Source organism: Ochotona curzoniae, unplaced genomic scaffold, assembly GCF_017591425.1.
Source record: "Ochotona curzoniae isolate NIBS_2020 unplaced genomic scaffold, NIBS_Ocur_1.0 scaffold_2587, whole genome shotgun sequence".
Classification (NCBI taxonomy): Eukaryota; Metazoa; Chordata; class Mammalia; order Lagomorpha; family Ochotonidae; genus Ochotona; species Ochotona curzoniae.
The window spans coordinates 3,346,811-3,418,899 of record NW_024467096.1 but is presented as its reverse complement, the minus strand read 5'-3'; the positions used below and the strand labels follow the sequence as shown (position 1 = coordinate 3,418,899).

General features: G+C 40.8%; 2 protein-coding genes and 1 pseudogene across 3 annotated transcripts in view; all 3 read left to right on the top strand.

The window, feature by feature from the left end:
- Nucleotides 1-8,282, top strand: part of ROPN1 (rhophilin associated tail protein 1) — a 13,507-nt gene extending 5,225 nt beyond the window's left edge. The window contains exons 4-5 of the mRNA XM_041002904.1: nucleotides 7,068-7,243; nucleotides 8,091-8,282. Coding sequence (XP_040858838.1) covers nucleotides 7,068-7,243; nucleotides 8,091-8,157 — 243 coding nt within the window. The 3' untranslated portion in view covers nucleotides 8,158-8,282. The remainder of the gene's footprint in view (nucleotides 1-7,067; nucleotides 7,244-8,090) is intronic.
- Nucleotides 8,283-19,635: 11,353 nt separating this feature from the next.
- On the top strand, nucleotides 19,636-61,759 carry CCDC14 (coiled-coil domain containing 14). Of its 2 annotated transcripts, XM_041002999.1 has the most exons (13): nucleotides 19,636-19,665; nucleotides 25,600-25,655; nucleotides 26,063-26,135; nucleotides 26,404-26,473; nucleotides 26,564-26,683; nucleotides 34,575-34,811; nucleotides 34,922-35,016; nucleotides 38,159-38,675; nucleotides 42,100-42,241; nucleotides 50,448-50,530; nucleotides 52,930-53,148; nucleotides 53,225-53,357; nucleotides 60,563-61,759. In XM_041002999.1, exons 1-13 carry the CDS (start codon nucleotides 19,636-19,638, stop codon nucleotides 61,494-61,496), a joined length of 2,709 nt encoding a protein of 902 aa, XP_040858933.1. In that variant the 3' UTR covers nucleotides 61,497-61,759. The 2 variants fall into 2 exon arrangements, with proteins under 2 accessions (XP_040858933.1, XP_040858934.1); XM_041003000.1 differs by lacking the exon at nucleotides 26,564-26,683.
- LOC121171338 lies at nucleotides 23,121-23,347 on the top strand (annotated as a pseudogene).
- Nucleotides 61,760-72,089: the final 10,330 nt, after the last annotated feature.

The window sequence follows — 72,089 nt, the reverse complement described above, 5'->3', positions numbered from 1 at the left end:
CCATGGTTGCAAGAGGCTCCCAGATTCAAGCCTTTCCCAGCTCTGACTTGTGTGACAATGGGGAAAGCCATTTTCCCATTTTGAAGATGATGCTGAAATCAGAAAATGTATTTAAAGCTCAAGCTCAAGTATCTTACATGTGCACTCACCCACGTTAAATAACTTCAAGTGAATCAGAAGCATTGTTTTAAACATTATTCTCGAAATACATACAAGTTTAAAATTGAATGAGAAAGTCATTGCCTAGTGCTAAAACCAAATGAAATGAAAGGTAGTTTGAATCATTCGGCATATTTAAACACGATCTTACCCTTTCTTCTCCAATATGCTTGGGATGCGTAGTTGACATTTTTTGTTTCTGAGAAAATTGTAGTGCCAACATTATAGTCCAGCTTCTCCTCTGGGCTCCCCTCGGCAGCCTTCACCTTCAGTGCTTCTATGGAAGGGCCAGGGCATCAGTTTTCATCACTGTCCTTTCTGGCAGCATTGTGTCATGAATATTACAGCCATCCTAAGGGGAGGGGAAAAGGCAGCAGGGGGCAAATGAGCTGTCAATCAGAATTGATCTCAAGGTTTAGGGGAGGCCACAGAGGGGAAAACATCATCGGCCACGCATCTGTTCACCCACATTCAGTTTGAGGGTGGGGCGCATACCCCTTAATTCTATGTGTAGTTAATTTTGATCTTCTTGATCTACCGTGTCGGCAAAGAGTAAGCTATAAGTGGATTCAGCCCAATTGGATGCAGTCACCAAAAAAGGCCTCAAGGAAATTGCCCTGTCTCTCTGTTCTCTTCTTACCACTCTCTCCTCCAAGGTACAGCTGCGTGTAGAGGCAAAGGTGGACTTGAGGACCTCACACAGCCAAGGGGATGTGTTCTCACAGGCCCAGTACTGCTCCTCTGGTCTCCAGGGCAGTGCCCCTGTGGTTGCTGACGGCCCCCCATCTTTGCTCTTCCACTCTCTGGGATTGTTCACAGCAGCAACTTGCTTCCTCAGTGGCTCCTCTCTGTCCCTGCTGCTGAAGGCCTCCTGCAGTCACAGCCTGGGGTGGAGGCGAAGGGAGGTTCATGGGCTCTTCAGCTTATGTGATCTGTGTGTTAGATGTCCGGGTCAGCTCCTGGTCATCGCCCCTTACGGCAGCACAGATAGGATTGGAAAGCTAAACTCCAGCCTTCCCTCAGCTCAAGCCCACTGTGCAGCTGCTGGGTGGGGGAAAACGAATCTCTCCGCTTCCCTTCTAAAAGAGCAGGGTTGGATGGCAAGTTCACGAGGTTTTTGTTTTTCACCTCTAATGTGTTAGGATTCTATTTCTTTTGCTTTGCTGCCGGTGAGACTCCCCCAGGACCATCTCTGGATGACGAATACCTCTAAGTCATCCCAGGACATGTGATGCAGCCATGCAGCCTGGAAGTCTGCTCTCTACATGGCCGGGGCTCTGTGGCTCCAGAAATCCACTTACTGCCCCTTTTTATCATGTTGAACCTGTTCTGGAGACTCAACTGTGGGGATGCTACAGCTGATGATTAGCCCTAGGAACTTGCCCTCTCCGTGACCAAGCAGGAGACCTATGAATAGACTGTGACGGCAATTTTTAGCCAGAGTTTTATTTTAAAAGAGCAAGAGGATTAGAAGAGGGAAAGCGCCCAACAAAGGAGCTGGGAGGAGGAAAGCTCCCATAAAAAACGCTGTGAGAAGGAAGTGATGTGGGGTCTTATACTTTATATAGGGGCCATAAGAAAAGTATTCCTTGTGTTGTGAGCTCTCTTGCCTTATCTTCCATTTCTCCCTTTTGGTTATGACTTCTTTCAGGGCAGAAAAAAAAACTCAGTCCTGTGACCTATCGGGAGATCACACTCCTAGGACTGAGCACCCCAGCCATCTGGCCTTCTGAGCAACCTTGGCAGCACAGCCTGCTTTTCAACTAATGAATACAATTCTTTATGTCTCTTTTAGCATTGCACTTGCCCGGCCAGGTTTCCCAGACATATTAATAGAGGACATCCCTTTATTCTAACTTTTACCATTCCTGCTCTGCTTCCCCTCACCCCTAGTAGTTTGGTTAGCAAACCAGAGAGGGTACGCTCCTGGCCATGCAAGCCTCCATCCTGAACTGTCTCTGTGTTTTCTCACATTTGTATCAGGGTTGGTCAGCATCACTGTATACAATACATTTGGTGAAACTTTCATTCCAAGGTGATACCACTAGGAAGTGGGACTTTTGGGAGGAGGCTAAATCTTTAGGGTAGAAATCCAATGACTGGGATTCAAAACCTTCTGAAAGAGGCTTGAGGGAACCTACTGGCCTTTCTACCATAGAAGGACACATGGAAGGCAGGGGCCCTTCATTACCAGACTCCCAATCGGCTGGCAACTTGACAGTGGACTTCTTAGCTTCCAGAGCGGTGAGCAGTGAAGTTTATGTTGCTTGTAGTTCAATCAGTCTAAGAGAATTTTGCTGTGGCAGCCTCAAGGCAGGTGTCACCAGCTGGCAGAGGTCTTGAGTTCCAGGGACTCCTTAGTGTCCCTTGGAGTCACTAAGCAAGTGGAGCCTTAATGGCAAGTTTAATGGAGCCTTGGTGGCAAGCTCAAAAATTCCCTCCTTCCTTTGCCAGCTCAGAAGCAAGTCATGATCCTTGTATGCCCCTTGGAGAAGAGCCTAGGGTGGCATTTGCTCAAGTAGGTAGTAGGTATGTTTGCTCCCATCTTTATTTCTCTGCATCTTACACCCAACATTGAGAATGCCATGGCATGCAGACCTGTTTTGGATTCCCTTTCAGCCACCTTCCTCCATGCTGGCCTCTCCTGTTCCTGTAGTCAGACTGTAAAAAGCAAGAGATCACACACATAGTAAATAACTGTGTTTGCTGGAAGAAATGACTTTGTCTTATTAATGGCTGTTCACCTTAAAAAATATCTTATTATTTTATGATGCAGCTGCATAGGCTCTGGGATTTCATATTACTGCTTCCCAATTCCTCTCCCCACCACTGGTTTCTCCTATATCATTACAATAGTTTAGTCCTTTGTAAGCAGTCCATCATTCTGTTGTCTAAGTGTCTGCTAACATTGTAGGTATGGACAATGGTAGAGATTTTGTATTCTTTTGTAACAGTGAACTTCTTGAGTCTTTTACTTCTGACTTTGAATATGAGCCTTGGAAGATGCTTACAGCAACCTCTGTGATCCTCATCTGATCCCAAGCATTTGCACAAAAGAATGAAGATCTGTTTATTTTAAGTTCTTATTTATTTTTCATTTTATGTGAAAGACACAAACATGTCTGTCCTCCGGTTCAAAAGATCTGCAGCAGCCAGGACTGGGCCAAGCCAAAGTCAGGACCTCAGAACTCCATCCAAGTCTCCCACATGGGGCAGGGACCAAAGTACTTCAGCCATCATCTGCTGCCTCCTGGGATGTGCAGTTGTTAGCAGCTAGCTGGGATGCAACCCAAGCACTCCTATAGGGGTTGCTGGCATCCCAAGCAGGGTCTTAAGCCGCTCTACCAAAAGCTTCATTCTTTGTTTACTTTAGGTTTATCTGCGTTTACTAAGAATCTCTAGTCCAAACAGTTCTTAACCCTTTCGCCCACATATTATATTCAATCTGTAAACATGTTTAAGAGTCATATGAGGGCAGTAGAATTTGAACATGTGTTGTGTGAGTGATCAATAAAGGATGATGTTTGGGGTCAAAGACATCTATATTGGTTTGCTAGGACTGCCATAATAATGTATACCACACACTCAGTGGCTTCACAATGGAAATGTAGTGTCTCGTAGTGCTGGAGGCCCAGAGTCCAAGTGCAGGATGTCTGCGATGTTGGTTTCTTCTGAAGCCCTGCTGCTTGCCTCAGGCGAGGCCAACTTCACCCTGAGGCCCTCAGCACCCCACACATCTGGTCTCTTTCTGGGTTGTAATCTCCTTTTTTCATAAGCACGCCTGCCTCACCCAAATGACCATATATTAACTTGATCACCTATTTAAAGGTTCTAGCTCCAAATGAAATCACATTGTCAGCTTCTGCAGTTGCGAGTTTAATATATAAATTTTAGAGGACCAAAACAGCCTTATCACAGCACCCCAAGGAAGAAAGCACTGGCACAAAGGCAATGAGGGAGGTGGGGAGGGCAGGGCAGGTTTTTTTTTTTCTTTGTTTTGTTTAGAGAAGCAGGGAGATGAGCTCTGGATGAAATCATAAAGTTCAGCCCACAACCCTGCTTGTAAATACATTCCAAGCACTCCCATGCTGACCACATTTTATGCGCATGCCTTCCCCTGGTCACTGACAGCTCTGCTGGTTCAGTGGGAGTACCTGGAACAATGCCTCACATTGTGCATCACCACACCTACCATGAGGGGACCCCAGGGATAGCACAGAACACAGTGGCCTGCTGCATGTGTAAAATTTTGAAATTATTGATGATTCTGTTTCATTTTTTAAAAATCCATGTTTGTTCAATGTGAGAAAAATTTAAACATTAATAATTGTGGTGATTTATGTCTAAATTATTTGTTATGAAGTAAACCTATCCATCCAGAAATCGGGGCCAAGTTTACTTCCTCATATGCCTTGTTGTGACACAGAGAAAATGTGCCCTGAGTAATACACACCTCGGGTGAGAAGGCAACATCTTGACCTTCATTATTGATGGGGCGGAAGAGAACCGAGCACCAGCCACCAAGGGCCCAGGGTGGAGCAGTTGCCTGCTCATTTGGCCTTCATCCCTGGTTCAGTACTCATGCCTTGTGTTTCACTGATTCCTGGAAGTATATGAGGAGGATCTGTATGTCATCTGCTTCTAAAGCACCATGCCTATGCAGATCTGGTTTTGCCAATTCAAATCTAAGACATCATCTTCTTCAGTCATTCCACACTCTTCCATTTCTGACACTTATTCAAAGGGTAGGTTTATTTAAAGACATAGGCTCAGTTTTTAAAGTGATCCTGTGAATGCATAAGGCTGTTCAGAGGCTCTTGTGTTTACACAAGATTCAGATGGGAGCCAGAATATTGGCTGGCATACTTACCAAGCTTAATGATGACAAATAAAGAGGGGCCAGCACAGTGACATCAGGCTAATCCTCTACCCTTTGACATCAGCATCCAAATGGGCACCAGATTTGCGTCCTGGCTACTCCAGTTCCCCTCCAGCTCCCTGTTTGTGGCCTGGGAAATCAGCAGAGGATGGCTTAAGTCCTTGAAACCATGCACTCAGGTGAGAGATTCAGAAGAAGCTTCTGGCTTCCAGCTTCAGGCCTGCTCAGCTCTGGCCATTGTGGCCATTTGGGATTGAACCAGGAGGTGGAAGACCTTCTCTATCACTCTTTCTCTCTCTGTAGATCAGCCTTTCAAATAAAAATAAAAATTTTTAAATGGAGAGAAATAATGAAGAGCACACCTGACTGACCAGGCAGGCATCTCAGTAAAAGAGTTGGAGCCCAGTTAGCATTCACACTGGAGCTTTTATGGATGTGAATTGGGTTCTCCATTTCTTCTCCCCTGCTCCCTCTTCTAGGAAATTGTGGGTATGGGGATTTCTGGATGTGGAGGTCTCAAACATCCTATCAGGATCTTGTCAGTATGGTGTTATTGGATCTAATAGCTCCCTTGGTGCAGGGCAGGGGGACTCTGCTGAGCTGCCTCCAAGGAAAGGGCTGAATCCCAGCTAAGCATTTCCAAACAAGAACAGTTTCTACAGATGCACATGCTGGTCTGCTTCCAGGGCTTGTTTCCTTGCTCCATTACACATTTGTTTTCTTTAAAAATTCTCATTTTCTTCAGCCCCCTTCTATACACATAACTAACAATCCTTTAACATTCAAATTTCACCGTAGAGTGCTTCTGTAGTTATCTTCCTATTAAAACTTCCAGCATTTATCATCTATTAATTTTTCTCTATCAAAAACAGGCTTAGTTTATGTACTACAAAATCCTGGATGATTCTACTGAGATGAATCCATGTTTTAGAAGAAATAGGTATTAGGTACCATCTTTCCAGCTTCTGGAACTCTTGCCTTCCTAGGGACAAGACCCTGTCTTTCCCTACTGTGGCATTGCTACAAGTATCTTGTTGGTGTCTATAGGCTAAGCTTATTGCATTACCCATTTAGAAGTAAGATTAGGGGTGAGGTGTGGCACAGTAGTCTAGTGGCTAAATTCCTTGCCTTGCACATGCTGGGATCCCATATGGGTGCCAGTTCCTGTCCTGGCTGCTCTACTTCCCTTCCAGTGCTCTGTTTGAGGCTTGGGAAAGCAGTAGAGTATGGCCCAAAGCCTTGGGACCCTGTGCCTGCGTGGAAGACCCAGAAGCAGCTCCTGGCTTCAGATTAGCTCAGCTCTGGCCATTGTGGCCATTTTAGGGAGTGAAACAGTGGATGGAAGATCTTTCTCTCTGTCTCTCCTTCTCTATAAATCTGTCTTTCTTTTAAATAAAGCTTTAAAAAATTTTTTAAATGAAGTAAGATATGGGCAATAATAATTTGCTTTGTAAAATGAAAAATCATTTCCCCTCTTTTAATAAGGTAATTCTGATGAAAATAAACAGGGGCCAGCCATGTTGGCATACTATTTAGACATTGGTTTGAGTCTTAGCTACCTCGCTTCTCATCCAGTTCCCTGCTAATGTTCCTGGAAAAGCAGCAGAAGAGGGCTCAAATTCTGCCACCCACATGAGAGACCCAGAGGAAACTCCCGGTTCCTGGATTCAGCTGCCACCATTGTAACCATTTTGGTTACAATGATATCTATCTTGCTCTCTAACTCTGCCTTTCAAAAACAAACAAAAACCCAAGTTAATTACTTACAAGTTTATCAACTTAATTTCTTGAGCATAACCTTCCAACTAATAAAGAGGAAATAAAGATATGAAGTATAGACAACTTATTTTTAAGGATTCATTAGGTAAGTGACATTTGAGTGTAAACACTTCAAGCTTTCTAGAACTTTAGATCATCCCTCTACATTTTAGGGTTATACTATCTTGTTTGCTTTCTTGTATCTAAACTAATCTCAGGAGTCTAGCCTGAAGGAATGACTTTGTCCTGACTTTATCTTCTGGTTTCATAGACCATTGCCAAAACACTTGAGATAGTGTGTGAAGTTTTATCGTGTGACCGAGACAGCGGACCTCCCCGAATCCCTTTCAGCACCTTCCAGTTTCTCTACACATATATTGCTGAAGTGGATGGGGAGATCTCAGCATCCCATGTCAGCAGAATGCTAAACTACATTGAACAGGAAGTGTGAGTATGTTTTATCAATTGCAGATGAAATCCTGGGAAAACAAATGCAGCAAGCTGAGACATATTAAGTGTGATTACTACAGATGGTTCCCAGTTTATGATGATCCATCTTTACAATGGGACAGAAGTGATATGCATGCAGTGGAAATCAAGTTTGGATTTCAAATTTGGATCCTTTGGCAGCTCCCTGACAATTGCATGGTTGCAAGGAAGACACCTGCGAATGTTCAGCAACAGATTGTGCTGTTAAGCTGTGCTGTCTGGAAGGTTAGGTGGATTAGATGCCTTTTAGCGCACAGCATTTTCAATTTCTGATAGGCTTATCAAACCCCTTCATAAGTCAAGGAGCATTGTGTACATCCCACTGTACTGAGAACTGAGAGAGAAAGAAATGTGAATTGCAGACCTGAAAGGGGAGAAGGGAGATAAGGACAAAGGGAAGTGGTTCTTGTGGAGCTGCTGAGAGCCTCCACAGCTCAGCAACACCCTGGAAACGTGCTAGAAATGCAGACTCAAGGCTGCACCTGGACCTGCAAGATCACCCACTCTGAGAGTGGGCCCATGGAATCCAGGCTTTACCAAGGCTGCGGGGGACAGGCTCACACTCAGTTTTGATTAGTGGAGTCGAAAGGGAAAGGAAATGAGGGGAAGGGGATTGGAGAAGAGGAAGCAGTGTGTGTGGAGAGGTGGTGGTAGTGGAAGTGGAAGAACAGCCCAAAGTTAGAAGAGAACTCCACGGTGCAGGAGCAGTGGTGGAATTCATCTTGAGGTCAAGAGTTATTTATGTATTATCCTTCTTCACATTAATGGTTATATACACTAACCCCAGGTATGTTTTTCCCAACAGAATTGGTCCTGATGGTTTAATAAAGGTGAATGACTTTACCCAGAACCCCAGGGTTCGGCTGGAATAAAGACCCGATTTTGGCATTTGAAAGGAAGATACAGAGATGATTGTACTTCAAAATGGCTGCGCCCCAGACACCATCCAAAGTCAATTTTCTTGTACAACTGGTAAACACTAATAAATAATTAGGCAAACATAAAAAAAAAATCAAGAAATGTGTGGAACTAAGGTGTAAAATTCCTGGAACAAAACACCCACATTATCAGATTAGTATGCTTTCCATAGCACATAGAGTGGAAGGGGCTGACAACGCAGGCATAGAAAAAGCATCTCACATCAGATCCAGACAGCAGGATGGTAGCCAGACCCTCTGTTGATGTTTTGTGATTGTCAGGCAGAACTTGGATGAAGAGCTTTCCTATGGTCAATCAAGGTTTCTACCAGTGAATGTCTCCGTTTGTTGGTACTATGCTTAGTCATTTACCCACCAATATTATGGAGCCAGGCATATGGAACCTGAAACAATATTTATGTGCCAGGAATAAGGTATCCAGATAAAACAACAATGTCTAAATTTGATTTTCAGATAAGTACCAAGTAAAATGTTTAATTTTCCCAAGCTAGGAATTATGCTGGCTTTAGGACATAGGCAAATAAATCTTACCTGGATTCTGACCTCTAGAAGTTCACAATCTAACACTAAGATATGACATGAACTGGTAGGGGCCTGTGCAGTGGGTGTGGATGACACAAAGGTGTGAAGAGAATAGTTCCCCTATTGGCAAGGCTGCGAGGAACTTCCAGCTGTTTGGCAAGGTCTGGCAACCACCTTGACAGTCTCACCGCTTTTGCATGGACACTCAACCACCCCACTAAGAATTCTGTAATTTATTGAGGCATTGTTGTTTGCCCTTGTGAGATGGTTTTTGCACCAATGTGAGCTTGGGAGTTGATGTTGCTGATCATGTCTTGGTGAGTGGACCTTTAACAATTTACACACAGGAGTATGATTAAGCCCATGCCATTTCTGGATACCTTATTGTGTGCTTACCCATTGCCCCAGACAAGTAGCATGCTTTCTGGGAAATAGCTTGATGAGTATTCTAAAAATTAATGAAAGTGATGGGAGTATAAGCTGAAACTGCTATGGAGATAAATACAGTTACTGTGATCTTAAAGGCTAGCCAGTCTTTGCAATTTCTTTGGAGCATAGGAAACAATCTGTTTTAGCCACTTACATAATTTTTGGCAAGAAAAATTAAAGGATGCTTTTACTAATATAGAGATATGCTTTTAATTATTATTTGATTATTTATGGGGTTATAGAGCCTGTAGTTGTAGGGGGTTTTAATATTTGAAACTTTTGCCTTGTATTTTTATATTTTTGCCCTTGTGACATGTTTCTCCCATTAAGTGATAAGCAAGTTGTGGAAACAGAAATGTAGTAGGAATGTATTACTGATTAGTAGGTAACCGCATGTGCCTTGGCCTTGCAGTCCTGGCTGCAGCCCAATGGCTACTACTGAAAAATGAATAATGGATTGCTTTGAAGAAAAATTATTATTGTAACTTACAGAATTATCTTTAAGAGCACCTGGTTGGCCATGAAGTAAAACATAAAATAATCAAACAACTTGCATACCCTTTTAGGCATGGAATTAAAAAAAAATAGAACAGTCAAACTTTTTTTTAGCAGCTTGTGATGTGTTTCTTAGCAAATAAAAAAAGACAGCTTCTTGAGCTGTTACAGGAAGGGCACAAAGTAACAACGTCCGTGTCTCTTCTTTTTGCTGACTCCACACACCCTTCTCGAGTTCTGCACTCAGCTGGACCTGGCCTCCAGCAAGGAACCTGCATCACTTTAATTCAGAGGGCCTGAGAAATTCTAATACTGATCCAAAAATTGCAATTCAAACACTGATGTCAACTGATTTTTCTGAAACCACACACAGTCACATGGGAATCTTGGAAGGAGAATCCTCTTCATGAGCCTAAGACCTTGTGACAGGATTTTAAAGGATTTTCCTTTTCAAAGGAAACAGATGGAGTTAACAGGCTATGATTATTTTTCTTAACACCAGATGTGCCACGGCCTCTGGATTAGTCCTTTTTATCTGTAATACTATCCTTCTTAAATGCTTTTAATCAAAACCACATGGGTATGTATGCATTTATCTCTCTACATAAAAATACAGTTTTTTTCATTAGTGTCTAAATAAGGTAAAAGAAAATCATGGTGGGCTGTCACCCTGTGTCCCTGATTTCTTCTTAGAAGGAAACATCACAGGGGCTGACACCAATTCTTCACCCACAGTCACTGAATTGCAACTACAGGGGCTGGATGATAAGTCAACCTACCTGCTTCCTGCCTTCGCAGCCAAAATGGCCTCTTATTTACATCCACCCTGGGACCTGGATCTGTTTGAAAAGGCTATAGCACTTCAGGTGAAATGTGGCACTGTAATTAACCAGGATTAGAAAATGAATGGAATCGTTCAACCTGCTCAGTTTCTTGGTTTCACTGTGACCAAAGAATTTGAAATGTAGTCTCACCTAGGAATGGAGTGTGAAGGGAGGCAGAGGGAGCAGTGTTAGTTTGAATGACCCTAGATTAGACATGAATTCAATTTATAAACATAACAAAAGCAAAGGGGTCCTTTGTGCAGTTTGGAAAATAGACTGAAATCAGAAACAAAATTTCAGTGGCCATAAGTAAGATCTCTCAAGAATAAAGCTAGTGATACTCCACCCTTTAAATGTGTAAGCAAAATGGTGCACTTCCCTCAACAACAAAGCATGAAATAAAGGGGAGGTGGGGAGAGGGGTGGGAAACAACTGCTCCTTACCACGAGGGATGGAGGCAGAGTGCTGGTGTGCAGCAGGAAGTAGCAGATGTTGCAGAGCAGGGAGTTACATGCTGCTTTTCTAAAGAAGGAAACTAGGCACACAGCAGTTGTCACAATCAACCCCGGAACAAGAGGGACTTTGCTCCACAGGGAAAGAGTAAGCCGTAAGATCCCAGCAGTCCTTGCTCCAACGAGGAACACCTGATGTATTTGGTGCTGGAGAAGATGCAGCTCTCACAAGCCCTGAGCCCAGTCTGGACAATGGCCAGGAGATCACACTGCTGCATTGCCCCAGAGGAGCTCAGCCTACATCCTGTCATTCCCTACCCAAGTTCCTGTTGCATGGCACCCTAACACTCGACCCACCAGAGGGCCTATGAAGCAGCTGGGCCACACCAGCCCTACGAAGCAGCCAAGTGGACTCACTTGCTTCCCTATACCCCATGAAGCCCTTGGGCAGCCCAACCCAAATGACTTCACCTGCAGAGACCTTGAGAAGGCATTCCGGTCAGTCTGTACATCTACTCTTGGCTCTAAAAAGTCCCTGGGCATCTTGCTCTTAAGTGCCTGAACTAACAGATGCTTGGGAAACAGATGAGTGGCTCTGTCCCCAAAACTGAAACCTCAGGAAATTGCCAGGCAGTCTCATCCATTCTTCTGTAGCCCCAGGAAGCAGCTGAGTAGCCTAATTTCAGAAGTTTGGCCCCCTGAGAAATAGATAGATCTAAGAAACCCTGCTTCTCCATCATGGACTCAGAGCAACTAGAAAGCCTACCCTGAGCAGGTTGTCCACTTTGATCATTCATATGCAATACATTATTGGAAATGTGTGAACTAATTAAAGGGTATCCAAACCAGGAAGGAGTCAAATTATCTCTGTTTGCAGATGATTGAATTTTAATACATGAGTATAGAAAAACCTGCAAACTTCCATAAGAAAAAAGCCTGGCAAAGATTGCTGGACACAAAGTCAACAAAATAAAACTCATTTAACTATTTTTATATCAATAATCAAATTGATTTTTGCAACAAACTAGGAAAGCAATATCATGCATACATCTCAATAAATTTATTAAAAGAAGTGATCTATTGTACAGTAAAAATTATAAAACATTGACAAAAGAGATGAAGAGTATATCACCAAGCTTGGTTAATAAAGACTCCTTAATGAATCCTAGACTTGCTTGGTGTGATCTCTTTTGTACCCTGCAACATCTGGATAGTATGGAAAATCTAGCAATATCAATTCTTCTAATCCATGAATGTGGGGTGTCTTTTTTTATATCATGAACCAACTGCCTAAGACCACAACACAGAATCATTTATATAATTTCTATTATCACATCACTTGCATTCTTCATACACATAGGGGGAAAAACATTTTAAAATTCATATGGAACAATTTACAAAAGACTTCAAATAGCCAAAGCAATCTTGAGCCAAAATAATAAAGCTAGAGAATTATAGTATCTGACTTTGGAACACTTACAAAGCTAGAGTGACAAAAACAGCATGGTACCAGCACATAAACAGACACAAGCCCAATGGAAATGAATATAGAACTCAGGGATTACCCCATGGACGTTCAATCAACTGACAACATCGGGAAAATGAAATCCTCTTCAAAAAACAGCAATGGGAAAACTGAATATCTCTATGCAGAGAAACCACATATCTGTAAAGCCTCAAAATAAACACTGCATATCCTTGAATTCCATTTTTCATGAGCTGCTTAAGTATTCTCATGCATACACAATGGATTATGGCATTTAAAAGACTGAAATTCTGTTACTTGCATTAACATGAATGAAACTGAAGGTCTTTATGTTAAATAATTCCAGCACAGAAGGAGACATGTGAAAGCTAAAAAGTTGTTCTCAAAGAAGTAAGGAATAGGCATCCTAGTGCAACGGTTCAGTTGGCCAATCCTTCCCTTACAAGGGCTGGGATCCCATTTGGGCACTTGTTTACATCCTGGCTACTCTACTCCTCTTCCAGCTTCCTGCTTGTGGCCTGGGAAAGTAGCAGAGGATGGCTCAAAGCCTTGGAACCTTGCACCTGCATGGGAGAACCAGAGTAGGTTTCTGGCTTCTAGCTTTGGATTAGCTTAGCTCTATCATTGCACCATTGAGGAGTGAACCAGCAAATAGAAGGTCTTTCTGTTTCTCCTTCCCTCTGTAAATCTGTCTTTTCAATAAAAATAAATGAATCTTAAAAAAAAAAAAAAGTGGGCCTGGCACAGTGGCCTATTGGCTAATGTCCTCATCTTGAACATGCTGGGATCCCATATGGGCACAGGTTTTTGTTTGTTTGTTTTTAAAGATTTATTTATTTTATTAGAAAGGCAGATGTACAGAGAGGAGGAGAGATAGAGGAAGATTTTCCATCTGATGATTCACTCCCCAAGTGGCCACAATGGCCAATTGCTGTGCTGATCTGAAGCCAGGAGCCAGGAACTTTTCCACCCGGGGGCAGGGTCCCAAAGCTTTGGGCCATCCTTGACTGGTTTCCCAGGCCACAAGCAGGAAGCTGGATGGGAAGTGGAGCTGCCGGGGTTAGAACCGGGCCCATATGGCGAGGACCCTAACCATTATGCTATTGCACCAGGCCCATGGGCACAGGTTCTAATCTCAGCAGCTCTGCTTCCCATCCAGCTCCCTGCTTGTAGCCTGGGAAAGCAGTTGAAGATGGCCCAAAGCCTTGGGACTCTGCACCAGTGTGGGAGACTTGGAAGAGCTCCTGGCTCCTGGCTTCGGAGCTGCTGCAGCTGCTTGGTGAATGAATCAGCAAACAGAAGTTCTTCCTCTCTGTCTCTCCTCCTCTATATATCTAATTTTCCAATAAAAAAAATCTTGAAAAAATTTTAAAAATTGGAAACACTGCTTAAAGGAAATAAAAATATTCCCTAGAACTCAGTTATTTTAACAAATATTAGGTATTTACCAATAGTAAGATGGCTAATGAATTTGCTCTCCAAAGAATAAGGACAGTTTATCGGAATGACAGGATATTAGGATATCTCTGGGTGCTTTACAAAAATGCAGTATTTTTGAAAAAGAGATTGTACCTATCAGCATGTGTTCACCACATATTGGACAATGACATCGACAGGACAGTGGCCATCTGTCAAGACGAAGCACAGCTGGCCAAACAGCTGCTGCACCAGCATTGCTCACCTGATAAGCCACCACTTGGTTTCCACCACGTTTTCTCCTCTCCTGTAGGCTGTGGCATTGCTTTCTCTGAGCTGCCCAGATTGCTAAGGTTCTGATGTTCAACCAGGTACACAGCCTTCACAGCACACCTACCAAATCAACCTGCTTCAGTAATCATTCCAGGAATGGAAACAGCTTTGCCCTCCATGTGGGCAATGCTAAGTTAACAACAGCATAAATGCTGTACTCATAGCAATGGCCTATATTTATCAGCACTCACTTATGGAAGCTACTGTGCACCATGCCTTACATACTCCCTCAAACTTTTCTTTGTGAAGTCCCCATCTTATAAGTCAACAGTCTTACAGGAAAAAAGAAAAATCACCCATTGTCACCATGTTCAAAGAATTTGAACCTAAGTCTGACTCTTGGCCTGCTCAAGAGCTGTGTAAGCATAAGCTTCCCCCAAGACAAGCTTTTAAGTGCAGTTTGGGAGGCAATTCTAGGAACAGTTGGGAGGGAGTAGGAAAAGTAGAATAATGATATAAAGGAAGCCAGTAAAGACTGTGCTTTCCAGCTAATTACCTTTGGCCCCAAATTCTGCTGGGATACTCTGGGAGACAGCATCAAACACGCCTCAGAATTATCCCATTCTGAGGGGTGCAAAGCTCTTCATTATTGGCTAAAGGCTGCTTCTTCCCTGAGGCTCCACCTGTCACTGACTCAGGGATGCTTCCAGGTGCTCACATTCCTGAATTTCCAGCGTGTCTGAATTCGCCCTTTTTGCTCCAAAAAAGCAGCTCTCAGACTGAAAGCCACCAGTCTGTACAATCATCAGCAGCCACCAGTGCTTGCCACATTGGAATCACTATTATTCTCTTTTGTTGGGTCAGGCATACATCTGTGGAGCTGCGGGGCAGTATGTCAGTGACACTGTGCTGCACTGACACCTAACCACTCAAAGCATCCCACTCGCCTTCCTATCATGACCAGCAACATCTGAGTCCTAGTATGACCCTAGTTACACTGTCAAACTGAGATTCTTATAACATATGGTTTATATTTCTCCTTTAAAAAGAAAACCATTCAGGAAGCAATGAAACAGGATTTTATAATGAAAAAAATAAGCGGGCTGCTTCCTAAATTCAGCTATTTTGATTAAAGCCGGCAGCTACATTTAAAGCTTAAGTAGGAAATGCAAAGATCACGACTCAATTCCATTTTCTCTCTGCCCTTCCTTTTCCTTGATGATGCTGTCCTCCTGGAGACCATCAACTTCCAGGGACTGGGATCAGGCCGACAGAAAAAGAGCTGGACATTCCAGAGTGGAAGCTGGAAAGGCTCAGATAGCAATCTTCACCTGAAATCCTTGGAGGGGGTCTGAAACCTTCTGATAAAAGACACATCATATAAATGTCTTTCTGAAATGTATACATTCTTTTTTTTTTCTGAGAATTGCCAAGAATTTAGGAAACTCTTAGTTACACAGGATCACAAAAGGTCCAGATCCTGATCTTAGAAATGACATTAACCGTCTTGAGTTGGAAGGCACCAGGGCAGTTTCTCTGATCTGTCCCAGAAGTGAGTGCATGCCTTTGAAGCATGATTTACTGTCTACAACCTTACATCTAACAGCCTGGCAATCCACCTGTTTTAGTTCAGCCCCTTATGCAGTGGCAGCTTTGGCTGTCTCCTATGGAGAGGAACATAGTCATGAAAACATCTTTACTTTAGAAGTGAGTCAACTGGAAAAGCCACTGGTGCTGCATGCTATAGATTGGATGGATCAACCAGAGTTGTATACCCATGATACCAGAGGGACTACACCTCCAGGACAGGCTCAAGAGGCTGGTCCTGGATAATCTTGAGTCTCAGGCATTCAAGTAGCTGTGAGTTCTGATGCGCCAATGCAAAAATGGTTATTTATTTACCCAAGAGTTTAAGAATTCCTATTCTGGGCAAGGCCTTTCTAGACACTGCCAATATTGAACAAGGTAATGTCTTTGCTCTCACAGAGATTAAACTCTAGTTGGAAGGCCAAATGTTGCACAAGAGATCATAGTATTCTGAGAAATGGTGGTGTGAAATATTTTAGGGACACACACCAGTTTGCAGGGGCAAGATGGAAAAGCAAAAGGAAAGGCTTCTTGAGGGGAAATAATCTGACAGTAAACTCTGAAGCCTATGACATCAATCACTACAGACAACTTAGAAGTGTGTGTCTTTGCCATGTTGCTTTGCCAAGTTGCAGACTGAAATAATCAGCAACTGGCATATTCTTCTCTTGGATAATTCCAAATCACTCATTAATTCCACATGTACAAAAATGAATTCCTAGTTTTCATTTTTCTAAAATATTTAATTTACTTAAAAAAAAGTTACAGAGAGACAGAAAGACAGAAATAAAGGTTTTCCATCTGCTACTTAACTTCCCAAATGGCCAGAACTGGGCCAGTCCTACGCCAGGAGGCAGGAGCTTCCTCCGGGTCTCCTACATGGGTGTAAAAGTCCAACAACTTGAGTCATCCCTCACTGCTTTTCCAGGCCATTAGCAGGGAGCTATACCAGGAGTACAGTAGCCAGGACACGCATTGGTGCCCATATGGAATGCTGGTGCTGCAGGTGTATCAGCTTGCTATGGCATGGTGTCAGTTATTCCCTACTTATCAAGCCTACCCCAATTTTTAGATGACAAAATGTTGGTATGGAGAAGGGAGAGGAATGAATTCTTAAAACATTTCTCCTAAATGTAGTACTAACTCCTCCAGGAAAAAATAAATTCTTGCCTTACTTCCCAATGTTTGTGAATTAGTAAAACAGAGTCTACTGGGCAAGTCTGAGTGATGTCTTCATTTGGGATCAGTCATTGGGACATGAAGAAGGGCAGAGAGCAAAGGGATGAAATTTCTCACATCCACGCTTGAATTTCTCAGAATAGTACTGGGCTACACACCAAAGGTCCCCATAGCAAATGTTAGGTTTTGCAGGCCATAGGCTGTCTGTTTCACACAAGTCTGTTTTCCAAGAAAACCTCAAGATGGATAATGCTTATGTAATTTTCACATATCATAAACACTGTTCTAATTAGAACACACGTGCGTGCACACACACATGTGTACAAACAAAAAACTAAAAATGTCAAGACTGCTTATAGGCTATGCCAAATACTAACAATAAAATGGCAGTCGACTGGATTTGGCAGGGTGGATTGCAGACCCCTGCTGTACCTTGCAGCCACCATCTTTGTGAAACAATAGATTCACAGCATCTTCTTTAAGTCTTTACATTTCCATTGCCTCTAGAATAACTTACTTGGTTTATATGATATGTAATGACTACAGTATGACCTCCACCTACACTTTCATACTCATCTTCCACACTCAGCCACCAGAAACTCTCCTACAACCCCTCTTGCAACCAGGCTGTGCCTGTATGTTTGAAACATCCCTCTTTACCTTTCCATTATCTATACTAGCAGATTAAATGTCAAAATAAATAAATAAATAAAAAATAAAATTGCAAACAGTAGAGAAATGGATAATGGATAATGAGATACCAGGCAGTCACTTTATAGTTGTAGATGAATGAGAAACACTATTGATGAAATATTAAAACACATGATGAGCACAGGTTCTAATCCTGGCAGCCCTGCTTTCCCATACAGCTCCCTGCTTTTGGGCCTGGGAAAGGAGTAGAGGACGGCTCAAAGCCTTGTACCCTGCACCATGTGGGAGACCCTGAAGAAGCTCCAGGCTCCTGGTGGGCTCCTGGTTTCAGAAAGGTACAACACCGGTCATTGCAGTCATTTGGGGAGTGAATCACTGGATGGAAGATCTTCCTCTCTGTCTCTCTTCCTCTCTGTATATCTGACTTTTCAATAAAAAAAAAAAAATCTTAAAAAAAAAAAAAGCAAAAGGAGTTTCACATTTCAGGTATTGATGATCTCACACTTTCACTGGGTATTATCCTTACACTTTTGCTAACTGAGAAGTAATAATTTTGATAGTACTTTTTAGTAGTCCCAGGTAACACTACTTTTGCCCAATCACTTAAATGACCTTAATGCTCTCTCATCCATACCCTCACCTGTCATGACTTCTGCGAAAAACGAAAATGTGTCCTAGGTTTGGCAATGTATCCTCTAAAAAAAAAAAAAAAAAACCCACAAACATCCAGGAGGGACTTCAGTAAACTTGGTAGAGTGGTAGGTAATCCCTGGGAACAGGATCTATACTTTCTAAAGTACATATTAGCAAATAAGAAGACAATTCAAGTTTAAAGTTAACCCCTGGAATCTCAGTTAAATATGTAACTTATATGAGAGAAATGGGACAAGGAAAAAGTTTTAGTCTACTAAACACTCAGTTTTCTAAAATCATTCCTAATCAAAGTATAATATACTGAGAGATTTTTAGTTCCTGGCCTTTGATGAAAAACTTTGAAAGGTAGCTTTTTGTCCATTTTTCTTAAGTAGAATCACAAATTTATCCCCAAATTCGAGTTAAACCTTAAAGCTTTGAAAACCAATGCGAGATGCCCATTAGATAAGGGTAGACACAGGGTCACTCTTGGCCATCAGTACTTACCTCTGCAGAGGTGGGGCCCACCACGGGTGGCCAAATGCACCTGCTGAGCACCATCTGAAAACACGTGTTGCACATTTTGTTCAAAATTTTGTTCATTGGAACACACATTTGTTCCAACTGCCTTGAGAATTACTCAAAAGATGAGGACTCGCCGGGGTTTGACTTTTATTGAGCATGCAGAACAACGTCATCCAAACCCCAAAGTGCTAAAACCCGAGAGGTGCCAGACCAGTCCGACACCCACCCGCCTCATCCCTACTAGCTTTCCCTCCGGCTCGGGCTCAGCCTCCCGCCCGCCGTGCTCCGAGCGGATGGACAGCGGCGTTCCTCCTGGGGTCCACTGTCCCCAGCGGAGGGACGGCGGCGGGCCCCCGCCTCAAGCGCTCGGAACAGGAACGGGCGGACTCCTGTCTCTCAGAGGCGCCGGGGCTCGGTCCGCCCCTCAGCGCCCCGCCCGGCTCCGCCCGCGTTCGGTGGGCTTCTCCCACGCTGTGGCCCGTGTGTGACGAGCTCGAAGCCGAAGGGGCAGGCTCTGGGCGCCGGGCCGAGAGCTGAGGGAAGAGGGAGCCGGGCAGAGAGCTGAGGGAAGGGGGCGCCGGGCCGAGAGTGAAGGAAGGGGGCGCCGGGTCGAGAACGGAGGGAAGAGGGAGCCGGGCAGAGAGCTGAGGGAAGGGGATGCGGGCCGAGAGCTGAGGGAAGGGAGCGCCGGGCCGAGAACGGAGGGAGGGGGCCGCAGGGCCGAAAACAGAGGCAAGGGGCCGCAGGGGCCACAGCTGAGGGAAGGAGGCGACAGAGGTGGCTGTTGGCAGCCGCGAAGGCGCGACGCGCGGCGGGCTCCTTCCCGGAAGCGGAAGCTCGGGGGGCGGGCCGAGGAGGACCGGGAGCCCGCGGCGGTTGAGTCCTTTGGTTGAGCGTCCTCGCTGCCCTCGGTCGGTGGCGGCTGGCACTCTGCGAAGAGATGGTCAGGTCCGGAGCTCGACCCGGTCAGGTGAGGGCAGCGCGCCCGAGGAGTCCCCTGGGCAGGAGAAGGTTCACGGGCCAGGGCAGAGTAAGAACCCTTGCTTGGGAGAGAAAAAGTAAACCAGCGGCGTTGAAAAGGCCGGGCTAGGGCATTTGGTCTTGCGCCGCCAACACAACGGGTCTGTCCCTTGGTGAGAGTGTTCTCCTGGCAGCGTTGTGGCCCTCAGACCACGGGCAGGCCCGGGTTCGAGTCCCGGATTTAGCCTCTACCGGCTTCAGGACACGGTGACCTCAAGTCCGGTCCTCAGCTCCTGACTAGTGCTGCAGTTTGCTGATATTAGTTATCTATTGCTGCATTTTAGTATTATTTTTAAAGTCTCCCAGTTAGTGCCTTCTGCTTTAAGGCCTTCCTCTTCTCAAACACTCACTTTGGTTTAAATCCGACCCTGGCACACGCCCTCTTTGGTCATGGTGAATCTGGTTCTTTGCTCTAGCAACAGTTAGCACCTGGCCCATTCCAATGAGGCCCAGCCTCTTTGTCCTGCAGCAATCTTAGCTGTGGCTGCATCCTCTCTGCCATGCCCCTGAGTGGTTGGCCTGGCACCCTCATGTCTCTCTCCGTTGGGTGCTCTTGGGTCCCTTTTTTTGGTTCCCTGTGATAACCTTCATCAGTCCACTCGAGGCCGGAGACATCATTTATCTACCTACTAGGAAACTACTTGCTCTCCTTATCTTCACGAGCTAAGATACACTTGGCATATGGTAGATTTTCAAGAAATGAATCAACTGTTCCTTTTGTTCTCGTTTACCAACACATCTCTGATGCTGTCTTCTCCAGTGATAGGAATGGTAGGGTTATTCCATGATCTGGCTTGATAGCTCTTTTATAAAGATTTGTGAACAGTCCCCACCTTTGTAGAACTCTCTGTTTTATCTCTTATGAAATGAAGCAGAACACAACCATTTTGTAAGAGGGAAACCATGGTTTTTGTAATCTTCACCAGCAGGTTCAGATTCCCATTCTGCCCTGCTGCTGTTGACAACAGTAAACAAAGTACTTTTTACTTCTCTGAGCCTCCCATGCCTCAGCTATAAAGTACATATAACATCTCTTACATTGATGGCATAGACAAGTTTAGGCCCGTTAAGACACCTAATTTGGTCCTCTGCTATGATAAAATATAGAAGCTAACATTTAGACAGCTTTTATTGTTTCGCAAGTACTACTCTGTTTTATACGTGACATACATGCACTCTTAATCATCATAGCAGGCTTTATGAGGTAACAATGTTATCCCCATTTTATGATGTGGAAATTGGGAGATGAAGAATTCAGGCAGTTTCCCTACAGGTGTGCAACTGATTAGCTGAAAGAGAATTCAGGCTCACATAGCTGGTGCTTGAGTCCATTCTTTTAAACATATGTTATGGACTTAGTAGATGGAAAAGTTTGGACAAGCCACTTCGGGACTTCTGTATGGGTTTCATATCACAGAAGCCGTGACAGGTGAGAGGGTGTGGATGAGAGGCCTTAAGGTCAGTTAAGTCATTGTGCAAAAGTAGTGTTACCTGGGACTACTAAAAAATACCATTAAGGAGATTATTCTCAAATAGCCAAAGTGTAAGGATAATACCCAGTGGAAGTGTGAGATCATCAATACCTGAAATGTGAAACTCTTTTTGTTCTTTTTAAATCAGAGTTAGATTTTCGGGCCCGGCGCGGTGGCGCAAGTGGTTAAAGGTCCTCGCCTTGCACACCCGGGATCCCATATGGGCGCCGGTTCTAATCCCGGCAGCCCTGCTTCCCTTCCAGCTCCCTGCCTATGGCCCGGGAAGGCAGTCGAGGACAGCCCAAAGCTTTGGGACCCTGCACCCGCGTGGGAGACCCGGAAGAGGCTCCTGGCTTCGGATCGGCATAGTATCGGCCCGTTGTGCTCACTTGGGGAGTGAATCATCGGATGGAAGATCTTCCTCTCTCTCTCTCCTCTCTGCATATCTGCCTTTCCAATAAAAAAATAATAAAAAAAATAAATCTTTAAATCAGAGTTAGATTTTCAACAACAGGCTCATTCTGCAGGTTGCTGCAGTGGCCACGACTGGGCCAAACTAATGCCACGAGTCTGGAACTTTGGGGTCTCCCACATGGCTGCAGTAGTCCAAATACCTGGACCCTCTTCCATTACTTTGCCCAGGCTACTAGCTAGAAGCCAGGTCTGAATTGGAGCAGCTGGAACTTGAGCTGGTACCCAGAAGGGAAGGCAGTGTCGCAAGCAGCAGCTTTATTTGCTATACCATAGCACCAGCCCTTAGGGTGCTCCTTTTGAAAAGGAAATGTATACATTGTATTAATGGCCATTGAACTGCTAATGACCTTTCACCAAATACTCAGACATTTAATCCTGAAAATGAAAATACTGTTCTCAGTATTTAGAAAGGTTTATTTCAGATTTATTCTTGTTTTTGAAGAGTCACAGAAAGTGCTAGGCATTTGCTGTACCAACCTCTAGATGCCTACTGTAGCTAGGTCTGAAGTTAGGAGCCAGGAATTCAACCCCAGTCTCCCAGGTGGGTGGCTAGGACCCAAGTGCTCAGAGCCAACACTGCTGTCTCCCAGGGTCTGCATCAGTGGGAAGCTGGAATTGGAAGCAGGACTAGGAATCCCACCAGGCACTGCAGCATGGAACATGGGTGTTCTCACCATGGAATCAAGTGCCTACACATTCCTTTGTTTTTTAATTCTGAAGATATCAGTCAAACTAAGACCATACAACTACCATTCAAGAATATGTACAAGCATTCAAATTTTTAAATGTTCATGTGGAAAAAGATAAGTAAAAACAAAAGTCTCAGAATTACAAGTACATTCCTATGGTCCAATAGAAAATGTATGTGAAAACGTTGCAAGCTCTAGTAGCCAACATCTAGTGCCCAAATCTTGGTTTTTAAATACTATAACCTGCTAGAGGAACTGTGACTTCCTGGGAAAATGGCTCGTTTCTGGACTGAAAGAGGGAGTATAAAAATGAGCCTGTATATCAAACAAAAAGTTTCTGCTCAGGAAAAGGAACAATAAAGCAAAGAGAGAGCTTAAAGGATGTGGGAAAATATTTGCAAACCAAATACCTAGTAAAATTAATATCCAAAATGTATAGGAACAGTTGCAACTCAACAGAAAAATAAATATAACCTAATTAAATGAGCAAAGTATTTGAATAGACATTTCTCAAAAAAAAGGCATGAAGATGCTAGTAAGTACGTGAAAAAAAAATCTCGGTGTCACTAATCATTAGAGAAATGCAAAGGAAAACCATAGTGGAATGTCACCTAATGCCTGCTAGTATGACTTTGCTTTTTGAGCCTTGATTAAGCTATATAGGAATTGAAAAACTTGTTTACATGGTGGAAATGAGAATGAATCCTTAGAAAATAGTGTGGTGGGCCGATTCTGTTTCCAGGACTCTTTAAGTGCCCTGAGCTGCTGCCATGAGCAAAGCTCATCCTCCCAAGTTGAAAAACTGTATGGACAAAGAAGTTGTCATTTAAATTAAATGGTGGCAAGCATGTCCAGGGAATATGGCAAGAATCCATTCATGAGTCTGGTGATAGGTGAGTGTGTGGAGATGGCAAATAGTGGATAGCAGAACAATACTGGAATGGTGGTAGTACGAGGAAATAATGTAATCATGTTAGAAGCCTTGGAACTAGTGTAATAATAAATGTTCAGCAAAATAATCTATCTTCTCCAAAAGGACCTCGTTTGCTATGATATGATATGAAAGTTGAGACATGTACATTTTTGTGTTTTTGGTTTTTTAATAAATTGTGATAGTCAAAGAAAGAAGAAAATAGTGTGAGAGCCTTCAGAAATTAAAATTGGAGCTATTTTATCTGATCCAGCAAACCTTTCTGCTGTATATCCAAAGAATTAAAATCTTGATCTTGAAGAAATATTTACAGCATTATTCACAGTATTCAAGATATAAAAACAACTGAAGTATCCATCTACAGATGAATAGACAAAGAAAATAGGGTATATACATACAGTAGAATATTACTCAACTTTTAAAAGTAAGGAAATTTTGCCTTGGGTAACAACAAGGATGGACCATTTGAGGACCTTATGTTAACTAACCTAATCACAAGAGGTAGGCTTCCTGAATCTGTATGAGATATTTAAGCTAGTCAAACTGAAGCAAGGAGAGGAATGTTCATTGCTAAGAGCTGGGGGAAGGGAAGAATGGAGCTGCTGGGCAGTGGGTATATAGGTTCAGTTTTGCAAGCTGAGTAAGTTACAGAGCCTAGTTGTACAACATACTTGTCATTAATACTATATTTTGTTAAGGTAGACTCATGTTAAGGATCCTTACATCAATTAAAAATTTGCTGGAGTATCTTGCAGCACAGTTCAGAAGATAATGAAGTCATGTTAAATGAAGCTGGAGTCAATTTGAAGGGTTACCCATTGAGCAGATCTGTAGTATTTTGATATCAGAATGATAACAGTAGATCATAAGTCATTAAATAAATGGGAATCCATGACTCCATACTAGTAAATAAGTGAGGAAGAAAGGAAATTGGTTAGGTAGAGTTGAATACCAACACATAAAGGTAAGCCAGCAGTGACTAACAGAATGAATTCAAACAAAAATCGTCTATGGATGCTAAAATAGTGGTTGAAAGTTGAATGAATAGAATATATACATTATGTAGTCTCCATCAAGTGCTTAATAATAATGACAAAGATAAAAATAGAAACTTAAACAGTGAAAAACCTGGCAGATAACACCTTAAATAATAAAATTCATATCAACGTTAACAGGACAAACTGACATCATTAGTCTACTCATTGAGAAGGCCCCAGCATCTCTCTTTTTTGATATTCCTGCCCCAAATGCATAACCTGAGTCTACGCAATGGTAGTCCTTAAATCTGTCAGGGTTAGTAAAAGATAGTGAAAGGCAGCCTCAGGAACTGGTCCAGAATGAGGAAGCTAAAGAGCTCTGACAACTGTTTAGCATATAGTCCTGGGCGCGATGTAGCTTGAGTGTTTTCTCTGTGAAAAACAGTATTGGCCTAATTGACAGCATTAGGTGGAAGGGTCTCTGGGTGATAGTACTGTGCATTTCTGATATTGATGACCATACTTTGTGCGTTCGAGAGTCGCCTTGCTCTGGGGAAGTACTTCAAATAATTCTGTGTGCATTTGTTGAGAGACATGACAAATGTGAAATGTCAAGAATTGTAAAATCTAAATGAGGCATATATAGGATTTCATTATAATTCCAAAAGAAAAACATTTTTGAAAATGAAAGGAAGTGCTTCTTTATGGTAGTTACTGTCTCAAGGTACTTTTATCATGGATAATTTTCTGTATTAAATTTCCTAAACTATAGCCTTATGTGTGTGTATGTGTGTATACATGTTTTTGTGAAATGCCATTTGAAATCTTATGACCATGCCATACATTTGTCTCAGTGAGTGTTCTTTTTAACATATATGTGAGAGACAGTAATTGTGCTAGTTCTTTAGGGGGATTTCAGTCTGGGGACATCAACATCGTGCCTTAAATTTTTACTATGGTCCCAACCAGAACATCACAGCTAAAGGCCCTGAGTATGAGATGCAGACTCATGGAAGTACCTTACACAACATCCATTATGTTCTCATTCTTCCTTCATGACTGTTGTAAGTTATCTCAAGTAGTGTCACTCATGGGCTGTCATGGTGGTGTAGCAAGGTAATTCACTGCCTGCAGTGCTGGCATCCCATTATGCAAAGTAAAATGGTCCTTACCAGCAGCATGAAGGGAAGAAGCATAGAAAGTTACTGCTTGGGGGGATGCAGAGTTTCAGGTTGGGAAAATGGGAAAAAAAAAAGTGACATTTTAGGTTTTGTTGAGACTTTGAAAATATGAGAACAAAATGTTCATACATCTGTTATAATGCAATACGTTATGTCCTAGGTGCTGTCATCAGGAAGGCACACTGGACCTGCTAAATTAACAAGTGGAAAGAAAGGGTAAGAGCTTAAGGAAGTTTATAGCTTAAGGAACTCTCAAACTTTTCAGGCCTGTGGGCTGCACTACCTGTCACCTCCCTCGGAAAACTAGATGGTCTTCTCCCTTCACAAGCTCTGCACAGCCATAGTTTGTATCTAATCATGTTAATCATTTTAGTATTAAGTACTATTAACCATTTTAATATATACATTTTATACATAGTTAGATGAATTTTCCGACCTTTGCTTGAAAGAAAATGTCCTTTATATTTTGGCAGAAAGTTAGTTCTTGTAAGATTATTAACAAACTTTTATACATGATTGTATGATCTTTTCTGACCTTTGCTTGAAGAAAAATTACCTGATTTAATGTATTTTATAAGGAAAAAATTAGTGCTTTTAAGACTACTAACAAATTTGTTTTTTAGGACACATTTAAAAAAAATATCACGTCTAAATGCAGATTCTGGCTTTCCCATCCATTCTGATTCAGAAAGTCAGGTAAGATTAAACTGAATAGATAAAGTGCATGCTGTTTTAATTAGTCCACTGGCAGAATCTGAGAAATGGGAAAGAAAGTACAAAGATAGAATGTTAAGGAATCTGAAAAAATTATAAACTGAGGAACTATGAAGCCTCGTAAAGCACATATTCTACCAGTAATGTGAATAAATTCCTTATGAATAAAAAAATGTGGAACCTATAATCATCTTTTTAATTTTGTTCCCATTTTGTATGCAAATATATTCTAAACACTTTCTCCTTACAGACTGAAGCTGTTCAAGGACTTGAGGGTTGTGCTTCTTTGCTGCGGGACATTTTGAGACATGAAGATTCAGGTCTTGTGTTTTACAATGCTTCTTTACTGATCATCTCTTCTCAGTTTAGTAGTTCTTTTAATGTTAATGAATATTTTGTTTCAATTATAGGTACAGAAACAGCATACTCAGAAAGTAGATATAACTCCAGAACTTTAGAAGGGAAAAGATACGGATCAAAAAAGAAAGGCCAGGAAAGACATAAAACTTCTTTAGTCCGGAAAGAATTATGTAAGCACACATTTATTTATTTATTTATTTTAAAAGATTTATTTATTTTTATTGGAAAGTCAGATATAGAGAAGAGGAGAGACAGGAAGATCTTCCGTCCCCTAATTCGTTCTGCAAATGACTATAATGGCTACCGCTGAGCCAATCTGAAGCCAGGAACCATGAGCTCTTCCAGGTCTCCCATGCAGGTACGGGGACCTAAAGCTTTCACCTGTCCTTGACTGCTTTCCCAGGCCATAAGCAGGGAGCTGGGTGGGAAGCGGAGCTGCCGGGATTAGAAGCTGTGCACATATGGGATCTTGGTGCATGCAAAGTGAGGACTTTAGCCACTAGGCTACTTTGCCAGGCCCTCTTCTTTTATTTAAAGGTAATTATTAACTATGGGATCTTCATGAATTATTAGTTTATGCGGTTGTCATTCATTTCAGTAATGTATTGATTATTTGGCTTTGTGTGTGCTTATGCTTCTCTTTCTTGTTTAAAGATCTGTTTATTTACAGGCAGAGTAAGACAGTCAGGGAAAGGGAGGGAAAGAGAAAGAGGGAGTGCAGGAGACCAAGACTTTTTTTTCTTTTTTTTTTCAAGAAATAGTCATATAAGATATTTATTTTTGAAGTCATTTTAATTAGAAAGAAAGATTTACAGGTTGACAGAGAGATGGAGAATGATCTTCCATCTGCTTGTTCACTCCCCAAATGATTAGAGTTGAGCCAATCCAAAGCTTCTTTGGGTTCTCCCATACAGGTGCAGGATCCCAAGGCTTTAGGCCATCTTCTGCCTTCCCAGGCCATAAGCAGGGAGCTCGATCCATGTGGGATGCTGGTGCTCACAGGTGGAGGAAGGCCAGTTGAGTCATCACACAGCCCCAACACCAGGACTTTCTACCTTTTTGTTCATTCCCAAGTGGCTGCAGTGGCTGGGTCTGGGCCTGACCAAAACCAGGAGCCTAAAAATTCATCTGGGTCTCCCACTTGGGTTTGAGTGGCCAAAGTACTTAGTGTCATTTTTCATTGCTTTCCCAGGCCCATTAGCAGGGAGCTATATTGGAAGCAGAGCAGGTCCTGTATTGTGGGATGCTGGGGTAACTGGTTATGGCTTATCTGGCCACGTGGTGCCTGTGGTTTCTTTCTGTATTCAGCTTCTATTTCCTGAGTAGTCACCTGACTTACTATCACTTTCCCAAGGAGGAAAGTAAAAAAAGACTATATTGCAAATTTTTTAGGAAGAAAAGTTTAAAATTAGAATGTTTGGGAAGTATCTTGAGTTATTTTTATTTTCCCTGCTATTTTCATAGATAGTTAGAAATTGGTTGCATTTCAGGTGTATTGTTGCAGATAGTAATTGTTTTAAAGTTGTGTTTTGTTTTTTTTTTGAATGAGATATGAGATTACTTCAAGTAGTTTGTAGTTCCAAGCGGGCTTTTGGTTTAGAGGTTAAGATGCTCGTTTCTGCTTGCTGTGCCTGGGTTGATTCCTAGCTGTGGCTCTGACTCCAGCTTTCCAGTAGTGCAGAACTTGAGAAATAGCAGCAATGGATCAAGAAACTGGACTTCTGTCACTGGTGTGGGAGAACTGGATTGAGTCCCTGGCTCGTAGCTCAGCCCCCGCCTAGCACTGGCCTCTGCGTATTTGGGCACGTGAATCAGAAGAAGGAAAGCTTGTCTCAGAGATAAAAAGTTTTTAAGTTTGTTGAAAAGGTACATTGTTTTCCTTTTAGCTTCTCCATGAATTTTTTGGAAGTACACTGTATATATGCTGTGCTGGTTGAAGAATTCCACTTGTTCAACTGCAGTGAGGATACATGACAGATGGGGAGGTGAAATTCCAAGTTGTGTAGCTAAGAGAGCCTGCCATTGACTGAATGTTTTACATCCTGATAATTCATTATATTTCAAAATTCAGCAGTTTAGAATAAGCACGTTCTGATAATGTTGTTTTTTGGGGACCCTAAAGAACGAGACAGGCTCAAATGAAGATAAAGTCCACAGTGGAAATTGAGACAAGAATTAGACTGGCTAGAGCTACAGTGCAGGTGAGCCAGAAATGCCAAGACTACAGTGCTTATTTAGATTTCACTTAGACAAGACACGAGTGTAGCAAATTGTCTTGAGTAGTATCTCCGAATGTTGGAGATCCAGGATCCAGGCAAAGAGAAAAATGAAGGTGGAGCATTTATAGGTGTAGAAGTTTTCCTCTAACTCAAGTCTCATGTTATCTTCACCTGCATTATTCAAGATAGTAGCAACTAGCCAATATAACTTTTTGAAAAGAGATTTTTTTTTTTAATTGGAAAGTCAGAGGAGAAGAGAAAGAGAGGAAATTTTTCTATCCATTGATTCACTCCCCAAGTGGCCAGAACAGCTGGGGCTGAGCCGATTAAAGGCCAGGAGCCAGGAGCTTTTTCTGGGTCTCCCACATGGGTGCAGCATCCCAAGACTTTGGGTCATCCTTGACTGTTTTCCTAGGCCACAAGCAGGGAGTTAGATGGGAAGCAAGGCTGCCAGGATATGAACTGGCGTCCATTTGGAATCCCAGTGTATGCAAGGTGAGGACTTCAGCCACTAGGCTACTGCACCAGGGCCCACATACAACTTTTGAACACTTCACATATAGCTAGCTCAACCAAGGAGTTGAATTGTTAATTTAGATTTTAAGTTTGAAAACTGATACTTGTTCCAGTTTTATAATTTGAAATAGTTTGAATATATGGATCTGAATGTTCAACTGTAAATTCTATTAAATCTGAATAGACATGAAGTATTTCTGATGAAAATGTAGTATTCAGGTTGATGTACTTTCTGTACAATACATGCTGGACTAAGAACATTTTATATCAGGCTTGTCACGGTAGCCTGGCGACTAAAGTCTTTACCTTGCATGCACCAGGATCCCATATGGGTGCCAGTTCCTATCCCAGCTGCTCCACTTCCTTTACAGCTTCCTGCTGGTGGACTAGGAAAGCAGAGGAAGACAGCTCAAAGCCTTGGGACCCTGCACCCATGTGGAAAACCTGGAAGAAGCTCCTGTCTTCGGTTTGGCTCAGCTACAGGTATCGTGGTCACGTAGGGAGTGAACCAGCAGGTGGAAGTTCTGTCTCTCCTTCTCTCTGTAAATCTGATTTTCCAATTAAAAAAATTATAAGGCCCTGGCACAATAGCCTGGCAGCTAACATGTTTGCTTTGAACGCACCGGGATCCCATATGGGCACCGGTTCTAATCTCAGCAGCTCCACTTCCCATCCAGCTCCCTGCCTGTGGCCTGGGAAAGCAGTCAAAGATAGCCCAAAGCCTTGGAACCCTGTACCCGCATGGGGAACCTGGAGGAAGTTCCTGGCTCCTGACTTCAGATCGGCACAGTACCAACCATTGTGGTCACTTGGGGAGTGAATCATCGGACGGAAGATCTTCCTCTCTGTCTCTCCTCTTGTCTGTATATCTGACTTTGCAATAAGAATAAATAAATCTTTTAAAAAGAATGATACTGAAAATAATATATCTTAGATTTTTGTTATACACTGGGTATATCACTTTAAATAAGATGTTTTGAGAAGTAATTTTACCTATTCTTTTCACTTTTTATTTATCCGGGAAATTTGAAATTATATACAAGGTTTGTATTTTACTTGTGTATCTGTTAAGCAGCACTGGTCTGAACGAGGAGTCAGCACTAAATAGCTTTATTTTGCAAATAATGTGTATTTTGTAAGTTGAGTTTTGGTAGACCGTAGTCTTACTGACTTTTTCATTTTTTTTATTGCTGCTTTTGTACTTTGGTGGTAGTATTGGTAGTATTAAGTGGTTGTGACCAAGACATAAATTATTTTGTGAGAAACCTAAAATATAATAAGATATACTTTGAGATCTTTTTAAAGATTTAATTATTTTCCTTGGGAATGCAGATTTAGAGGGGAGAGACAGAAGGATCTTCCATCCACTAGTTTACTTACCAAATGGCCAGAGCTGAGCTGAAGTCAGGAGTCCTAAGGACTTGGGCCATCCTCTGTTGCTTTCCCACTCCATAAGCAGGGAGCTGAAATGGTAGTGGAACAGGCAGGACACAAATTGGCACCCATTGGGATCCTGGCACTTGGAAGTAGAGATTTCGCTAGTTCAGCCATTGTGTTGGCCCTAAGTAAGAGGGTACTAAGCTCTAAACTCTTATTTTTTTTTAAGATTTATTTTTATTATTTTTTATTGGAAAGGCAGATATACAGAGAGGAGAGACAGAGAGGAAAATCTTCCGTCCGATGATTCACTCCCCAAGTGAGTGCAACGGCCAATGCTATGCCAATCCGAAGCCAGGAGCCTCTTCCGGGTCTCCCATGCGGGTGCAGGGTCCCAAAGCTTTGGGCTGTCCTCGACTGCTTTCCCGGGCCACAGGCAGGGAGCTGGAAGGGAAGCGGGGCTGCTGGGATAGAACCAGCGCCCATATGGGATCCCGGGCGTGCAAGGCGAGGACCTTAACCACTTGCGCCACCGCGCTGGGCCCTAAGCTCTAAACTCTTAAACCAGAGGCCTGCTTGTTCTTTTTGTCCTTCACCTGTACTTTCATCATCAGAAGGAAAGACCTGTTCCCATAGGAATGTCTTCAGATTGCATATTAGAAAAATGCTTCTCGCTGACTTACTCCCTGAGGTTAAACTGATCATTCGAAAAGCCTCCTTCCCTTAGGTTGTGGTTAAAATGCTCTTATTTAAGTTTACCAGGCTGATGTAGAGTGGAACATTTTGCTATTTGGTTGTGTGTGGTTGGTTGCTGTTTATGATTACAAATTCTTTTTTTCTCTTTAAGACAGTGTTCAGCAATATGCACAACCAGTGCTTAGAACTTGTTCTCTTTTCTATTTCTTTCTGATTGAGGTTAATCATAAAGAAAAGTTTAAGGAATCTGATACAGCATGTTAACTAGTTTATGTATGTGTCACTTATAATTTTAACACACATTTTCTTGCTGGTTTTTGTTAAATGTCTTTTGGGGCATGAGGCATGATCTCCATTGTACTCCATTGCCTGGGACCTACCTGCTCATTGAATTCATGGAGTTACAGAAGCTTACCATGACACATTTGGGAAGCAATGGCATAGAGAGGCAGTTCCAGAAATGTATTGAGCTTAGTAAGAATTTTTCTGAAAAACAAACAAACAAAAAACCAGGAAACTTAAAAAAAATTAAATGTGATAAGTGTATTGAATGCTTTCATGTTTCTGCTTTTAGTTATGTATAGATGTTCCTCTAGTAATGACTAGGGTATATTCCTGATAAACCATCAGAAGTTGAAGGTATCTTAAGTTAGAAATACACTTAACACGCACAACCTACCAAACATAGGTTAGCAACATGCGATATATTTTAGAGCTTAACCATCTATTCTTGTGATCTGTGGCTGGCTGGGAGCAGTGGCTTGTTGCTGCATCACAGGAAGGTCCCCAAAGAAAGATCAAAATTCAAGTTATGGTTTTATTAAGTATATTGATTTTTGAACTGTTCTTAAAAAACACAGACAAACACACAAACAAAAAACACCAAGTTGAACCCACCTAATTCAGGGACTTTCTGTATTTCGTTTGTCTTACTTTGGGCAAATGAACTCCCACAGGCAGAATCCTTTGAATGTTGATTACCCCATCAAGTCTAGGTGCGGTTATGAATTTCCAACTGTAATAAGCATCCAGTGGCTGTTATCTGCAGGAGATGCATTTGGGTAGCACAAGTTACTTTCCTGTCTGTGCTTATATATCTAAGCAACAGCCAGTGCTCAAACAGCAGCTGGACTTCAGGGACTGAAAAAAAATCTCATGGTTGGAATGAACAAGTACATTTTACATTAGTTCTAGTTACCATGGTTAAACATGTTAAACAGTTAAACATATTACAATCTAGATCTGTTAAGATTTTCATGTAGGGTTCTGTGGTATGAATTGACAAGAACAAGAAAGTATACTTAATTTGTATTTGTGTACTAACATGCTTGCTATGTTGTTTTATTTTAAATTTATAGTAATATAAATGTAGTCTTATTTGTTTTAAATTATTTAAAACTTTATGCTTCAATTATAAATATTAAGTATTAGTAGGTTTTCATAAGCACTGATTTTTATAAAGGAGCAAGATAACTCCTTTTAATTGGAAGGCTTTGATTCTTAAATATATTTTCAGTTAATTTATGTTGGATGATGACATCTGGTGGCAGAGGCATAAATTGTAGTTCAGCTTTCTCAGGACCATGAAAGCCACCCTGGAAAGGGAAGATGAGTAAGACCGAATGCCTGGGACTTCTGAGTGAAATCTGAGATTTCCTCAAACCATTGAGTTCCTAGGGGACCAAAGGAAATCCCAACACAGAAGTGAGCACAAGGAGTCAAGAGGAGAGGAGTGATGAGAAAAGGCTGGCTATGAACAAAGATCTTCCACTCCATTTTGAAGATCTCCAGGTTAAAATATTTAGAGGGTAGTTTTCCATTTGATTTATTAGAAAGTTATCATCAATAAGGATAGTACTTTGTGGAAATCAGTCATTTTTGTTGTAACTCACCTGTTCAGATAATGAAGGTAGCTCTTGCTGCTTTGGGTTTTAATGATTTCAGAGGGGACATGGGCAGAGGTGTTCATCAGAAAGTGAGATCAATGTGTCCTTATTTGTGCTTCCTAAGAGCTTGTGACTATTTGTTGATAAAACACTTAATTAGCTCTGTGTGCTACACATTGATTAAGAGTTCTGCAAGTATTATTTTCACAACAGTCTTTAAGTAGGTATTATCACCATGTTTCTGACGAGAAAAATGAGGTAGAGAAAAGTTAAATAATTTACTCATGGATACTCAGCTAACAAATGAACATTGTACACATCTTCATATAGTCTTAATTATGTGTTTCTGTTAGGTATACTCATGGGAATAGAATTATTCTGTCACAGGATGTGTGTTTAGTTTTGGTGGATGATTTATCTTGTACAGTAATAACCTTTGATCTACCAGAACACTTCAGTTTCTGTTAATAATGTTCAAAAATATCTCCTAAGATGAGATAAAATTCAGATGCTTATACCAATCCTGTAGGATAGTGTTGTGTATAAAATTTTGGTTTTTAGTTATTATGTTATTAATACTAGGTTTCTACTTTGTAGGAAAAAAATGACAATGTAAGACAGTACCCCACATAAAGAACAAGAGAATCAAAGATAAGCTATGTAGGGCAATATGCAGTAGCATATGGTTGTTACAGTGTGTTGTGGCATGACAAAGCTGGGCATGATTGAATTAGAACCTACCTCACAGAAGAGACTTTCAGAGGACGAGTCTTGATAAGTGAGTGCCATTGAGCTTGAAGGAGTAATGCCTCATGCTCAGTGCTATAGGAACGTGAGAAAGACTTGTTAGGTGTCTATATCAACCTGTCTAGGATGAAAATCTGAATTGGGGGTAATGGGAAGACAATTGGTTTTGGTTAGGATTTGGAAAAGTTTAAATGACATGCTAAAATGTTTCTGAAGGTCCAATGTGCAAATTAAATCTCGTTCCTTAATGATCTCTAAATTGTTTTGTTTTAGCTATCAAAATGTCAAAAGTTCTATGAAGTATACTGTCTTGTCTGCTTTTCCTGTGAGTCTGAATTCAATATGGGGCAAGGTGAAGGAGTTTTATTAAACACTAGAGAGAATGTGGTAACCTTGATAGAAGTGTTATAATTTAAAAAATAGATGTTTACAAACCAAACCAATGCTATTTTTGAAAAGAATTTGAGTTACTTTTCTTTAGGAGTGATAATGATAAAGCTTTTCTGTGAAATATGTGTTAAGTTGAGCCACTTCTGAGTCCTTTCTTCCCCTAAGATCTTATAGGAAAAGGTTTTTGAAGAATTACATTTCAAACACTTTTTCCCCCTGTTCCCTCTTAGTATCTTCGGATCATAAGAAACAAACATCCAATGAAGCCTCTGCTGAAAGTGAAAGAGACACATCAGAGAGAGCACAAAACTGGTCATTGCAAGATCATCATAGAGCATACTCACCCATGATATACCACGCCCTCTGCGAGCATGTGCAGACTCAAATGTCGCTGATGAATAATTCGACTGCAAAGAACAGCACAAATGGAATCCCTGCTGTACCCTGCCATACTGTGTCTGGTTCTGGTAAGTATGATTGATGTTTTTAAAAGCATGAACATAGGCTCTAGGTAAATTACTTGGTTATTCTATAAGCAGGATGAAACACAAATGATTCTTTTTCCCTTTCTTTTTAGAATCTCAAGCAACATCACAGTCTAATTATGGCTTATGTATCCCCACTCCTGTCTGGTCAGCTCAGCAGCCATCATGCCCTTCAATGGTTCATGCTGTAGGTACAGTTTGTTTTGTGTACGATACAAATAATAATTTGCTTGTAGAAAAGATCAGCTTAGGAGGGAATTTTGAATTTACTGACTGTCTCAGTGTACTAGAGTTTAAAGACCAATTATTTTTCAAGTTGTTGAGTTTTTTGTTTGTTTGTTTATTGTACTAGAAAAGTTTTAGCTACTTGTTAAGCATAATGAGGATAAGGGAAAGATATCAGTAGAAAAATGAATCATCCATATTTACCAACCAAACACATGTATAAGGCACTTTTCACACATTCGGTTCTCTGAGTGGGTTGTTTCCTACATTTAAGTTTGCTTCCTTCCCTTTTTTTCCCTTTCTTTATTAGTTTTTTTTTTGGAAAGACTTATAGAGAGAGAAGTAGAGGCACAAAGAGATCTGGTGGATCACTCCCTAGATGGCGTGGTGTTGTTTCCGTAATGTAGTGGTCATCATGCTCGCCTAACACTCCCTAGATGGCCTCAATGATTGGAGCTGGACCAGTCCAAAGTCAGGAGACTGGAATTTCTTCCAGGTCCACCGCATGGAACAAGGCTCAAGGCCTTGGGCCATCTTCCCCTGTTTCCCAGGTGGGTTAGCAGAGAACTGGATTGTAGGTGGAACAGCCAGGCCTTAGGTGGAGGCTTAATGTGCTTCACTACTGTGCCAGCTCCAAGATTTATTAATTTAAAGGTAGAGTTACAGGAGTGGAGGAGAAGGGAGAGAGAGGTCCTTCCATGTGCTGGTTCATTCTCTTGATGGCTTACACCAGCCGGGGTTGGGCCAGGCAGGAGCTAGGAGCTTCACCCAGGCCTCCTCGGGCCACCTCTCAGACACATTAATAGGGAGCTGACTCAGAAGTGGATGAGCTGGGAATCAGCAGCATTTTTTTTAATTTATTTTACTTTTATTGGAAAGATATATATCACAGAGAAGAGAGACAGAAAGATCTTCCATCCGCTGAGTCACTCCCCAAGTGGCTGTGATGGTTGGAGCTGTGCTATCTGAAGCCAGGAGCTTCTTCCAGCTCTCCCATGCAGGTGCAGGGTCCCCAGGCTTTGGGCCGACCTCGACTGCAATCCCGGCCACAAGCAAGGAGCTAGATGGGAAGCATGGCTGTCTGGATTAGAACTGGCACCCTTATGAGATCCTGGCACATTTAAGACGAGGACTTTAGCTGCTAGGCTTTGGCACTGGGCTCACAGCCCAAGCATTTGCAAAAGTGTATATGTTCACTTTAGTCCCAAAGTGCACCAGTTTTTCATGTATTATATGTATATTTTGTGGTATTTCTAAACATTCTGTTTTAGTCATGACTTTCCAGTGATCCTGGATTACAGAATTAGCTAATTAGGTTTCTTTAGACTTTTTTTATGATTTATTTTACGGGCCTAGTGTGATGGCTCAGTTGGCTATTTCTCCCCCTTGCAAGTGTTGGTTTGTGTCCCTGCTGCTTTACCTCTCAACCAGCTCCTTGCTTATGACCTGGGAAAGCAGTGGAGAATGGCCTAAAGCCTTGGGGCCCTGCATCCATGTGAGAGACTCAGAAGAAACTCCTGGCTCCTAGCTCCTGTTTTCGGATTGGCTTAGCTTCAGCCTGGCCATTGTGGCCACTTGGAGAGTGAACCAGTGGATGCAATATATTTGTCTTTCTATGAGGTTTATTTTAATTTTTATTAGAAAGGCAGAGTTACAGAAGAGGAAAGGCAATCTTTTATCTACTGGTTTACTTCCCCAAAAGCCGCAATGATTGGAGCCTGACCAGCCAAAGCCTGCAGCCAGGAATTTGTGGTCCTTTCATGTGGGTGGCAGAGACCCAAACACCTGGTCCATGTGCTGCTTTTCCATTAGCAGGGCACTAGATGGGAAGTGGACCAGTTGGGACAGGAACCTGTACCTGTATGCAATGCCATTGTCACGCGCAGCAGCTGTACCCACTGTGCCATAACACTGGCTCAGCTAATTAGCTTTTTTTGTTTGCTTGTTTAATTGGAAACTCAGATATTTAGAGAGGAAGACTTCTGCCCAATGATTCACTCCCCACATGGCTGCAACGGCCAGAGCTGAGCAGAGCCAAAGCCAGGAGCCAGGAACCTCCTCCTGGTCTCCCATGCAGATGTAGGATCGCACAGTTTTGGGCAATCCTGAACTGCTTTCCCAGGCCACAAGCAGGGAGTTGGATGGGAAGTGGGGCTGCCAGGATATGCACCGGCGCCCATGTTGCATCCTGGCATGTGCCAGGTGAGGACTTTCACCACTGGGCTACTACACTGGAGCCAGCTAATTAGTTTTTTTTTTTTTTAAAGATTTATTTTTATTATTTTTTCATTGGAAAGGCGGATATACAGAGAGGAGAGACAGAGAGGAAGATCTTCCGTCCGATGATTCACTCCCCAAGTGAGCGCAACGGGCCGATACTATGCCAATCCGAAGCCAGGAGCCTCTTCCGGGTCTCCCACGCGGGTGCAGGTTCCCAAAGCCTTGGGCCGTCCTCGACTGCTTTCCCGGGCCACAGGCAGGGAGCTGGAAGGGAAGCGGGGCTGCTGGGATTAGAACCGGCGCCCATATGGGATCCCGGGCATGCAAGGCGAGGACCTTTAACCACTTGCGCCACTGCGCCGGGCCCTAATTAGTTTTTTTAAAAGATTTATTTTTATTATTTTTTTTATTGGAAAGGCGGATATACAGAGAGGAGAGACAGAGAGGAAGATCTTCCATCCGATGATTCACTCCCCAAGTGAGCCCAATGGGCCGATACTATGCCGATCCTAAGCCAGGACCCTCTTCCGGGTCTCCTACATGGGTGCAGGTTCCCAAAGCTTTGGGCTGTCCTCGACTGCTTTCCCGGGCCGTAGGCAGGGAGCTGGAAGGGAAGCGGGGCTGCTGGGATAGAACCAGTGCCCATATGGGTTCCTGGGCGTGCAAGGCGAGGACCTTAACCACTTAACGCCACTGTTCCGGGCCCAGATAATTAGTTTTTAAGAACTAGAATCTTGATTTAGCTAAGTACAGTTTTCTGATTTTTAATGTAAAAATGTTAGATAGTTATTTTCTAAGTATTGCTGATATTTGTGATTGGAATTTTTATAATTATTGCCTACAAGAACACTTATAAAATATGTTTTTTCTTTTCCTTTCTTTAGGAAGTTCAAACAGGTGGTGACAACCAGTTTGCATCACAAAGCAAAACAGTTTCTGTGAACCCTCCTGGCATTCCAGCTAATTCCGTCAACGCCAGTCCTGTGCTTCCCTGTGGTCTGCCTGGCACTGACAGATCAGCTCTTGCAGCATTTCAGCAGCTGGGCCTTACGAATGGGATACTGCTACAAAAAGGAGTTCCAAGGGAAGCAGACCTGCTAAAGTGCTTTCAAACATATATGTCTCTGTTCCAGTCTCCTAGAAAAGAAGCTCATGCAGACAACCAGACATCCCGAAGCTCCACTCGATCACAGCAAGCCTGCTCAGCAGCTAATGAAGACGGAGATGCCAGAACACAAATGGGAGAGGCCACCAGTGAGGGAAGGGACCTCAGTATCCATGTATCGGATGCGAAAATAATCAAGGATGTGCAGAAGGCCAAAAATGTGAACCGGACTGCTGAAAAAGTTAGAACTATAAAGTATTTGTTGGGAGAGCTGAAGGCCTTGCTAGCAGAACAAGGTGGGTGAGTACTTTCCTGTTATAACATGGTGTTCAATTGAAGTAGCAGTGTTGGCCTGGTGCAGTCACCTAGCAGCTCAAGTCCTTGTCTTGCACATGCCAGGATCCTAGATGGGCATCAATTCAGGTCCTGGCAGCCCCGCTTCCTGTGAAGCTCCTGCTTGTGGCCTGGGAAAGCAGTTGAGGACAGCCCAAAGCCTTGGGACCCTGCACCTGTGTGGGGGTCCCGGTAGAAGCTCTTGGCTTCAAATCGGCTCAGCTGTGTCTGTTGCAGCCCCTTGTAATGCAAGATCTTCCTTTCTATCCCTTCTCCTCTCTGTATATCTGAGTTTCCAATAAAAAATAAGTCTTGAAAGTAGCAGTGTCATATTAGTCACTCTGCAAGTTCAGAGTAAGTGATAGGAGTGCTTCCATAAAACTGTATCTTGATCTGAAAAAAAGTTATTCTGCCTGTTGTAGTTTTTGCTTTTTAGATATTGCTCCCTTCTTTTGTCCTTGAATTTGAAATATATTATGGATCTTGAAAGGATTTCTGAGAATTTGTGAAGAAAAAATTTTAGAGGTTAGAAAATTCCTGAAGACCATTATACTCCTTAAGTTAGTCTGATTTTCTGAAATAAGAAAATGCAGATTTCTTTAATAACTATTTAACAAATCTCAGTTTGAAAAGTAATACAAATTTCCTGTCCTTTTGAGTTTATTTTTGTGGATTTTTCACTTTTCTAAGATCTTGAAAATATTTTTGAACCAGATTCTGTTAATTTGTTTTCATTTAATATATATGTATAAATATATATAACTTAAGAAGGTACAATATAAGGCTTTCTCTTGGAATGAATTGCAGATTTGCCATCAACTTAATAAACACAGTAATTGGCTGTGGAAGCGCTGATTTAATACCTAACATTTGCAAACTGACAAAACAAATCTTTTTGAAAAAAATTTTTTGGTTCCTTCATTTACTTTTTCTTTTGTGATTTACCAAAAAAATCTTAAAACGCGACCCAGCACAATGGCTCAATTACTTAAATCCTCATGTTTACATGCACCAGGATCCTATATGGATGCCAGTTTGTGTCTCAGCTGCTCTGCTTCCCATCCAAATCCATGCTTATGGCCTGGGATAGATGCTTGTGGCAGTGGAAGATGGCCAAGGACCCTGCAGCTGCATGGGAGACCAGGAGGAGCTCCTGGCTCTGGCTTTGGATTGGCTTAATTCCAGTGGTTGCAGCCAGTTGGGGAGTGAACCAGCAAATGGAAGATCTTTCTCTCTTTACTCTCTGTAAATCTGCTTTTCCAATAAAAATAAATCTTTTTTTTTCTCCCCAGCAAATTTTTTAACTTTCTTTTTTTTTAATTTTTAAACTATTATTATTATTATTATTTATTACATTGAATCATGCGACACAGTTTTACAGGCACTGGGATTCCCCCCTCCCCTCCCCAAAACCCACTCCCCCCTCCCATAGTGGATTCTTCCATCTGTTGCATTACCACAGGTCAAATTCAGATGAGATTTTGTCCCTTGCAAGCATCTACAAAGCATAGAGTCCAGCATCTTATTGTGCAGATAAGTTCAGTGGTTTCATGGGGAGACAGTCTCTGGTCTGAAGGTACAGCCGAACCTATAGGAATATAGTTTCAATAAGCCAGAGATTTAGGGTATTAACATTGCTGTATTTTCATACCTTCGACTTATTAATGTAACCATTGCTTTAACCAGGTAACAGTAACATTAACACCTATCACTTTTGAAAGCTCACCCAGCACTGTGCTAAGTATTTTCAGTGCATTAATCCCTGTTGCAAAGCAATGAGGTACTATTATTGTTCTTATTTTACATATGAGGAAAATTTTTTTAAAATAGTATCTCATTTAATCCTCTCAGCAGCCTTATAAAGTATTATTATTTCCATTTGAAGAAACTCGGGTTTCAAAAGCTAAGCTGAAAAATTTTAGGTGATATTAGAATATACAAGTTTCAGACAAGAGTAATAATTTCAAAAGATCTGTTGTGCCAGATCTTGGAGAGACTATAGTTGATTAAAATGTATTATTTTTAAGTGCTCTCACTGTAAAAAAAAAAAAAAGAGGAAATATTTATATTAACTCTGCCATTCCACATTATGTAGATTCTTTTTAAAATATTTATTTATTTTTATTGGAAAAGCAGATCAGATTGATGGAGAAAAGGAAAGACAAAAAGATCTTCCATCCTCTTGTTCATTCCCTAAATGGCCGAAATGTTCAGAGCTGAGCCAATCCAAAGCCAGGAGCTAGGAGCCTCTCCCGGATCTCCCACGTGGGTGCAGGGTCCCACAGCTTTGGGCTGTCCTTGACTGCTTTCCCAGGCCATAAGCAGGGAGCGGATAGAAAGTGGAGCAGCTGGGACATTAGCTGACAGCCATACAAGGTGAGAATTTAGCTGTTGAGCCATTGTGCTGAGCCCCACATTGTATACATGTTTCAGAACAACATGTTAAACAAAACCAACCTATATATTCTTTTTGTATTATCAATTTAAAATTAACTTTTTAAAAAAAAGATGGATTTTTATTTGTTCTTCAGAGAGACAGGAAAGATAGAATCTTCAGACTGCTAGTTTCTCCCCGTAAGACCGAAAATGCGAGGACTGGACCAGGCTGAAGATAGGAGTTTTAAGTTTCTTCAGGTCTCCAATGTGGGTATAGGAGCCCAAGTACTTGGGTCATCTTGTATTGTTTTTCCAGGTGCATTAACAGGAAGCTGGATTAGAAGTGGAGCAGACAAGACTTGAACTGATGCCCATTTGGGATTTCTGTGTCACAGGTTGGATGGGTGTTGGGAGATAAAGATCTAATATCTACCTTCTACCTGTGTCTCTTTGCCGTCACTAGAATCATCCACTCTGCAGTTAATACCAAGTTACAACAAATGAGGTGTGCCTGCTTTTATTAAGTCTGTTTTATAGAATGTAGTGGCACCTTACTCCAGCAGACCCTCACTCACTATTTTACCAGATAAATCAACCTAAGTGAATATTTACTATGTCAAGATGAGTGTTTGTAAATGTTAATACTGTAATGAAGTGTGTCCTTTAGCAACCACAGGAACTCTGTAAATCCTTTGGTAATTGAACCAGGAGATACATGTAAGTAACTTTCCTGCTTGACTCTTCAATAGATAAAAAAAATCACTAATGTGATAATCCTGTGTTTAAGATTTATCTTTTGTTTACTGAATTGAATTTCTTTAGAATTTTTCTGAGTAAGCATATGTAGGCAACAGGAAAGAGGGAAATGAAATTTGTATAATAAATTCACAAGTAATTGAGTTTATTTATAGTAAGTACGTACATATCTAAAATTTTTTTAGTAATATGTACTAATAATCTTGTCCAAAGCCAATACATAATGTCAGTTTTACTAATCTCTGCCTTTTTTAGAGGATTCAGAAATTGAAAGGCTGATTACAGAAGTGGAAGCATGTGTATCTGAGCTCCCAGCTATAAGTGGAAGCACAAATATTCAAGTTGAAATAGCACTGGCTATGCAGCCATTACGAAGTGAAAACACTCACTTACGAAGGTAAAAGCTGTTTTTGAGTATTTTTGTCTCTTTCTAAAGATGCCCTATAGCCAGAAGAAGTTACTAAATGAGGTACCTAGGACTCAGTAGATTTGCCCAGTTTTCAGAATGTCTAGCATTCCCTACCTGTTTTCCTTCTGCCAACTAGTACATCTTCTTTCCTAGCCTTTTGCCTCTTAACATCAGGTTGGCGCTGTGTAGAGAGGAAGATGAAATATCTCAATGTCTTTATCAGGGTAAGCTAGATCATGCTACAGAAACAAACTTAAAAATCTCAGTGACATAACCTAGTAAAAGTTTTTTTTTCCTTCATACTAAAACCACCATGGTTCATGGCAGATTGTATCTCATCTTGTTACTCAAGATCTAGGCTCCCACCATCTTAGGAAACCCGTCTCTATATTATGTTCCCCAAAATATATCAATGAGGCCTCTTTACATTCCCCTGCCTAAAAGCGACCATCTCGCTGCCATGTATATATTTCAAAGGCTAGAACAAGGCATGCCCGCTCTACCTATGTGAAAGTGTCGCAAGGAAAGGAGCACCTTATGTGACAGCACAACACTACCACATTTAGACGTAAGAGGAAAAAAAAAACTTCATTTTATCTTATTTTGATAGAGTCATTTATTTTTTAAGTTTTTATTCCTTTTAATTGATTTGAAAGGTAGGTAGACAGAGTTGTTTCCCACCTGCTGGTTCACTCCCCAAATGGCTGCAGTAGCCTGGCTGACCCATGCTGACTGATTCCAGGAGCTAAAAACCCCAGGTGGTTTTCCTACACGGTCTAAGGAGGCCCCAAGCACTTGCATCCCAGGTACATGATCAGGAAGCTGGAGCAGAAGCTGAGCAGCCAGGATTTGAAATGGCACTTCAATATGAGATGACAGTCTTGCAGATAGCAGCTTAATCTGTTACAACACAGCCTGCTCCTGGAATCATATGCTTACTTTTATTTTTAAGATTTATTTATTTTTATTGGAAAGGCAGATATACAGAGAGGAGGAGAGACAGAGAGAAAGATCTTCTATACACTGATTCACTCCCCAAGCGTCTGCAACAGAGCTGAGCTCAGCTGAGCTGATCTGAATCCAGGAGCCAGAAACTCCTGCTGGTCTCCCATATAGATGCAGACTCCCATGGCTTTGGGCTGTCCTCTACTACTTACCCTGGCCACAGGCAGGGAGCTAGAAGGGAGGTGCAGCAGCTGGGATACGAACCGGCTCCCACATGAAATCCTGGTGCATGCAAGGTGAGGACTTCAGCCGCTAGGCCACTGCGCTGGGCCCTAGATGTTGGACTTAAATCCTAGTAATTCTGTCTTTGTTCCTGACAAAGGTACTTCTAACTATTGATTTTCAAAACCAAGAATAAAGAATAATGAGAATGACCAGCAATACCACTAGCATCTATTGAATGTTTGTTTTGTGCATGCATCTTTGTCTTTCCTTAACTCTCACAACAGCTCTTTGAAGTAGGTGTTATTTTTTTTCTCCTTTACAGATGAGCAAACCAAGACACAGAGATTGTATAACTTGTCCAAGGTCATTTATCTAAGATGTGGCAGTCAAAACCCAGACCCAAGAAATTTCAGTTTAGAATGTAATAATCCTAACTAGTACAGTTCTACATTGTGTATTTTTAAAGTACAGACTTATATATATATAAGTCTTACTTAACTTACTAACTTTTTTTACTTAGGTATGTATTGTGGAACAAAAAGAAAATGCTGTTATCTCTTAGGAATAAACAAAGTATCTAAAGGAATGACAAGTAAATAATTGGTTTCTGAAGCCTATTAGAACTTCCTTCCGAGTGTCACCATGGAAATGTTCTTACTTTATTTCCCTTCCTTGGAAGTTTTAGAATTGCCTTAGGAGTTAATTTATAAGTCATTCAAGAAAATGAGAGGTACGGTTTTATTGGTCACTACCTGTATTTAATTTTTTGAAAGGTTAATTAGTTTGATCTCCAGTTCTTCAGACTTGGCAGCAGAGCTTTTAACTGTTTGTCCTTCAGGGACAATGTTATGTAGCATGTTATTTGCTCTTGTTGTTTACTTGACCGTCTGAAAGAAGTAAATGAAAAATGAAGAATTTTCAGATATGTTCTTGGTAGCAGAAGTTCTGAAATATTGTGCCATTTGATAATCTATATTTGGAAAGAATCTTCCATTAAAATACTAATTGGGGCCTGGCACAATAGCCCAGTGGCTAAAGTCCTCACCTTGCATGCACCAGGATCTTATGTGGACGCTGCTTCATGTCCTGGCTGCTCTGCTCCCCTTCCAGCTGCCTGCTCGTGGCCTGGGAAAGCAGTTGGAGACCTGCAGGAGGTACCTGGTCCCTGGCTTCAGATTGGCTTAGTTCTAGCCACCGTGGCCACTTGGGGAGTGAATCAGCAGATAGGAGAGCTTTAAATAATAATAAATAAATTAAAATAGCACTTGACATGCAAAGGCTCATTCAAATGAGTTTTTAGTCATTTTCAATCAAATTTCTTTTCCTGTTTTTAGCTTGGAAATTATATGTTTCTTTTTACCTGGGAAAAAAAATGATCTGTCAGTTCTTTAAAGTTTATTGCCACCTTGTGGCTTAAAAAATTAGGTTGGTAGATTTCTGTGGAATCTTGGCATTTTGATTAGACATTTTTTGTATAAGACTGTTTTTTTTTAAGATTTATTTATTTTTATTATAAAATCAGATATATAGAGGAGGAGAGACAGAGAGGAAGGTCTTCGTTCATTGATTTACTGCCCAAGTGACTGCAACAGCCAGTGCTGCGCCAATCCGAAGCCAGGAGCCAGGAACTTCTCTCTGGGTCTCCCTCATGGGTGCAGGGTCCCAAGGCTTTGAGTAATTCTTGACTGTTTTCCCAGGCCACAAGCAGGGAGCTGGATGGGAAGTGGGGCTGCTGGGATTAGAACCAGCACCCATATGGGATCCCGGGATGTTCAAGGTGAGGACTTTAGCCGCTAGACTACTGAGCTGGACCTAGGAAATAACTTTTAAAGCAAAAATCAGGAAGAGGAGCGTGTGAAAGAAAGCTGAGAAGGAATAATAAGGAAAGTAGCAGGAAGATTGAGAGTGATACAAAAAAGCCATGGGAAGAAAAATTGCAGGAAAGATTTTTGCAAAAAAAAAAAATTTTAAGGAACCAACAATTGAGACAAAAGCAGATCAAGAATTAACATTACTGACCTGGTATGTTAGCCTAGTGGTTAAAGTCCTTGCCAGCACCGGGATCCCATATGGGTGCCTGTTTGTGTCCTCGCGGCCATGCTTCCCTTCCAGCTCCCTGCTTGTGACTTTGGAGGGCAGTTGAGAACAGCCCAAAGTCTTGGGACCCAGCACCTATGAAGGAGACCTGCAGGAAGCTCCTGGATCCTTGCTGTGGATCTGTTCAGCTCTGGCTGTTGTAGTTACTTGCGGAGTAAATCAGTGGACAGAAGATCTTCCTTTCTTTTTTTAAAGAAAAGAAAAAGAATAAACATGAGGAAGACAAATCACCCAAAGAAACATGGGGTCAAGGATGTTCTGCTTCACTAGAACATAAGCAATATGAGGATTGATTTTATTCTCATTTTTTCCTAAAATTTTCCATTTTAATTGCTACATAAATTCACAGTTCACTGTTTCCTAGCAGTCTTAGTTTTTCTCTTATAAATCCTTTGTAAAAATTTTATTTAAGTAGCAGAGCATATGTATAGATATGTGTATGTGTGTTTATGTAATTTCTTTTTAACCAGTTGTAGGTGTACATTTCAGGTAATAGGTACAATGCTGTGTACATATTACCACTATTTTTGCCCCCAAATTTTTATTCTTAACATAAATTCTGTAGTCACTACATCTTAGTTCCCCCATCTCTCTTTCCTCATCTTTTGGTGAAGTATTCTTCCTACTTGTACGAATTTGAGAATTTGTGTTTCTCTAATTGGCTGCTGTATTTTAAGTATTGAAAATTATGCCTGGTACTCTAGTGTTTGTTAAATGACTGAATGTACAATGGATAAGCTGGAAAACATAAAACAAAATGGAAAAAGAATGAAAAAACTATAAATAAGATTAAACGTGAAAAAGAAACAAGATAAAAATTGGCAAATTTTGTTTTTCTGGAAAATGAAAACAGTGAATTAATTACAGACAGTACTATATAAATACTGAAGGGCAGCCACTGAGGCACCACATGGGACCTCTGCATCCCCTGTTCAGGTGCCTGCTCAAGTCTTGTTCTCCTTCTGATCTGACTTTGTCCTCGTGTAGACTCTGGAAATGCAGCAGATTATGGCTCGAGTAGTTGGGTCCTTGTTACCAGTGTGAGAGACCAGCCCAGTGCTTGCCTTTTCAGGGATTTGAGAGTGAACCATCAAATGGAAACATTTCCACATCCCCACCCCCCACATACGCCTCTGCTTCTCTGCTCTTTATATCAACAGATCAGGAGCACATAAAAGAACCCAGAAAAGCTATACAACATGACCAAAGTTAAGACATAATACTGATAAAGTTTTGTTGTTAAGGACAAAAAATTAAATTATAGACATACAGGAAAAAAGCAAATCATGAATAAAGAGGAAATGATAAAGTTGACCTCAGTTTTTTCACAGGGATATTTATTATTCATTTATAAAGTTCTAGGGAAATAAAAATATGCTCCAAGAACGGCTTAGCTGTCCTCTTACTGTCTGGGCAGCAGTCTTGAGTATACATCAGTTTACTAAACAGAGGACCTTTAGACTCTGTAAGATCAAGACAAAACACTATTGAATGGCAGCCTGGAAAACTAAGAGATAAATCCCCGAGAAGTAGATTAGAGATGAATGTTGAACCTATGTATAAATTAAGAAAACTGTAGAACTTACAGTTATAGAGTAGAATATGTTAGTAACAAGAATAGCATAAATTCCAAACTGAAAATTTTTTGTATCTTTAGTTTTAGCTTATTTAGGAGTGATATATCCCACAGTAAAGATGTTTGTATAAAAATTTATCACATCTGGTTTCACTTGTTATTTTTCACAAAAATTGAAATCATATAATCCTAAATTCAGTACATTAGATTTTTAAACAGTGCTTGTAATGTCATCCCATATTTTAAAACTGTTGAGCTATTTGGGGAGCAGGTTTCTTTTTCTCTTTATAGGGGATAGAAAATATATAAAGGTTACCTTGTGAAAAATGATTATTATTCCAATTCGACATTATGCTACAAGTTTTAACCAGTGCAAAGGGACAAGAAAGGCCAACACCAGCTGCATTGCAAAGGAAAGAGCTAAAAACTGCCTTATTTACTGGTAACGTCATCGTCTTTTTAGAAAACTATGTGGGGGTGGGAGAGTTGGGGAGTATTATGTTGGGATAGTGGGTGAAGCTGCTGCCTGCAGTACCAAAATGAAGCAGTGGCCAACAGTCTGAGAGAAAATATTTGTAAACCATGCATCTGATAAATAACTGATGTCTACATTGTATTAAGAACTATTACAACTGAATAATAAGTACCATATTTTAAAACATTCAATTTAAAAATGGGTCAATATTTGAACAGAGGCTTCATTTAAAAAGATGTGTCAACATCAAGTAAGAACATGAGAAAAAGTTTGTCATTTTTCTTTAAGAAAACACAAAGCCATGGTGAGGTACCACTGCATGCTTATTAACTGGCTACAATAAAAATCTATACCAGTTATTAATGAGAATGTGGAAGAACTGGATGTTTCACATTCTGCCCTTGGTAATATGATATGCTGTTACTTACTTGGGGAAAAAAATTCAACATAGAGAACAAACCAGAAAAACCCCACATATTAACCATATCATATGATCCAGCTGTTGCATTCCGAGGTATTTGCTCAAGAGTCAAGTGCATAACCACACAAAATGTGTTCTTGAATGTTTAAATGAAATATCCCAAAATGTCTGTCAACAAATAAGCAAAATGATGGTGTATCTATAGAATCCTACTTGGCAATAAAAAGCAATAATGGATGCCTTTATTCTTTTTTTTTTTTTAAAGATTTATTTATTTATTTATTTTTATTGGAAAGGCAGGTATACAAAGAGGAGAGACAGAGAGGAAAGATCTTCCATCCCATGATTCACTCCCCAAGTGAGCGCAACGGCCGATACTATGCCTATCCGAAGCCAGGAGCCTCTTCCAGGTCTCCCATGTGGGTGCAGGGTCCCAAAGCTTTGGGCCGTCCTCAACCGCTTTCCCAGGCCACAGGCAGGGAGCTGGAAGGGAAGCGGGGCTGCTGGGATAGAACCGGTGCCCATATGGGATCCCGGGTGTGCAAGGCGAGGACCTTAACCACTTGCGCCACTGCTCCGGGCCCTGCCTTTATTCTTTATTATGTTAATTTACATCTGTGGGACCTCTTTAAATGTTACTGTATGTGTAGTGTGTGTTTCCTTTCCAAGATGTTAATCCTGGAACACATTTCAACTTTTGATAGACATTAAGTCCTTCATTCTTTCCCTTGATGGCCAATGGATTTTGGGTCTTGTGTGCAGATGCCTTCCTTACTTCAAGTTCATTTAGATGTCTCCTTAAAGCATTTAGTTGGATTTTATTTGTATATTTTGTGTTTAATTCTTATTTTGTTTTTACTTATTTGAAAGAGTTAGAGTTTATTTATTTATTTTTCTAATTTATTTGAAAGGTGAGGGAGAAAGAGAGATCTTCCATTTGTTGGTTAACTCCCAAAATGGCTGCAACAGTCAGGGCTGTCCCAGGCCAATGCCAGGAGACAGGTGATTCTTCTGTGTCTCCCATGTAGGAGCAGGGGCCCAAACGCTTTTGCTAACTTCTGCTGCTTTCTTAGGCGCATTATCATGGTAATGGGCCAGAAATGGAACAGCTAGGACTCAAACTGGTATCCATATGTGTGGTGGGCACTGCAGGCTATGCCACAGTGCTGGCCACTGTTAAATACTTTAATTCACCCAGATGCAATACATGTGAATAATTTGAGATAAAATATCTATATTTTAGATTTAGTAACAAAAAGAAGCATTTCAGTTCAGAATGTTTTCACGTAAATAATTCTGGGAAAATAATAGAGGTGAATTTCTTTCTCTGAACAAAAGTGTATTAAAAGTGGGAAATACCACTGCTTTACATAATGTATAATAGAGATTCATAATACAGAATTTAAATAGCATTTTGCCCATTTGTATGAATTCTAGAAATCTAAATTCTTTAGGATCTAATGTCTTGTGATGTGTTTGGTGTAAATTACTTGATCCTTTTATGGGTAAATAAGAATATGCGTATATTCTCATAAATGAACTATATAATGAAGATTAGCATATGGGGAAGTGAAGATACACTGCAGTGTGTATCTCTACTTCAGAATTAATGGAGGACTCCCAGTGAAACAATTCAGTATACCTTGACAATACGATGCTGGTTTTTCTACCTTTGCTTATACCTACAATGTCATGGTGCACTTAAGTAGCAGAATGTTGAACTTGTAACTGTTACTAAAGGACTATAGTACTGTAATAATATGGGGGAAATGATAGGGAAAAATGAGGAGAGAGGGTGGAGGGAGTAGGGGAATCCTTATACTTATAAAACTGTGTCAAGGAAAGTAATAAAAATTTTAAGAAAAAAATTCTTTTATACATGTTTGTGAAGCTGTTATATTTTATGAAGTTCATTGTGGAGGGGAATTGTTGCTTATTAATAATCTCATTTCAGTAAAGCCATTAACTTACATCGAGTAAGGAAGTTATTAAAAGCATAGATTTGTGTTTCATAGTTTTTTCATAAGTGACTAATATCTGATAGTAATTTGTACCTGTATGTGTTATACTTAGTAATGATATGTTTTTTAAGAAATGATGAAGATACTGAGAAGGAAGTGAGAATATGAAAATAGCAAGGGGAGATAGGAAAAAACAAGAGATAAAACAAAAGGTAAAAGGATAAGTTAATCTCTTTAGTGAAGGGGGATTTTGTGTTATACCAACTAATATGAAGCATTCCTTCAGGCTACTAGTAGCAGTGGTCTGGCTTCATTTTTTTGTTCATTTTTGTTCTTTGTTGGAACAAGAGATGGACTTTCATTGTTTTTATTTTGTTGATTGATATACTGTCAAGACATATACTGCTAAATGCGTTGGGATTCTTGCATTCATAATTCATAATTCTTGCAGTAGCCAGTGTGTATATATATATTTTTTTTAAATTTATTTTTAGGCAAGTAAGAATTTTGAACCAGAGACTTAGAGAACAAGAAAAAACACAAAAGGCAACTGGTGCTGTGGATTGCAACGTTGAATGTAGGTAAAAACATTTTTAGAGGTTGATGTTTAAATTCTTTGTGGCTCTGGAAATGTTGATAAACAATCAACCTTTTTTAATTACTGTGTTTAAGTGGATTTTCTTTAAATTAAAAATAAAACTAAGACTCTATTAAAATTTAAAATGGTGCAGAAACAAAAATAAAAGATCTATGCTATCATTTCCTAAGAACACACTGATTTTTTAAAACAGAGCTTTTTTTCTTTTTACATATCTTCTGTTTGTACATATCAAATGGACATAGTTGATTATTTCATGAACATCAACTTTATATATACCATGTACAAGGACAGATAACTATATGAAACACTCTGTTACTTTTTTTCTCTTTTTATATATTGACCGCCTTTTAAAAAAAATAAGGTTTTATGTATCAATGTGTCTTAAAGACTTTTTTCTGAAAACTATAATGAGAAGTTTAATTTGCAAATACATTTTTTAAATCGGTGCATGATTTTTTTTCATAATGTGGCTTTTTCATGAACTTTATACATTTTTAGGTTTATTTCACTTACAGGCAATGAGACAGAAACAAAGGCAGAGCTTCCATCTGCCATGGCTAGGGCTGGATTAGAACCTAAGGCAAGAGCCTGGATCTTAGAACTCAGTCCAGGCTTCCTACACGATGGCCTTGCCCAACTCTTTGAGCTATCATCTGTCGACCTGCTGTCTCCCAGAGTTTTTGTTGGCGGAAGCTAGACTCTTGGAGCTAGAGTCAGGCCTCACAGTTTGTTATGGTATTTGAGCCTCCCAAGCAGGTCTTTGTCCCCCCTCCCCACTCCCCAGATTTCTTTATTGACTTGAAAAGCAGAATGACAGGAAGATTTCTCTTCTATCCACTGAGTCCTTCTCCAGATGCTTACAGTAGTCAGGGCTAACCCCATCTGAGTCTTCCACAGCAGCAAGTACACAAGTATTTTATCATCATCTTCTGTTTGTCCAGGTGAAATAGCAGGAAGCAGGATTGGTACTGCAATAGCCAGGACTTGAACTAATCCTTCAACATAGGATATAGGCTTCCCAAGTAGTAGCTTAACACCTGTGCTCACCAGCAGTATTTAAATGTTTAGGCTAAAAATCTGCCTTGCATGAACATTTGCAAGACCTCACAGCTTACATTTATCTATATAACATTTGGTAGATATTTTTCTCTAACAGAACGCTTAAATACATTTCTTTCTCTTTAATAGGCACTTTGGTATTCTGCTTATGTAGCTCTACCATAATATATTTAAGGTCATCTACTGATTGATGTCAGGATGTTTTAGCCTTTTTACCCAGTGAAAACAATGCAGTGAACTTCCTAGTACTCATGTCTTTATGCGCTTGCAAGTATGTAAGCATTTTTGGTGGATTGGTAGCAGTGGATTGCTGAAGCAACAAGTATATACAGTTACAGTTCTAATAGATATCAACAAACTGAGGACAATTGTAATATATTAAATGACAACCCAAGGACAGTTTTCTTCCTCTATATCTTTTACAAAACAGTAAGAAAAATATGAATACTCAGCATAACGTGCACTTTATAAAATATTCTCCTTGTACCATAATACTTTCTGAAGAGGTGATCTCTGGTCCTACTGTGAATGAAACTTGGTTGCAGGATCTCCAGTGAGAGAGAGGAGGCCAGTAGAGGAAGTGGGGAGATCACTGGATTCCACTTTAAGTAGCATCTCTCTCTGCATTCTTTTACTGTTTCTTTTTTGCTTGTCTATTTTGCTGTTCATTTGAAAGCATTTATTATTACAATTTATGAAAGTGCTTGTTTGATATTGGCTCGATGAGAGCAGGGATGATATCTGTTGTTTGCTGCTGTTCACTAGATTGTTAACACAGTGCCTCACACACGTGAGAAACATTCACCCAAGGCTGTGTTTGCTCAATGACTGATGACATGGCTTTTACAGCCTCGAAAAAGAATATGATACAATCCATGACAGATTTAGTCTCCTAGAGACTGTCGTATGATTCCTTTATTGTAAATATTTATCTATTTATAAGACTTTAATGTGGCAATACCTTCTGGAAAGATGCCATAGTTAACAGTGATTGCTTCCTGTGGGAGACTAGATCTTGGGAGAGGAAGACATTCAATAAGAATCATTTGATATCATAGATACTTTGTGGTATTTCAATGTAGAAATCTTTCATTTAAACATATGAAGGTAATATAATACTCAGAATATCAATTGGAGAAGGTCAGTATGTCTTCTACCAGCCAGTTTTTAAAAAATATGTTTAGTAATATAGAAATGCTCATACATATAACTTCAGCAAGATGAATGTATTCCAGACCTTTCTCTAACAAAAAAATCTTTCAGGTCTGTACTTACTAATTTTGGGGAAAAACTTTTATCTTTTTTTTGTCTTACAGTGTTTTCTCTTCAGTCATTGAATATTTCCCTGCAAAATCAATTACAGGAATCATTGAAGAACCAGGAATTACTACAGAATAAAAATGAAGAGCTCTTAAAAGTGATTGAAAACCAGAAAGATGAAAACAAAAAATACACTAGTATATTTAAAGACAAAGATCAAACTATACTTGAAAATAAACAGCAGTTTGATATTGAGATAACAAAAATAAAAATTGGTATGCATTTAAACTGTAGCTATGGCCACATTTTTTAGAAAGAATAGAAAACTGATTTTTTTTGTTGTTATTTTAGAACTAGAGGAAGCCCTAGTCGATGTGAAAAGCTCCCGGTTTAAGTTAGAAGCTGCTGAAAAAGAAAATCAAATACTGGGAATAACATTACGCCAGCGTGATGCTGAAGTGACTCGGCTGAGAGAGTTAACCAGGTAAGTTAGTTGACTTCTTTTGAATATCTTCTGTGCCTTTTTCTGTATGACTTAGAAACCCCAAGATAATGTCAGACCTACCTTTATCCTGTATTTTTCCCCTTATTTTGTCAGTGCTTTCACTAATTTCAAACAGTGGTTTTTTTCTGTTGCAGTTGAGTTTAGCAGTTCCTGACATATCTAAGTGCTTTTTTAAAGCATGTGATTCCAGGCAAAAGGTTTTAATGAGAAGCTTGAACTTTAGTCAGATGGTTAAGGTCTCTGGCTTTGAAGCCATAGAGGCTCAAATGGAATCACAGTTCTGCAACCAAGAAGCTTCTGTACCACACAGAAAACTGTCAATAAAGTGAAGAGACAACCAACAGAGTGGGAGAAAATCTTTGCACACTACACAACAGATAGGAGAATAATATGCAGAATTTGCAAAGAACTTCAGAAACCCCAAAACAGCAAAACAGACAAACTTGTTAAGAAATGGGCAAAGGAAGTGAGCAGGCATTTTTCAAAAGAACAAATTCAGATGGCTAATAGACATACAAAAGAATGCTCAGGCTTCCTATCTATCAAGGAAATACAAATAAAAATCACCCTCTTTTGGAAGAGTAACTTGGAGTTGAGAATTTTATTAATGGCAGGCATTTACTGTAATAGAAGCCAGTAACCAAAAGGTCACGTGTTATCATTTATATGATGTGTACAGAATAAACAAATCCATAGAGATGATAGAGTGTGGTTGCCAGGGACATAAATTGGGAGTGATGATCATGAGAATAGATCCTTTTTGAGATCCTGAAAACATTCTGGAATTAAACACTGGTGACCATCTTCTAACTCTATGAATATGCTAAAGCCCACCAATTGTGTACTTAAAGGAGGGCAATTTCATGGTATGTAACGCCCATCTCAAACTTCTTCAAGTATGTATGCTTTACAGTCCATTTAGAAGAGAAAAAGAGGGCAGCACAGCAGGTCAGAGATCAGACTGTGAGCAGTTGGTTAGACTACCTGCAAGCGTTTCCTTCCTCATCCTGAAGGCTTTTAGGCACAAGCAGAAAATGCAGGAAAAAAAGCAAAAAAGTGATAGGAGGCTCTAGTTCTCTACTAATTTTGTTTTCATAGTTTTTTCATTCTCTTTTTACTTGTCCTCCCTATGGAGGGAAGATTTTTCTTATTTGCATTGTCATTAATAGGAAAACTCCATACATGTGAAGTATCAGTACAAAATAGTCATGGATTGAAAGTAGAATTCACGCATTTCCTTTTCTCTTGCACATGTTATGGCTTTAGCTGAACTGGTTTATGCCTGGTAGTAACTCTATGTCTAATTTAATCTAAGTTAACATTTGCATTTTTTTTCACCTATTAGATGAATGAATAGATAGATCTGTTTACTTATTCATTTGTTCAACATCCATTTATTGGATATTATGTTGCAAACGAATATTTGTGAAGCCCACATGAAAATATTTAATCCTCTTAATTGCTAAATATTTATTTACATCAGTGAGAAGTGGCTCATTGTAGACTTTTACTGTGATGTATGTAAAAGATAATTTATATACGTTTTAAAATATTTTTGTTGCAAGCGCAGATTTTTTTTTAAAGATTTATTTTTTTTTTTTATTGGAAAGGCGAATATACAGAGAGGAGAGACAGAGAGGAAGATCTTCCATCCCATGATTCACTCCCCAAGTGAGCGCAACAGCCGATACTATGCCAATCCGAAGCCAGGAGCCTCTTCCAGGTCTCCCACATGGGTGCAGGGTCCCAAAGCTTTGGGCAGTCCTCGACTGCTTTCCCGAGCCACAGGCAGGGAGCTGGAGGGGAAGCGGGGCTGCCAGGATAGAACTGGCGCCCATATGGGATCCTGGGCGTGCAAGACGAGGACCTTAACCACTGCGCCACCGCGCCGGGCCCGCAAGGGCAGATTTACAGAGAGAAGGAGATATAGAAAGATCTTCCATTCACTGATTCACTCCCCAAGTGTCCACGACAGTTGGAGCTGAGCCAATCTGAAGCTAGAAGTCAGGAGCTTCTACTGGGTCTCCTGTGTGGTGCAGGGACCAAGGCTTTGGGACACTCTTTACTGCTTTCCCAGGTTAGAAGCAGGGAGATGGACGGGAAGTGGAGTGACTGGGACACAAACAGGTGCCTATCTGGGATCCTGGTGGCAGATGCAAGGCAATTTAGCCACTGATCCATCATACTGGGCCCAGGAGATACATTTTTAAGGATAAATTTGGTCTGGTATTATTGAACATGTGGAGTGCATTTACTAAATAAAGTTGGTAACAAAAACATAGGTGAGGCCAGCACTGTGGCACTTTTAAGTCAGGCTTTCATCTGTGGCACTTGCATTCTCCATGGACACTGGCTCATGTCCTGGCTGCTCCACATCCAATTCAGCTCCCTGCTTGTGGTTTGGGAAGGCTAGAGGAGGGCTTAAGTTCTTGGGCTTCTGCACCCATGTCAGAGACCCAGAAGAAGCTTCTGTCTTTGGATTGGCTTCAGCTTCAACCATTGCAGTCAATTAGGGAGTGAACCAGCAGATGGACTCTTTCTCTTTCTCTGTAAATCCTTTTTCTCAAAATCAAGTTTGTTTTTTGTGATTTGGTTTTGGTGTGTTCTTTTTGGAACGTTAGACATACAGAGACAGGAGAGAACAGAGAGAAAGATCCTCTGTCCATTGATTCATTTCCCAAGTGGCTGCATTGGCTTTACCTGTGCCAATCTGAAGCCAGGAGCCCAGAGCCTCCTCTGGATCTCCCATGAAGGTGCAATTTCCCAAGGCTTTGGGCCATCATCCTTCACTGCTTTCACAGGCCACAAACAGGGAGCATGAATGGGAAGCAGGGCTGCTGGAATTAGAACTGGCACCCATATGGGATCCCAGTGCATGTAAGTCTAAGTTGAGGACTTTAGCCACTAAGCTACTACACCAGGCCCCCCCCCTTTTTTTTTCCTTAATAATGTTCCAGAATAAGTAAACAATATAGTTGTTCTAGAGGTTAGTATAAATGAAAACCCAAAGAAATAAAGGAAGTTACTTGACTTTCACAGCTAGTTAGTACCTTTGCTGGGATTTGAGCTAGAATTTGAGATTCTTTCAGCTTTGCTTCTTTTGTATGTATGAGTTTTAAGATTTTACTTACTTATCCAGAAGTCAGTTACAGCGGGAAAGGGAGGTCTTCGTGCAGTGCTTCATTCTATAAGAGACTGCATCGGCCAGGGCTCGGCCAGGAACTCCATCCAGGTCTCTGAGCTAGTGCTTGAGCTTCTGTCCCTGCTATTCCCCAGCCATTGGCAGGGAGTTGGATCAGAAGTAGAGTAAGTGGGACACAAAACATGTTCACATGGAATTCTGTCATTCCTTGTGGGCTTTGCCTGCTATACTGCAGTGCCAGCTCTGCTTTTTCATTAAAAAGAATAGCTTTTATGGGCCCAGTGGCATGGCCTAGCAGCTAAAATCCTTGCCTTGAATGCGCCCTGGATTCCCATATGGGCGCCGGTTCTAATCCCGGCAGCTCCACTTCCCATCCAGCTCCCTGCTTGTGGCCTGGGAAAGCAGTCGAGGACGGCCCAAAGCTTTGGGACCCTGCACCCGTGTGGGAGACCTGGAGGAGGTTCCTGGCTCCTGGCTTCGGATCGGCATAGCATCGGCCGTTGCACTCACTTGGGGAGTGAAACATCGAACGGAAGATCTTCCTCTCTGTCTCTCCTCCTCTCAGTATCTCTGACTTTCCAATAAATAAATAAATCTTAAAAAAAAAAAAAAGAATAGCTTTTCTGTGAGTAAAGATGACCCATTATTAAGGAATTGCACCACTCAAGCAGATATATTTTTTAAAAGGTTTTTATGTCGTTTTTTTTGAAATAGAGATTTACAGAGAGGAGAAACATGGAGTCAGAGATCTTTCATTCACAGGTTCACTCCCCAAATGACCACAATGGCCAGAACTGAGCTAATCCCGAAGCTAGGAGCCAGGATTTTTCTGGGTCTGCAACATGGATATAGGAACCCCAGGACCTGAGCCATCCTCTACTGCCTTCCCAGGCTATAAACAGGGAGCTGGAATAGAAGTGGAGCAATTGGTACTGCACCCTTTTGGAATGTCAACACTGCAAGTTGTGGAATTAGCCTGTTGAGCCACTGTGCTGACCTTTTGTTCTATATGTAAGGATTCAGGTTTTCGTCCAAGACTGAATAAGCCTCAGGCAGAGCTCCAAGGTTCCGTGGGGTTGCCACTCAGCCATTCATGCCTGGCAGGGCCAAATGATGCATCCTTACCTTCTGGCCAGGAGAAATCTTACCAGCGCTAAGGCTGAGTTTGATTACTGCTCACCCACTAAGGCATGGGGCCAGGTACTATCTATCTTCTGCAGATACTGGCAAATGTCTTTTTACCTCTTGACAAAAAAAAAATTGTTAACGTATAATCTTTTATATGTTTATACAATATAATATGATAATTCAATGTATATATACAACATGTAATGATCAACATCATAATAATTAGCATTTTCATATTCAGCATTTATCATTTCATTGTGTTGGGACTTTCAACCTCGGTAGATCATTATAAACTATATGTCACCCTATTATGCTGTAGAACTTAGACCTCATTTCTCTTTTTAACTGTAGTATGATATTTGTTATTTAGCCTCTTTCCTAACCTCTAGTGACCACCGTTCTAAGTCATCAGCTTGTTTAAGCTTCTGCCTATGACCTAAAACATAGGGTTTTTGTCTTTCTGTGCATAGTTGTTCACTTAATATGATATCCTTCAGAGCCCTCCTTTTTATTGTAAATGACAGGATCTCATTTTTTTTGAAATAATAAAATTCAGTTTAAAAATGATGGACTGAATAATCGTTCATTTTATATGCATACACAAACATGCACATATTTATATGTACCGCATTAGCTTTATCCATTTATTTGCCCACAGTGTATTTTGATAGTTGTGAATTGTACTGCAATAAACATGGGAATGCAGGTATCTCTGACATTGATTTCATCACACTGTTGGGTATATACCTAAGAGTGGAGTAGCTGAGTCATGTAGTCTGATTTTAGATTCTGAAGAATCCACCATACTGTTTTCTATTTTCTATAATTGCTGTGCTTACTTGCATTGCAACCAGCAATACATAAGAGTTCCTTTTTCTCCAGGTCCTCACTAGCATTTTGTTATTCTGTGTCATTTTATAACTATTCTCCGGTGGATTATTTTAACTTGGGTAAGGTGAGACATGGCTCTTTTCTCTGGAAATGCTTGGACTTGAGTTTGTCCCCTGGCTTTTAGGAGCCTTAGGGGAGCAGTTACACTTCATGGAGAAACTGGTAGGGACTCACAGCTGGTAAACTGTTAACTGCTTCCTGCAGAGTGATGCTATTGACTGGTCTCTAACCAAGCAACTCCGTTTGCACCACTGTAGAGCTGCTGCCGAGGTCCATGGATGGTCAGTGGGAGCCCCAGTTCGCTTCTTGGTTTTCTAGGTAACCACAGGTGGGGTAGGCTTGCCGATCTTCCAGTTTTTCATGGATAGGAGATAGGAGTGGGCCTCATACGAAGCAGCTCAAGATGCTGCAGAAAGAAATGTCTACCTCCAGTTCTCTTTTCCCACTGTAGAGACTTGGGCCATGGGCAGTCCTCTGTGGAAGTGTACCAGCTCAAAGGAGGGATGGCTGTCCTTTTACTCCTCTGATGCAGCCTCTTTCAGTTCTGTGGTCCAGCTGTGTCCCAGCCTCATTCCTGAGTTCTGAGACATTGATGAAGATCATCTTGTCTGAGGATAGTTACCAGAGAGATTTTTGTGAAGCGGTTCAGAAGTGAGAAACTCATCATCAGCCACCTTGCTGACATTTTTCTTATTATTTTCCATGATTCTGTAACAGTGGCTTTATTCTTATTTTCTTATGTTAACTCAATAAAGAAAAAAAAAGTCATGTTTTCAAAATTGAAATTTATTTGATTAAAAGTTGCACTTTGGGGCCCAGCACCATGGTATAATAGGTTAAGCTGTCACCTATCGGTGAATGGGCTAATCGATCCCCTGAAGGCATCGGTTCAAGTCCCAACTGTTCTACTTTTGATCTAGCTTTCTGCTAATGTGCCTGGGAAAGCTCCAGGGAGTGACCTCGGTCTTTGGGCCCCTCACTTGCGTGAGACCTGGATGAGGCTCTTGTCTTCTGGCTCTGGCCTGGCCCCGTCCAGATCATTACAGCCTTTGAAAGTGAACTAGCAGATGAAACATTACTCTTCTTGCTTTCTCTCTTACTGTTACTCTGCCTTTGAAATAAAATTAAATCTTTTTTTAAAAAGCAGATGGTTTTAAACATTTCTGTAATTGCCTGTTGATCTCCCATGTATCTTTTTAAAATGTTGATGTTTATGTTTTTCTAGTTAATTTGTAACAGCATACGTGATTCAGTTCAAAGAGACTAAAGCCTTGGTATTAAATGGCTTTACTAGGTTTATTAATAAAGCTACCATCAAATAAATACCACTCAGGGCAAAATTGTGCTAAACTTTTTACCATCTTTTTAGAACTTATTTAATAATTATAATTCTGAAGTAGTATCTTCATGTTACATTTGAGATGGAAATTCAAAAAGGTTAAATGACTTGCCCATGGTCACAATTAATGTTGGCAGTATGAGATTCCATTCCCGTCGTACTACATATCCTTTATAGTTATTTTATCACATTTTTCTGGTACCTACCTATTGCTTAAACCTGATTACAAAAGATAATAATCTCTATCCAATCTTTGTTCTAGTATTGTTTCAGCATTGTCGGCATACATATTCTGAACAGAAGAAAATTATTTAAATTCTAACAGACTTGCTTCTATTTTGCTTCATACCCTAGCCTACTTATATTGGGTTTCCACTTGAGGATTCAATTTGTACTGTTGTGTAAGAAGAAAACATTTCTATATCTGGAGTCAAAATACATTATGAGTCTTTACTCATATGTGGAATTTGATGCAGACCAAGATCTTTTATCATTTGTTATTTTAATTTTAATTTAATCTTGTCAAAGTATGCATGCTGATTTTTTTTAATTTTAGTTGCTTGTTTTCATATTAAGAACCAGATATGTGCTTCAAACCATTTTTTAAGCGTGAGTGTGTGTATGTGTATGAATGAAAGAAGCAGGCTGAAGTTAGTAAATGGTATACTACATTCCTCTTAACAGAACCTTACAGAACAGTATGGCAAAGCTGCTCTCAGATCTTAGTGTGGACAGTACACGCTGCAAGTCTGGGAATAACCTTACTAAATCACTTCTGAACATTTATGATAAACAACTTCAGCACGATCCAGCCCCTGCTCGCACTTCCATAATGAGCTACCTGAATAAGTTAGAAACAAATCACAGTTTTGCGCATTTGGAGGCACAGTCGACAGTTGAAAATGAGGAAGCCATAGAGCCAGATGGGCCTTCAGAAAGTGCTGTGCCCTCCAGAGGGCTGCATCCTAATAACACCAGAGGTGGGGGAGAAGTTCCTGCACTTGGAATTGTTTCTACCTTTTCGAAACAGGATTCAGATGCAGAGGATGAAACTTTGACTCTAATAGAAGATGGATATAATTTGGACAGTACAGTTTACATTCCTCTTGTTCGAAGCACTTCTAAAGTGAAGTCGCCACTTTCTAAAAAAATGTCCCCTCAGCCCCAGATAAGTCTCTCTACCACACAGCTCATCAGCAGCAGTGGACTTGTCTCTGAAACAGAGAAGAAATTGTGCACACCTTCAGTTTGTTCTTTGAGACAAGAAGTAGAAGATGCACCTGAAAAACTTTCCAAAACAGCTGATATGGAGGACAAACAGCTCCTTGAAAAAATAAAGGAAGCCATTGGCAAGATTCCTGTTGCCAAGGTGGATCCAGAGGTACAGGATGCGTGTCACGACCCTCCATCTTGTCACAAAAGCAGGGTTCAGGTGAAAGGCAGCGCTGCCTGTGAAGGCAGTATTCTCAACTCCGACTTGATGTCTGACTGGAGCATCTCTTCTTTTTCAACATTCACGTCTCGTGATGAACAAGACTTCAGAAATGGCCTTGCAGCACTGGATGCCAACATTGCTAGACTCCAGAACTCCTTACGGTCTGGTCTTCTGGAGAAATGAACTAAGAACACTAATATTGTACTTCCTCTATTTAAGATTAGAGCTTGGCTTTGTTGAAGATATATTTTAATTGTCTCTAGAGAAGTGACATTTTTGTATTAATTATGCATAAAATAAATTGAATAATAAATCTTACTGGACTGTCTTGACACTGTGGAACCTAGAAAAACAAATCCGCTTCAGAAACTGATAGCTGTTAAAGTTGTGAATAACTAGGAAGTAATGTTTTAAATTTAGTGCTTGACAATTAGAGTTCTTTTTTAAAATTGTAATTCCTGGATTAAGGATATTAATTGAAAAGATTTTCTACCCTAAATTGTTTAGTTGTTCTAAAACATAAAGGAATATAGTCCATTGATTCAGTTAATGGTATTCAAGCTAGTGTTTCTTTTTTGTTTCATAATGCCTGTCTGTTTCTTAATGTCATTGTGTTTTTATATTGGATGTTCTATTGTTATAGGATAGTGTTGTTGGGAGAGATATAAAAACACGAGAAGACATGCCAGAATCCCAACCCCTTAAAAACTATTGATGGGACTGCAGGAGGGACAAGCCTGTGCTGTGATATATGCTGTTAAGTCACTGCCTGTGACTCCAGCTTTTTTTTTTAAAGATTTATTTTTATTATTTTTTTTATTGGAAAGGCGGATATACAGAGAGGAGAGACAGAGAGGAAGATCTTCTGTCCCATGATTCACTCCCCAAGTGAGTGCAACGGCCAATGCTATGCTGATCCAAAGCCAGGAGCCTCTTCCGGGTCTCCCACACGGGTGCAGGGTCCCAAAGCTTTGGGCTGTCCTCGACTGCTTTCCCGGGCCACAGGCAGGGAGGGGCTGCTGGGATAGAACCGGCACCCATATGAAATCCCAGGCGTGCAAGGCGAGGACCTTAACCACTTGTGCCATCGCGCTGGGCCCGACTCCAGCTTTTAATGTCAGGGTGCCACTTGAAGTTTCACTGCTTTACCTCTGATCCAGCTTCCTGCCGTTACTCCTGGGAAAGCAGCAAATGATGGCTCATGTACTTGGGCCCCTGGTTGGAGTTCCTGTCTCCTGGTTTCAACCCGGTGCAGACTAATCAGCAGCCATTTGGCAATGGACAGTGGAAGGACAATTCATTCCACCTTTCTCTGTCATTTTGCCCTTTAAATATATAAATCTTTTTAAACGTATCAATTGGTCCAAGAAAATATGGTAACATTTTAAGTAGATCTAGGCTGTCTTAAAACCTTGATATTTTTATTTATTTTTATCTTGAATGTATGTTTTTAAAAATGTATTTCCTTTGAAAGTGTTGGATAGAGATTTTCAATTCACTGATTCACTCTGCAGATGGTCACAATGGCAAGCACTGGTCCAGGCCAAACCCAGACAAGTTTCCCACGTGGGTCTCAGGAACGCAGTGTGCTATGTTTTTCTGCTTTTCCCAGGCCATTAGCAAGGAGTTAAATTGGAAAAAGAATGGCCAGGACTCCAACCAGCACCCACATGGGATCACAGGCAGTGACTTTACCTGGTACACCACAAAGCTGTCCCCATGAACATATGTTTTAACGGCTGTATGAAATCAAGTCATGTTGATAAGGAAATGCTAGCAGATATGTTCTAGTTTGGGGGATTTATTTATGTGTAAATAAAGAGATTTTGTTCTTACTGTATTTGAATATGATGGAGTTTGTAAATCTTGGCATGGGTTGTAATTCTACATTTCTGGACTTTTAAAATTTTTCTTTCCATAGCACAATAGCAGAGAACATTCTCTATTCTAGAAATAGTATGAACATGATTGGTTTCTGCTTTTCTGTACCAGTACTTCTGACCTATTCGGAGCCACATGCTTGAGGGTAAGCAGCACATTTAAACTTTTGCAAAGCTGGATGTCGTGCTGTCACTAAGTCTTTGTGCAGGTCACCTGCCTAGTACAATTGTGTTCAGTACTTGGACACGTATCAGCGTTCATGAATGTTTTGCTAGTCCCAGAATTTTTCTGCTGTTTTTGAGGTGTTGGTGCTCTTACAAGGCCCAGTTTTTCAGATAATTTTTTTGTTAATTCTGAAAATGTTAAGAGTTATAAAGTATATTCACAGGATTGTTCATTGGCATTTTAAATTTTCTTACTTTTGGTATTCAGAAATTAATTCATAGACTGCCTATTTGGGGATAACAGGCCACAACTCTCTTAAGTTCAGAAATACAGAATAATAAAACAAGAGAGAAAATTGTGTTATCTTTCTACTCCTAAATTGCATCTGTCAGTTATATTTCTGAAGTAGCATAAGATTATTATTTGGTGATTCTGAGACTGTAGAGAAAAAAACAAATTTGATTTCTTATATGTGCTCACAACACTGATAACTCTGTGATCCTAAAATGTGTGCAAATTTCTCTCTACCAGCAAGCAAGTGATAGTCCTATAGTGAGGCACAGCTGGGCATTCTCTGACTCAGATCAGTTCTGAAGCTGTCTACTTGAAATGAACATGATGTCTGACGCAGTTGAGGACTCTGTCCCACCAAAATGCCCACTGACATCAGACACCAGGCATAAGTCTAAGCCTCCAGATCTGATGTACTAGCTTCCAGTCAGGTTTCCATAACCCCTATGGTGGCTCACAGAGCCCAGAGAAACACTGTTTATCATTTTATTATACAGGATCTGTTGAAGAACCCAAGTAAGCAGCCAGGTGAAGAGATTATGTGCGGCAAGGTCTGGAAAGGTCCCGAGTACAGGGGCTTCCGTCCCTGTGGATTTGGGCCATGCGGCCCCTCCTGTACGTGAGTTCGTTCTGGCTGAGCTGTGCTGAAGCTGTCAGAACCCTGTCCTTCAAGTTTTTTATTGTTAACTTCAATGCAGTTGGAGCCTAGAACACAGTGGAGGAATGTGATTGGACAGAAGGGACGTGATCAAATGCTTATTGACTGGGTTGGGAAAACCCAGCAAGGCCTGTCTGTCCAGATTCCTCTTGAGCTCTCTGGGCAGCATTTGTTCCTCTCAAGTATGGGGCAAGAACCCTTCTGGAATGGGAGTCTTGTGACCTACGTTCAGACAAGGTAGGTCATAGTTTTTTATGGTCATCTCTAAGACAGAAAGGGGAAGGGACAGGGAAGATTATATAGAGTGTATTTTTAGTTGACCCATCTTGAGGAAGAGAAATTCTAGTTTCTCTGACCTACCTTGGAAAGAAAAAGCAGATGAAAATAAGGCAAAAGTTCAGAGACATTTTGCTTGTAAGGCCTGAAGCACCCAAACATTACTGTCTTTTCACTTTTGTCTTTCTGAAGCTGCTTCAGGAACCAAGGACCAATGACCATAGATTTTCATTTAGGAAATAACAAGGACTGTGGGAATCATGAGCCAACCATGAACAAAAACCAAAGTGATATGCTATAATGTCACAGCAATAAAAGAATATGGCCTGTTAATACAGGACAGGCATCTTATATTCAAAGTAAATTTATACCTGAGTGTATTAAGAGTGTATTCTGTGTCTCCCAGGTTGATGCAGGGACCCAAGCACTTGAACCATCTTCTGCCTCCTCAGATGAACATTAAGAGGAGAGTACAAGATATTCCATTAAGGGAGAGAGCCCTCACAAGTGGCATCTTACCCCCTGTGCCAAGTATTCCCCCTGCAAAGCAAATTTATATGCTTATGGGTTTGATGAAGTAGTAGTTAATAACTTGATTGAAGAATAAGTCAGCCTAAAAATTCTTTTTGAACAGCCTTCACCAGGAGGATGCTGCTTATTTCATACAGGGTATGAACATGTAAGAGAAAAAGAGAGAGTGGTAACAAAGAATGCACTCAGAAACAATGTCTTGAATCCCATGCTAAGGAATATCCTTGAAACATTTTGTTTCCTAATTGAAGGTCATAAGATAAAATTGAATGCTGTTAGGGCCTGGTGCAGTGGGGTGGCCTAGCAGCTTAAAGTCCTTGCCTTAAGCACACCAGGATCCCATATTGGTTTTGGTTCTAATCCCAGAAACCCTGCTTCTCATCCAGCTCCCTGCTTGTGGCCTGGGGAAGCATTAAAAGATGGCCCAAAGCCTTGGGACTTTGCCACCCATGTGAGAGACCTGGAAGAAGCTTCTGGCTCCTGGGTTTGGATTGGCAAAGCTCCAGGCCATTGTGGTCACTTGGGGAGTGAATCAGCAGACAGAAGAACTTCCTGTCTTTCCTCCTCTCTGTATATCTGACTTTGCAATAAGAATAAATAAATCTTTAAAAAGGAAGAAGGAATTGAGTGCTGTTAAAATTTCAGAGTGATGATAAATAGGAGAGATTAGGAAAGCCATCATAATCCTTTGACAATAAAAGTGGAAAAGGAAGCAGATTGAAAAGAGAAGTTTAGAGGCTTGGTGATTAGTAAATAAAAGGAAAATTTAAAAATTATTCTTGGGATTCACAATTTGGTTTGGAGATGCACTGAGTGGTGTCTAAAATGGGAAATCAGGGAAGCCATTTGGTACAGCAATTAAAATGCCACTTGGGACACATGCATCGTATCTTGGAGTGCCTGGATCAGAATCCAGCCCAGCTCTAGCTTCTGCCATCCTGTTGTAGCTTGAGTTGCAGCAGCTATAGCCTGCGTGGTTGCTTTCTGATACCCATGTGGGAACTGGGGGTGAGTTCTTTCCTGGTTCCAGCTTCAGCCTGGCTTGATGATAATACACTGATAATATAGAATTAGATCATCGTACTGGGAGTTTCATAGCCTGCTTCAGAAGGGTCAGTGTGTCCCCAGAGTTCAGCCCTCTGATGGGATCCTTCCAGATGGCCACAGTGTGAAAAGTAGACTTGTAGAGTATCCTCCAATATCTGCTAGAGTAAACTCAGCTTCTGATAGCTACTGGTCCTCTAACATTTTGCCAATATTACTGTCCTGATCCATGAAGGTGATGTACAAATTTAAATAAATTTTACATTCGTAAGTACCATTGGAAATGAAATAATTCTGTTGGAGCCAAGTTTAGCAAGAGCCTACAGGCAGAGTTAAGGAACCAAAGAATTGCTTGGCACACATTTTTCCCCTTATTTTATCTTTGTAATTTAATACATTTTTCCAAAGTGTATTTCATTAGTTGTGAGATTTATATTTATGTCAAGTGCTTTAAAAGTTATAAAGCTGTGGTTCCTCTAGATGGGAAATAGGGCAGAATAACAAAGCCTGCTTCATGTAGAAAAGGTGTATGGTCAAATCACAACCAAGTGTGTATCTAATACACATTGTGAAATGATTCCAGCTAAAATTCATTTATTCAACACATGAAAACTCTGATGTGATAATTAGTGTTATAGACTTGAAAACAAGACAATGAGCAAGACAAATTCTCTGCCCTCGAGGAGTTTACCTCACAGTGGGACAAAGGGGACTTTAAAGTGAAAGGTGCTGTGAAAAAAAAAATCAAAGGGGATAAAGCAACAGAATTGACCTACATTTTAAGTATTAAAATAAGAAGCTCTTTCTCACTTATTAGGGTTCCAGAGTTTAAGCAGGTAGAATAGATTTGGTTTGTGAGCTAACACCTGTTAAATTTTCAGATCATATGAGTTCTAGGTATTGCTTAAGCAAGTGATTTCATGCTGTTTTTTAATTTTTATTCTTCATGGTACAGTTCCATAGGCTCAGAGGATTTTCCCTTCCAACTTCCCCAAACATACTCCCCTCTGGTTTTCCCCTGTGTCATTACAATAGTATAGTCCTTCAACAACAATTACAAGTCTATCATTCTGCTATTTAAGCGTGTCATGAGAGCAAATGAATTCTAAGACCAAAGTACACCTTACAAACTGCAAAGCCTTTCCTTTTTCTGGGGCTGTTTTAGCATTGCGTATGACGACAACTGAGCATGATTTTGTTCAAGTTGTTGGCCTTTACCAGACTTCGCAGACAATTGCCAGAGATTTTAAGATCTTATTAGAGACCACGAAAGGGCTTAAAAGTTGGGTTTTTGATTCTTCTTAAATTTTGAAGCATCTCACTCATACCTGAGAAGGAATCATGTCCACAGCAATGCCCAGTAAGCACACGGGCGTTCCTTCTGCCTGGACTACTTCTCAAATTCTTACTCATTCTTCCAATCCATAGTTCTACGTCTGTATTTTATGTATATATATCCCACACATCAGTGAAGCAGGATGATGGGATAAATTACTGTCCTGGAGACTGGGTTTGAAAAAGTTTGTGCTGTTTCTCTTCCTAAATATTTAATGATTTATGGTCTCTTTCAGCACAAAGAATTAAATGTAAATTATACATGTTATATATAATGTAAATACATATCTATCTGTTTTCCTACCCTGCATGCTTTTAAGGAACATGAACTAGATTTATCCATCTTAAGCTCTCCCTGTGACTCTTGGTGACTATCATATAGTACGTACAGAATAATTATTATTAGACTTAACTAAATCTCTAACAAATGGTCATCTAGGCTTCAGGCAGTTTTCTCTTGGTTTTGGTTAAGTTCATGCAAAAACCTTTTCATGGTCTTGCTAAACATCCAGAAGTTCCTAAAGATTTATTTATTTTCATTGCAAAGTCAGATATACAGAGAGGAGGAGGAGACAGAGAAGATCATCTTCCATACACTGATTCACTCCCCAAATGGCTGCAACAGCAGGAGCTAAGCCAATGGGAAGCCAGGAGCTTGGAGCCTCTTCTGGTTCTTCCACATGGATGCAGGGTCCCAAGACTTTGGGCCGTCCTCTATTGCTTTCCCAGGCACAAGCAGGGAGTTGGATGGGAAGTGGGCCTGCTGGGATTAGAACTGGCACCCATATGGGATCCCAGAGCATGCAAGGCAAGGACTTTCGCCACTAAGCTACTATGCCGGGCCTTTCTAATTTCTGGAATAAAATTCACTTCTTTAATAGACATTTACATTTTATTCTTTGTGCTGAAAGAGACCGTAAGTTACTAAATATTTAGGAAAGAAAACAGCACAACCATTTTCAAAGCCAGTCGCCAGGACAGTAATTTATCCCATCTGCCTACTTCACTGATGTGTGGGAGGTATAACTGTAGGCAAATCATTTGAAAACTAAGGGCACTGTACATTCCTGCTTGTCCTCTTCTGAGGCCTGCCAGCTTGTCAATGACTCTTGAAAGCAAGCCTACCAATAAGCAGTGAACTCCAGATGTGATCTAATCCGACAGAATGCAGTTAGATTGTCATCTCCTGTCATCTTAAAATCGTTCTCAAATAAACAAAGACTAAATTGGCTGTCTTCACCATCATATTACAGATTACATTAGCGCTGCAGTTACCTTGCAGGTAGTATTCCCATTGTCATTGTTGATATTGAGTGGCATCATTGTAGGCCGTCTCAGGAGCTCAGGAGGTCTCATCCATCAAACACTAAGATTGTGACTAGGTCAGTAGTCTCAGCCGCCCTCCATGGAGAGCTCACATTGTACCACAAAACTTGAAAGCACTGTTTCCCCTAAAAGCCAGGTCTGCTACTTAAGTCCTTAAACCTAGAATGAGGAAACAAACTGAAAAAGCAGATACATGCTCAGCACAATATTCCTGACACCTAAAACAATATACTGTGCTTGTCAGTTGGTCGTCTTCATTATATTGTCTTCTCATGAGAGCTAACTCTCATGAACACTTAAGTTCTTTTTTCATTTTTTAAAAATATGTATTTATTTTTATTACAAAGTCAGATATACAGAGAGGAGGAGAGATAGAGAAGATCTTCCATCTGATGATTCACTCCCCAATGGCTGGTGCTGTACCGATCAGGAGCCAGGAACTTCCTCCAGGTCTCCCACGCGGGTGCAGGGTCCCAAGGCTTTGGGTCATCCTCAACTGCTTTCTCAGGCCGCAAGCAGGGAGCTGGATGGGAAGTGGAGCTGCCGGGATTAGAACTGGTGCCCATATGGGATCCTGGGCATTCAAGGCGAGGACTTTAGCTGCTAGGCCATGGCGCTGGGCCTGTGAACACTTAAATTCTTGAGACCCCATAACTGTTGCCAGAACTTGGCTCTATGACACTCTTACTCTACGAGCATGATCTAATAATAAATTACATCTGGAGTTTGTTGTAAGATGGCATGTGGAAATACTTTGTGAGTGACAACCATTAGATTATTATAACAATTACTAATTGTGTGTAGTTGGTTTGTATGTATATGTGTTGTATACATTGTGCCATGCACTGTTGTATGCTTTAGGGAAGACATGTTTAACATCTCTACTTACCAGGTGACATAATGCTAGCTAAACAATTTTCTCATTTTCTGTCACTTGGCCAGTCCCATCAAAAATTATCACTAGGACTTATAAAGTAAATGGAGAAAGTTACTTTTCTCCCTTTTCCCCTCCTCAGTGGTTTTCTCCTGTCAACACTGACAGAGTGAATTATGACAATACCAGAACCCCAGCACTGTCTTCCACTCAAGACCAGATTAAGAGGGCTCCATTCTCCAAGATATCTGATTGCATGAAGATGTGCCACAAAGTATCCAGGAAGAGAGCCCCATCCCAGTGGACCAGGAGGACCAGTGGACCAGGAGGACCAGTGGTCTCAGTGGACCAATTCATATTGGTTATAGGAAATGTTGTCAGCTACTCAGTAGGAAAAACACATGGCCAAGGTACATATTTTCAGTCCATTGTCCCTTCCAGATTATTCTGCACTTGGCTGTGAGCTCTGGGTCTAAAGTAGGATAAGAGAACAGAATCAAATATTTTTTTAAAAGTGAGCAACTCCAAAATAAGCAAAACAGATCCTCTTGGAGCGTAGTAGTTTGTGGTTTGGCGACAATAAAGAAAAAAAGGAAAAATAACTTTCAAACTCTACCCTCAGCAGCCAGAGCACAAATCATTTATCTTTTCTTATTGGGTCAGTCACTACTATCAGACTGTCAAGATTGGAAGATGAAAAACTAGAGCAAGTCAATAAATATGCATTTGAATAACCAGATCTTCACTTTTAAGAGCAGCTAGCTTTATTCCACCACCCATCCTTCCTCAGCACAAAACTAGTGGTGCTTTTTGTGCCATTTCACCTCCTCCTCCACATCCAACCGGTCTAAAAAATCTGGTCACATTTTTGTATCGATGGCTGAACACACATAGCAACTATTTTCAGCCCCTAGTGCACCCATGAAGCATATAATAACTTAAATTGGAGTTTCATGTCTTTGGCAGAGTTTTGAGAGAAGGTCATGGTATATTACTGTTGATATAAAACATTTAAATGTTCTATGGTACCCTCCTTTACTGCTGGTGGGAATTCAGGATAGTTTAAAAACTATGAAAATCAGTATGGAGAGCACTTAGAGAATTGCAAGTAAACCTCCCAAACTAGAAACATTATGCTCAGTGAAATAAGTCAATCCCAAAAGGACAAATACTATATATCCTCTCTAATATAAGGAAGCCATCATGAAAATTTTAAGTTCAATAACGCTTTTATGTACTATTGTTGCTGCATCCCCTGTGCTTTGATGTTTTTTATTTCATTTTCATTTCTTCCAAATAGTTTGTTTTCCCTTGTCAAATTCATTGCTGGCTCATGGATCACACGGTGTGGCATATTACCCAAGAGGCTTTTGTGTTTTATTTTCGTCATCCATATGTTGGTTATTCAGTGGCGCGTTTTTTCAACTCCATGGTTCTCTAATTTGTTTGTTTGTTTTAACTTCATACCTGTTGTTGACTTTATTTTATGGCTTCTCATTTAAGGGAATATATAACGGTGGTGTAGTAGAAATTACCATATATCCAAATGTGAAGATACAATGCAATATGCATCCCTACTTCCAAATCAAAGATGGATGCCCAATGAAACTGTTGGATGTATCTAGCCAATGGGATGCTGGTCTCTCTGACATTGTCTGTACTGGTGATGTTGGGGCACACTTAAATAACATTTGAATCTTAACTCCTTATGAAGGACTAAACTATTATAATAATATGGGAATTTGGGGGAGGAAGAAATCTGAGACCCTATGGAATTGTACCATAAAATTTAAAAAAAAAAGCAAGAACAATTGACTTGGGAGGTACTCTGGTGGCTAAAGTTCTTGCCTTTTACAGGCTGGGATCCCATATGGGCACCGGTTCTAATCCCAGCAGACCCGCTCCCCATCCAGTTCCCTGCTTATGACCTGGGGAAGCATTCAAGGATGGCCCCAAACCTTGGGACCCTGCACTCACGTGGGAGAACCGGAATAGCCTCCTGGCTCCTGGCTTCAGATCAGCTCAGCTCTGACCATTGCAGAGTTTGGGGAGTGAATCAGCAGATGGAAGATCTTTATCTCTGTCTCTTCCTCCTCTCTGTATATCTGACTTTGCAATGAAAATAAATAAATGTTAAAAAAACGAGAGAGAGAGAAGAGCAAGAATAATGGGATCAGGAGTCAGGTTACCTCCAGTGATTGCCTTCATATTTATGTGGCCTTCACTAATTTGCAGGTTTTTGCTCTTTGTTACATTCTGAGCATCTAATGACAAATAAGACAATTTGTGCCTTCGAAGGGCCCTAGAGGTTCAGCATTTGCCAAATGAGACATGCTCTCAAACACCACCCAGCTGAAAATGCAACACCAAAGAAACAAGGCAAAGAGCTCTGACA

What these genes read in the sequence shown, in the direction of transcription:
- CCDC14 (XM_041002999.1), top strand. Translation starts at nt 19,636, where the DNA reads ATGGTCAGGTCCGGAGCTCGACCCGGTCAG. An exon ending in CCGGAGCTCGACCCGGTCAG is followed by an intron (nt 19,666 to 25,599) that starts GTGAGGGCAGCG and finishes GTTATGTCCTAG; the next exon opens with GTGCTGTCATCAGGAAGGCA. An exon ending in ATTCTGATTCAGAAAGTCAG is followed by an intron (nt 26,136 to 26,403) that starts GTAAGATTAAAC and finishes TTCTCCTTACAG; the next exon opens with ACTGAAGCTGTTCAAGGACT.